This window comes from Onychomys torridus, chromosome 5 (genome assembly GCF_903995425.1).
Source record: "Onychomys torridus chromosome 5, mOncTor1.1, whole genome shotgun sequence".
NCBI lineage: Eukaryota > Metazoa > Chordata > Mammalia > Rodentia > Cricetidae > Onychomys > Onychomys torridus.
The window spans coordinates 106,788,442-106,860,530 of NC_050447.1; the positions used below are offsets into that span (position 1 = coordinate 106,788,442).

A 72,089-nucleotide genomic window follows, 5' to 3' on the forward strand; every position below is an offset into this window, starting at 1 on the left:
TGATACAGTAGTGGACACTTTCAAATGATACAATTAGTATGTGTTGGGGTTTGCATTGGATATTTTTAGTCTCAAAGTATTTGATTGTTGAAGATTTATATATTGCAAAGTGAAAGTGAAAATTGTTTCATTGTTATGCAATAGGTTATTTTCAAATTTATGGCTATAGACAATTGAGGATTTTACTCAAGTTTTTGACAAATTTCACCAAAAAAAGTGGGGACTAATGGGAAATAAAAATATATGGATTTTTAGACATTCAAGGATTTAGTTATTCTGATCATGGAAATAGTTTGTCCTGTGTATTTTATCTCCTTGTTCTCAGAGCATGCTAAACTAACAGTCGAGAAGACCATTTTAAATCATCAGAACAAGGTCAGGACAAGAGAGGGATGAACAGGACTTGGACAGGTTGCCTGCAGATGTTTGGAGTGAGCAGGTTGCTAGAGGAAGTTCTCAGTGTCCGTAGAGGGAAGAAGAGCTCAGCAGAAAGGGCCACAGATGCAGTCTTGGAGGGACAAGTCCCTCAGAGTCAGAGGTGAGTTCAGGGCAAGGGAAGGAGAGAAAATGACCTAGGGTTAAATGTCATCAGACTTTGCAACAGCAAAGCTGATGGCTGTAAATAGTTAGGCAAAGAATCCAAGATTCAAATGTAAAAACCACATCCAGCCTATTATAGACCTTGCTAAAGTCTCCATGGAATGGAAGTACAATGATCATGCCACACAATCAGTAAATTGAATTAGTTGTTTGGACAGCGTGTGGCATCAGAATGAGGGAGTGAAGCAGGACGCAGCAAGCTTTTGGGGCCCAGAACAGATGATACTGGTGAAGGGGTATGAGCTGCGCAGCACTTACAGCACAAGCAGCTACAATGGAGTCTTGTGGATATTGTGGTCTACGAACACCAGACAGTGTAACACATTTGCATAATACAACAGAAGAGCAGTGTGCTGAGCCCAGGTGAATGCCTCCAAGTGCCAGTGTGTCTCAGAAGAGTCAAGTGCATGGGAACTTTCAAGATGGCCTTTACTGCATGGTCCATTTGGGTTGTGAAGGGAAGTGTGTCTCCCAGCTTGATGCTGGTGTGCCCAACAGCATTAGCTGGGTTTTTCACTCAGCTCTATCGCTAGAGTTGCACTCACAGCCCTTCTGTCAACAGAAACCGGGAGGTGAGTGATCTGTCCCTGGACTAGAGATGCTGAGCACAGCCTATAAGGACCCTTTGTTGCCAGAGAGCCAGGATGTTTGCGTCCAAAAGCTCAGGGTAGTAACCAGTTTAAAGAGATCCTCACTAGACAAAAAGGGACAGTTCTGAGCATCAAGAAAAAAAAAAAAAAAAAACCAGTTAGCTAAAATACTTTGAGTGTGTAAGTTCAAGGGTTGAAACCTCTGTCTATACTGTCAGCACCCTTTCCATTCTGACAACAGTTCTAACAGTCAGGTTGCATGCTGTGTCTCCTCACATGCCCTATAGCTGAATTTCCTTCCCCTGCTGGTAGGCACTTGCTTTCCCCTTTCCTTGTTCTACCTGCTCTCACACACTGTTCAGGGGAGTCATTGGAAGCCTCTGAGAATGCTAAGGCTGTCAGGCTGCAGAAACAGGATGTTAGTAACTACTTGTGGGTGACGTCAGAGCAGACAGGCCCTGCTCCTGCAGTCTCATGCTTCCAGCCTCCCCTGCTGCATCTGTAGATTCATAGGCTGGTGACTATTGCTGCCTCTTGGCCTCTCACATGATCCCTGGCTCTTCATGTAAAGAGTGATTTCTTGTACAGTAGAAAGACAAGGCACTGGGCCTGAGTTAGCCTGTCTGCTCCCAGCAGGGCTATATCATTTAATGTATGTGACCTTTACCTTTCATGCTGTGGGTGCTGTGTTCACTGAGCCACAGCATCACTGTGTGAGTGACAGTGAAGATGATGCAGCTAATCCCATCATCCTGTGTTTATATGACGTTGATTTGAATCCCCCATTCCAGGCTCATCATCATGGATCCTCTGCTGGAAGCCAATGGCACCTTCGCCTTAAACCTTTTGAAAATACTAGGTGAAGACAGCTCAAAAAAATGTATTTTTCTCACCCATGAGCATCTCTTCAGCCCTGGCTATGGTCTTCATGGGGGCAAAGGGAGACACTGCAAGCCAGATGATTCAGGTAACCAGCAACATTTCACAGCAGATAAATACCATGGACAGTCAGTTGAGCTGGTTCAAATCTCAAAGTGACTGCTCTTGATGAACAACCGCTGGTAACATTAGAGTGTCGGTGTGTATGATTGCAAGTATCTGCTACTCCTGCTGGGACACATGAGCACCTTGATCCCTTAGTGCTGGTGGGTGAATGTTGGTTATGTTAATGGGAAGGTTGCAGATCACTTGGGCCAGGAACACCAAAGGTTTGGCAACCCTTACCACATTATCTGTTTTTTCACTCTTTATGGGCCTCAGCCTTCCTTGAATCAAAGTACACTGGGCTGATCTGTGGTGATATTTTGTTTGTGCTCTTACAAATAAAGCTTGCCTGAAGCTCAGAGTGTGGAGCTAGCCATTAGTTAACCACAGATGATGCCAGGCAGTGCTGGCACACACCTTTGATCCCAGCATTTGGGATCTTACGTTTTTGATCTCAGTACTTGGGAGTCACACACCTTTAATGCCCTGGGGAGGTGGAGACAGGAAGTGATATGGCTGAGCAGAGAGAGGAATATAAGGCGGGAGGAGCCAGGATCTTGTCCCTTTCCAGACTAAGGAGCTGGCAAGGTAAGAGGTGGCTGTGGCTTGCTCCTTTACTTCTCTGAACTTTCAGCATTTACCCCATATCTGGCTCTAGGTTTTTATTATGAAGACCAATTAGAATTCATACTATACTGATCCTTCCCATGACCCTGAAGTTCCTTCCCACATTAGGTCAGGTGTGATAGGGAGTCCAGAAACAGAACCAACTACAGCTCCTCCTGGGTACAGTGTTTTAGAGGCAGAGGTATGTGAGTTACAAAGACAACCTGCCCAGAATAACATGGGGAGACAGTCAGGGATGAGTCCATTGCAGAAATGGGGAAGGGGACATGTGTTAGTCAGGTACATCTGTGAGACAGCACTGGCTGGGTGATTTAAGTAATACACAGTTTTATTTTTACTGGTCTACAAGCTGAAGTCTAAAACCAAGGGGTTGACATTTTGGTTTTCCATGTCTTATAGATAGCAGCTACCACTGTGTTCTCATTGTGTGTTTCCTGTTTCCTGTGATCTCCTTTCTTATAATGACACTCATCAGACTGGATTAGAGTTCACCCCCATGACCTCATTTCAACTTTACTATTCCCTTACAGGCCTGTTTCCTAATATGGTCACAATTATTTAGACAGATACCAAAGGTCACAGGGACAATGTCTCATGTGTCTTGTCACCACAAACACCCACAGACACCACACCACACCACAGACCCTGTTCTCCAGACCCCAGTAAACACTACTTCCCTCTCATGCAGGGCAGGATCTTGGAGGCAGGAGCTGATACAGAGGTCATGGAGGAGTGCTGCTTACTGGCTTGCTACACATGACTTGCTCAGCCTGCTTTCTTGTAGAACCCAGGACCTCTTGCCCAGGGCTGGCACCACCCATAATGGGCTGGGCATGACCTACAATACCCTTTCACATTAGTCACTAAAAAAATGCCCTAGAAGCTTACCTATAGCCCAATTTTATGAAGGCATTTTTTCTTTTTATTTTCTAGACAGGGTTTCTCTGTTGCCCTGGCTGTCCTGGAACTCATTTTATAGACCAGTCTGGTCTCAAACTCATAGAGATTCACCTTCCTCTGCCTCTTGGGTGCTGGGATTAAAGGTGGGTGTGTGCCACCACTGCCTGGTTTAGAGGCATTTTGTTGACTGAGGTTCTTTCCTTTCCAATGTCTTTACCTTGTCAAGTTGACATAAAACTATCTATCACAGTCAGGCAGTGGCAGCACCTGCCTATTCAAGGGTAGAGGAGAGTCTGTGGAGGTTTAAGGTCAAGAGCTTCCTGCTTTGAGCCAGTGGAGGTTGGGTTGGCAGCCGTGGTTTTAGCAAGATAATAGGTAGTGAGCGTGAAGTTTGGAGGTCCATTTCTGCTCAGTCCAGGGCTGACAGGGTCTCAGAAAGGACCCTAGGTAGGGAGCTTTCAAAACAACCTCATCTTTTTAGGTGATTATTTGAGCAATAGCAGGGATCTGTAAAATTCTGAGCAGGAGCTTAGTGTTTACCCATTTCCTAAAGCTGCACTTACTGGAATTCTGTTTTTAATCTGATTTCAGGCACTCTCTTTGGATAAATGCAGCAGCAGTGGAGGTGGAGATGTCCACCAGGGCTTCCAGGCACTTCTCACAGAAGTGAACACAACTGGAACACAGTACTTGCTCAAAACAGCCAACAGGCTCTTCGGTGAAAAGACTTTCAATATTTTATCAGTAAGTTTTTCCAGTTTTCGTGAAGCAAAGTGAGAGAGGAATTATGTGGTACAGCAAGGAGTGTGTGAGCTGGGAGTTCCCCCCAACTATCTGGGCATCAGTGCAACCCTCCTATATGTGCATGTGCATTTGTATTGTTATGAATTGTACAGAATACAAATTAAATCAGCAAAGCATGGGCCCTCCTCATCCCATTTCCCAATCTCCATGTTAGCTAGAATAAGAGGGTCTATAGAGTTGATGCTTGTCTTCCTGCATATACAGAAATTTATTTGTGAATATTTTCCCTGCATACAGCCATCAGAATACACATATTGTTTCACAATTTGTTTCTTTCATTCTTTGTATTTTTGTTGTACTACGGTTTATCATGTCATTATTTATTACAATCCTACTATTACTTTATTGTTATGATTGATGTTGGGGTTGGAATAATGGCCTCATAAATGCTAAGCATACACTCAAACACTGAGCTAAATCCCAGGGCCTGCTCACTATGATTATCCATCCTCCAATAGTCCTGAGAATACATTTTTCATGGCATGGAAAACCATTTTCCCATGGAAGTATTTTAACTTATACCCTGTCTGGGCCATTGCCAACCATATGTTATTGAATATGATTTCGCACATTTTTTTCCCTCCTGAGTGTATTTGTAGAAAGAAGAAAGTGAAGCTTTGAGATTGTATTATGTATTGTTAATTGTTCTTGCACTGGACCTACAGGGACTCTCTGAGGTATAGCCATGGCTGTCTCCTTACGCCTAAGCAGAATTGTGAAGTTATATTATAAAAGTAGTTCCCCGGAAACAAATGAAATATGTATCCATGACTGTGTGAAAGAAAGACTAGGGATCATTCCTTATATGCTGTCAACACAATGCATGTGTCAGCCCGTTTGTGCAGCATCATTTTCTGTTCTAATGTGGCAGATTGTGGGCAATCGTCAACACTACTGCCATCTCATAGGCTGTGCCAGCAATATGGTTTGAACATCTTTTTGTGCTGCTGGAGATAAAACCCAGGACCTTGTGCATGCTGGGCCAGCCTCTCACCATCAAACTGTTCACTAGACTATGTCTCCAGCCCTGATTGCTTTTTTGTTAAGTTGCTCACATCTGAATCTGAGCCACCCAGTGTAGTAACCACCAAATAAATACATGTAGCTATTCACAATCCAAACCATCAGTGAAGATGAAATAAATTTTGTCACCTCACCTGTTGTATTCAGGCAGTCTGTGGCCGTAAGCGACACCAGGCTTGAATAGTGCCAATTTCTGCCTCTGTCCTCACAGGAAGCTGTGTGGAAGGCTGGTGCGGAATGACCTCCCATGTCCTGTGTCCCCTGTGACATGGGGTAGCCCTGTCATAGTTCTTATGATGATATCACTCTGCATACCCTAGAGTTACTGTGTCTGAGGCTCTTCCCAGTGACTGCAGTCAGTCACAGCTACTGCCTGGAAGATTTGCAGTTCATGGCATTTTAAGACCACCCTCTTACCTTGCTCAAAAACTAAAATTCAAGAGTTGAATATAGAGAGGTTTATTTTTGATTTCTCCTCCTTTTAAATAGTAAGTGCATCTGCACATCATTGAATTCTTGCTTCTCTGCTTTTGGGCATCGAGGAAGGAGGCTGTTGGTGCTAATCTCTCTCGTGGCTGTGTAGTTATGTTGCTCTGTCTCAGTCTTTTAAAGATTCCTGCCGCAAGTTCTATGAAGCAGAGATGGAAGAGCTGGACTTTCAGGGAGACACAGAGCAGTCCCGACAGCACATCAACACCTGGGTGGCCAAGAAGACAGAAGGTGAACACAGAGTCCTTCCGTTCTGTTTGTTTGGTTGGTTTTGGTGCTGGGAATTGAACCCAGGGCCTTGAACATTCTCAGCAGGCTCTGTGTTACTGAGTTACTTCCTAGTCACTGTTAGCCAGTTAGTCTATTTTCACTAGTCTTATTGATTTCTTATTCAGAAGAACATCGACTGTGAAGGGGAATATCTCTTCACTTTTTAAGGTAATTGTCTCAGTTAGGGTTTCTATTGCTGTGAAGAGACACCATGACCACAGCAACTCTTATAAAGGAAAACATTTAATTGGGATGGTTCACTTATAGTTCAGAGGTTTAGTTCATTATCATCATGGTGGGAAGCAAGGCAGCCTGCAGGCAGACATGGTGCTAGAGCTGAGATTGTTTACATCTTGGTTGAATGACAACAGGAAGAGAACTGTCTCAGTGGATGTAGCTTGAGCATAGGAACCTTCAAAGCCACAGTGACACCTTCCTCCTACAAGGTCACACCTACTCCCACAAGGCCACACCTCCCATTTGTGCCTCTTCCTTGGGGGCCATTTAAACCATCACAGTGATACTTCCTTTTTACTTTATGGTTTTGCCATGCTAGGAATCAACTCCAGGGCTTTGTACATGTCAGTAAACATTGTACCACTGAGCTATAGCCTCCAGCCCTAAAGTGGAGTCCCTTAAACTGTTCCCATTTGTGACCCCCTTTCACTTAAGTTATCTTTATGTGACTAAACATCAAGTGTCAAACAAAGCAAACATTTAAATCTTAGAACAATTACTTGATCTCTCTCTCTCTCTCTCTCTCTCTCTCTCTATATATATATATATATATATATATATATATATATATATGTGTGTGTGTGTGTGTGTGTGTGTGTGTATAGTCATTTATTAAGATTAAAGCACTTTGGCATACCAATGAAATTATATTGCTTGCCCAACCCAACATGATCCAAATATATATAGTAATTTAATATTTACTCACTGAAGAATGATGACAAGAAAATATTAAAAGCCTTTGTCTTTTACAATTAAGTTGTTCTGTTTATATAAGAGCAGAAAATGTGTATGGGAAAACACTGCAGTTCCCAACATTCAAGAGACTTGAATCTGAACCACGGTGTTTCAGGTAGCATGGATTAGTGTTATAGGAATGACAAGATGCATAGTGCAATGTGCATATGTGTGTTCAAAAGCATGGCTGTAGAGAACTCATATGATGCAATGCCGTCCATTAATGCTAGGAACACCCCAGGCTGGTCAAATGTTGGATTTCAAAGTAATTTTTGGTCATCATGCATTCAAATACCTTTTACTGTTGCCCAATATTTTCGCTACTGCCTCATTCAGTTACATGGTGGGACATGACCCCCATTTTGAGAAGCCTTCTTCTACTGCCAGGTGTAGTGGTGTAGGCTTTTATTCCAAGTATTTGGGAGGCAGAGACAGAGACAGAGGGATCTTTGTGAGTTAGAGGTCAATTTGGTCTCCAGACTTGTTCTGCATATAGTGAGTTCTTGGCTAACCAGGACAACATGGTGAGAATTGGTCTCAAAGGGGGAAAAGAAAGAAGTAGCTTTGTTCTAAATTAATTCAACCTTTACAGCTCTGCCTTTGATAAATTAACAGTGTCTGACATGTTCTCTTGCTTTATCCTACTCTAACCCGCCTATCTGTGATGTCTGTCAATATCTTGGATAGCTTTTCCAGAGCCCATTTCCCTCCCTTCCTACCTGTCTACCTGTCTGCCTGCCTTCTTTCCTTCCTTCCTTCCTTCCTTCCTTCCTTCCTTCCTTCCTTCCTTCCTTCCTTTCTTTTTGTCTCTTCATGAATAGAGTGAAGAACAGTTTGAACTCTGAGTTGGGAGCTCCTTGCTCTGATGTGGCTCAGATTCTACATTTCTGGTGTATCCCTATAGGTGGGTTTGCCCTGCTGTCCTTCACCTGCAGTTGTGAGCTCTGCCTTATACTTGTAAGGAACACTGTATAGCTGCTCATCTACTTTTAAATTTAATTTTTAAATCCTGACACAGGAAATTATGCATATGTTTGGGGCTTTGTGTTATTTTCAACACATATAATCTTCCTCAGATAGATTCTTATTGATCCAAATATTATTGTGTATATATGTGTGCATGTGCAGGTCCATCTGTGTGTTCATGTGTGGGTATGTAAGCATATATGTTTCTGTGTGTGTGGAGGCCAGAGGACATTGGCTATTATTTCTCAGGCACTATCCATTGGAGCATTTATCTAATTACTCTTTATCAATAAAAAATCAGAAGTGAAATATTTGGGTAAAACTCTGAATGATCAGAGAAGCTGTGGAGAAGCCTTCAGTGACCTCCTACATCTTCTGTTCCTCCCTTCAAAAACACCAAAATTCTCCCTCAGCTCTGATTTACTACTTCCTGTCTCCTATCTATCCTCAGTTTCCTGTTGAGAACAGTTAGAAGGTAAATCACTTCCAACAGATGTTTCTAGTGTTTATTCCATGACATAAAGTACCTATGGTTACTTTTGTAACCTCTATGATTAATTTTTATCAGCTAGTGGCTAGCTCTACCCTCTGACTCAAAGGAAACTCTATTGTCAGAATTGGATCAAAATAATCACACAACAGTCCATCTCATCATCATTCCATTTTTTTTTAAGTCAAGGTCTCTCACTGGACTGGAACTCACCAATAAAATATGCTGGATGTTCAATAAATTCCACCAATTCATCTGAGTCTTCCTCCAAAGTGTTAAGATTACAAACATGCTTGATACTATCTCCTTGTTTTGATTTGTTTGTTTATGTGGGTTCTGGGAGTTGATCTCAGGTCTTTGGGCTTGCAAAGCACACAATGACTGAACTATCTCCTTAGTCCTAGTTTTTAAATTTGAGTTTATATCCAAACCATTTTTTAAAGATTTATTTTTCAATTATGTGTGTGTGTGTGTGTTGGTGTGTGTGTGTGTGTGTGTGTGTGTGTGTGTGTGTGTGAGAGAGTGTTTGTCTATGTTTGAGTAGTTTTACCTGTGGGGGTCAGAAGAGGGCATCAGTCTTCCTGTAGTTGGAGTCACAGGTATTTGGGAGCCACTTGACGTGGAAGAAGGGTCCTTTGCTAGAGCAGTAAGTGCTCTTAACCCCTGAGCCATCTTTCTAGCACTTTCTCCATTTTTTTAAAAAAAATTCTTTAAATTTCTTCTTGTTTAAGATACTAGTTGCCTCTTTCTAGCTCACATGTTAAGGATTCATACTGAATGTGCTGGCATTGACATACATTTTATGTATTCATTGGAACAATGACGTGTTTATTTCATGAACATTTTCTTTTAATTTTTTTTCTTCTCAGAACTTTTGAAAAATGTCCCCTTTTCTTTGTAGTGATGGTTATGTTGCTTTAAGGACAAATGCTTGACTTATATTTAATGGACAGTGAAATCCCTTAAATGTGTACTTGACCATTCAAGCAAGTGGTCACTCTGCATGTATCAGCCAACTCTCTTAGCTAACTGGCCTTTTAATTCTTCCTTTCAGATAAAATTACAGAGTTGCTGTGTCCAAGTGCAGTGAATTCAGACACTCTGCTGGTCCTTGTGAATGCCATCTACTTCAAAGGAAACTGGGAGAAGCAGTTTGACAAAGAGGACACCCGAGAGATGCCTTTCAAAGTCACCATGGTGAGTGCTGAATGGTCCCCTGTTTATACTGGCCTCTAAAACACACAAGAAGGCTGTCTCATGGAGTCTCTGCTTCACGTGGCTTTGGGTAGCCTGGCAAGGACTTCCCACTATCCTTCAGGGCTTTCTCTCCTTTTCACTTTGTATGGTACCACACAGATACCTGCTTGCTCCCCAGTTTCTTGCCTAGACTCTGCTCCTGTGACCTGTTATGCTCTTGCTAGTGTCTGCATACAGGACAAATCTATGGCACTGCTCTCTGTTTACTTTATTTGGATCTTCGGCGGTTCTCAACTTTTGAGATAAAGTTCAAAAATCTACATACGGTATATAAGGCCCTTTGGGCCCCTGGATCTTGCCCATCTTTCCTGATTTCCTTTTTTTCCAGTGCTCCATCCATTGTATACTCTCATTCTCCATGCTGTTACCACACTCCTCACTGGTCTCTACAAGGCAACACAGCAGTCTTTTGTCACCTTGCTGTAAAAGCAACAGAGGGGGACAATTGTTTTATAGTGGCTAGTTTATGATTAGTGCTAAGTAGACACTAAATCAGTCAGTGAAATTCAGTTTGTTTGATGGGACAGGTACAGATTTTTGCTTACAGACAAGAAAACAAAGGCTTGTGTATACAGGATAGACTCTGAGTATAACAACCTCTGCCTTGGAGAATATCACTTGCTGATGGATCTCTGATGTTGTTCTGCTATCCTCAGCATAGGACCTTAGCTTTTTTATATACATAGTTAACATTTTTATTTCATGTGCATAGTGTTTGCCTTGAGCCCATGGTGGTCCCAAAGGACTGCATTGGGGGCTCCAAAATGGATGGTTGTGAGCTAGCATGTGGGTTTGCAAACTGAAACTATGTCCTCTGCTCAAGCAACAAGTGCTCTTAAGTGTTAAGCCATCTTTCCAGTTACAAGAGGGTCTTCCTCATCATTCTCACACCATGGCTTGGACCTTGAAGCTGTATGAACATGGAAAAGGACAGAGGGAGGAAGGAGAGCAGGAAGCATCTCATTTGAGCTCTTGCCCTTTCATCCAGAGGGAAATCTTTCCCATACATTGTATTCTCATTTCTTACCTCTGCAGTAGAAAAAGATGTGGCTATGGTGGAGGGTCAACTGCAAGCCATATATGTATGTCCCTGGTCTGTTGAATGAGTTATAATAACCGTATTTTTTCTTATTTTGAATGGGTGAGTTTATTAAGTACAGCCAGTTAAAGTAAAAGAATAAAAAAACAAGCACTAGATATAGATGGATGAATGGATGCATGCATGGATGGCCACCATCAAATCAGGAATTCAAAACATCTTGTAGTAGTTGATTGGGAAAGCCTGGTTAAATAAAACAATCAGCTGGCGCTCCCAAGACAGAAAACCCCAGGTAGAGCAGAGTATCTGCTATGATGAGGCTCCAGATAAAAGAACAAGAAACAGAAAGGTAACATCATCAAACTCTGGGCAAACAAACACTCAGCAAACCAACTGAGGATGCCCCATAAGATAGCCAACTAGAGCTCCCCATTGAGAGTCCCAGACAGAACATAGGCTGTCTGTGAGGCTTTAAAATAAAAAGCTGAATAGCAACAGATGGCGATAACACCATCAAACTGGTGTTTACAACATCCAGTAGAAACCTACTGGGAAGCGGAGGCAGTCTTCAGAACCCCAATTGAGCTTTCTCTCCCTGGCTGAGGTTCCCATGGCAGAATTTCCAGCTTTTCTTTCCCACCTTAGGTACTTTTATGTCATGGAATAAACACTAGAAACATCTGTTGGAAATGATTTACCTTCTAACTGTTCTCAAAGATAGTATTTATACTCTTAGACTGTTTTGAATTTCCTGTCAGAGTTGGGAGGAGGGGGACAGCTGATCCTAGACCAGGAGCCTAGGAGAACATTTGATACAAACATGTTTGATTTGGAAACTTGTGTGGAGAGGAGAGGAAACCTCTCATCCAGAAAGAGCTCCTCAGTAAACTCAAACAATATAGGACAATTACCAGTAGAATGTACTGGCTGTAGCTGGGGATCCAAAACCACAAGGTTTTTGTATTGATACAGACTTTTATTTAAATTCGATATTACTAACTGGATAGGAATTATAGACACGAATCAGTAAATTATTAAATTACTAAGACTGGGCCTTTTTATATTACATGATTGGATGCTTTGGGTACTAGAGACATATTGGGAGAAATTGCCCAAAGCAGAAAGCACCACCTTGTGGATTATGCCTAAAAGCCAGCCTAGGCCTGTTTTTCCAGACAGAGTTTCTTGAGGACACACTCCTGCTTGTTATTTACAGATGCTCCAGCAGCAGAACTAATGAGGACTATGGGGGTCCAGCCCCTCGATAGTCCCCTCCCAGGGTCCGGGAAGAATCTACAACCAGCTGATAATTAATCTTTGATGAAAAGAAATGAATCTATGTACATGAAACTCCTTAGTCCAAACACTTTATCATTCTATGTCAGTTCTCTCTCTACAAGCTTATATTCTGCTCTCATATTTAGCTCCTTTCTTGCCTGATTTCTCTCTACACTTATCTGTGGTCCTCTCTAGGTTCTATCTTAATTCCTTCATCTAGTTCTGCCCCTTCTAGGTTCTCATCCACCTTGTTCTTTCCCATATCATCTCCTCTCCCACCTCCTTCTCTCTCCCCATCTGCCTCTTCCTCATCTTCCATCTCGTTCCTCTAGTACTCTCTTCTAGCCCTTCAACCTAGTTCTACCCCATCTCAATTTGTTCCTCTCAAGTCCTTACCCATCTAGTTCTTCCATTCTCTTTTCTCCTCTCTGTGTCCCCATGCCCTGGGAGTCCTGGTATATATATATATATATATATATATACTTACAGTGCAAAGCCAGGCTTCCAGGGTCAAATGGAGGGGTGATAAGAATCACATAGAGGGGTAATAACCATTAATTATCATTTGCAACTCCAAAGGGAAGTGACCAATGGGGAAATGAGTTAACTAAAGGCTAAATTCGTGTAATAACTAAGAAGAGGGATCTTATGTGCTGAACTATAGTCTTAAACGTGATTAGTAGAAAATGTTAACAATCTATAAGTTGCTAGGTCAATGGGAAAAAATAAAACTGTCTTCTTTTTTCCTGTGGCTCGTATCTGTCCAAGCTATCTGCCATTTTTCTGCAGGTTGGGGGAAAAGTGTGCTCAGTTGCTAGGCAACCTGTATACAGCTAGATGCCTCTGGTGATAATTAAAGGGAGATCTGGAACTAGAGGTAAGATTTGGGAAAGGAGGAAGTTAACCTTAATTGGCACATCTGCCAGGCCTTCTCAAAGAGGTAGCCTGGATGGTTGAGTCTGTTCTTAGAGAATACAGAGGTATCTCTGATAAGGTACTTTCCTCCACCTGGGGATGGACCTGGCCAGATGCTGCCAATGATAATTACAGCTTGAACTGGGGTTCTGGCTGAGCATAGTAGTCAGCGCAGAAGGTTATCTAAATATTCCTAGAAGTGGTTAGGTAAGGAGTTAAAGGTCTATAAAGTTAGTAAGGATGTAAAAAAGGAGGGTATGAGCTAAATTGTGTAAAGCTATTATTTAACATCCACCTGACCTAGGCAGTGTCTCCTTGTGGAATTTGTCCTAAATCAGGAGACTTTCATGTGGACTGTTATTACTGCTAGTCCTTGAAAGTGGCTAAGGGAGATATCTGATTCCAGAGAAAGCCTTTCTTGAGGCTGTTCTCCAAATACCTGGAATGTGTATGTCCAGAGAGTGATCAGTCCACACTGTTAGCCCTTTCTAGGGGAAAAGTCAATTGGGAAAACTATGAAGGCACACATGATTTTCATAACAGAAGACAGCTGATATATAATAAGCCAAATAACACCAAAAACTCCTTGGAATTTGGCTTCCTCTGGAGGAATTCCCTGACCCCTCCAGGTAGTGACTTTGCCATAACCAGCTGAGTTCTTATGATATATTCCTGCGGCCCGCAGCACAGTTGTCACAAAGTGTGTGGGCCACAGGATCAAGAATCCAAACATCCTGGTCTGCCATGGCTGAAGTGTCCTCCTAGCCATGGGCCAAGAACCTGACTGAAGAGATGAGGCCAGGAAGCTGCTTGGCTTGGGGCTAGTTCAGGCAGACATGACACGGTGAAGACAGACCATGACAACAGAAATGTCCTTCTTTTGCCCCACTTCATGGAGAATGGTGTGCTGTGGAGAACTGCAACTGCAAAGGGCCTTTCTCTGTGTTGGTCACAAGACACCCAATACATTCTGTAGTCGCGTCTAGCATTAAACACAAGAACAGTCAGGACCCCGGGAAGATGGTTAGAGAGGTCGCGGTTGCCTCTGGCTAGGGCTGGACTGGCAACAGCTACAGTTCTTTTCTAGTAGGGTGTTCATTTTGCCTAGCCCTCCATATCTCTGCTCCCTAGTTTGTCTCTAATGTAGTCAGCAGGTGTGGCTTGAGCCTTCTGTGCCCCGTGCATTAACTGGCTGAGTGTGAGCACACACATGACATTCTTTGTTCTGAGGCAGAGCAGTAAGAGAAAAATACAGGAAGAGCACTGTGGTTGGTGGAAGGGCCCCAGAGACATACAATGGAGCTAGGAGGATGCTGTACATGGGCTGTTTACTGGCTCGCTTCCCCTGGCTTGCTCAGCCTGCTTTCTTATAGAACCCAGGATCACCAAACCAGGCATGAAACCACTCACAATGGGCTGGGTCCTCCCGCATTGATCCCTAATTAAGACAATGCCCAACAGCTGGATCTTATGAAGACATGTTCTCAATTGCGACCCCCTCCTCTCTGATGACTCTAGCTTGTGACAAGTTGACACCACATTAGCTAGTACAGGGTGTGGTTTTATGGATGGAAGATACCCAGGAAGCCTTCCCTGGGAAGATGGGATGTGAGCAGACACCAGGACATAAGGATCTGAGGTTCCGTGCTCTGAGGACCTGTTTGTTGGGAAGAAAGCAGTGAAACTAGCTTGCCACAAAGCCACACAGTGCCCCACGACTCTGGTGGAACAGTGAAGGGAGAGTGGAAACAGGGCAGGCTCCTGTTGTGATTCTGAGTTGTTCTAAGGTCATCAGCTTTTGCTCCCTCTAGAGCAGTGGTTCTCAACCTTCCCAATGCTGCGACTCTTTAATACAGCTCCCCATGTTGTGGTGACCCCAACCATAAAATTTTTTGTTGCTACTTCATAACTGTAATTTTGCTACTGTTGTGAATCATAATATAAATATCTGATATGCAGGATATCTGGTTTGCCTCTGCTGTGGGGGTAGCAACCCACAGGTTGAGAACTAGAGCATTACCATACTGGGGTATTGAACCATTGCATTGTGCTGGGATTTCTGGCTGCTGGGCTGAGGCCAGTGACAAGGAGGTCATCACTGTACCCCAGGGCTGTGCTGATGGCAGTGGAGGTTTTAAAAATAGTCAGATTTTGATTATATTTCAAAGGGACAGATGATATAATATGGTAATGAGGCAGATGCAGGGTATGAGAAAGGAATGATCTCTGCATATCAGATATTTACATTATAATGTCAGATGTTCTTTGTTTCATGAGACATCAAAGAAAGAAGGTCACTCCAAGATGAACTTTAGGACTTGGCAGCAGGTAGGAACAGCCTCTGATGACTGAACCTTGAACAGCCGTTCAAAGGCATATTTATTGATGGTTACACCAAGTTGTTTGGGGGATGAACAAGTTCCTCATACAAAAGTCCCTGATCTAAATCTGTATGTTTTTCTGAAGGAAAACATCATACCCTTTAATTTTTATTGTGTACTATTTGTAGCAACCAATAATCCAAGAGATTCAGGTGTGCCAGAAGTGTCTGGCACACAGCTTTCTGATACTGTATTAACAGATATGGATATAATCAGCTTAAGAAGAGAACAAGTTCATTGGACTCATTTTTAGGGGTTCCAGTTTCTGATGAGGTGAATCCATGATTTAGGCCTGTTATGGTGGTTCTTACTGGTGATGGTGGGATCAGATGGGGACCAAACTGTTCACCTCAAGGCCAGAAAGTGAAAGAAAGAAAAAAGAGGCCAGAGTCCTGAAATCCCTATCAAGGACGCATCCCAATGACCTAAACACCTCCTACTAGGCCCTACATCTTCAAGATTCTTCCCCATCCCAAAACTGTACTCTGAAGACCGAGCCTTAAAATATGGGTCTTTGAGGCACAGGTAAGTTCTAAATTACTCCAGAGGCTGAGGGGCTGATGGAATGTTCTGGGAAGTTGAATCAAAGTGCTCCTAGACGCAGAGAGTGGCTGCCTCTGTTGTCCAAAGTATTCATTGTGTCTATCCATCTTTCACAGAATGAGGAGAAACCTGTGCAAATGATGTTTCAGAAGTCTACTGTTAACATGACTTATGTGGAGGAGCTATCCACCACAATTCTGTTGCTTCCCTATGCTGGCAATGAGCTGAACATGATCATCATGCTTCCAGATGAGCACGTTGAACTGAGAATGGTAAGGAGCATGGGGCCTTGATGGAGCTGTGAGAGAAAACAACAATGGCACTTGGGTTTCTGCTGGGGCAGCTCTCCTAGGCTCCCAAGATCATGTTTTTATCTTTTATTCATTTGTGAGGCTAGAGTGGAACCCAGGGCCTGGAGCCTGCTTGACAAACACTCACCACTGAGCTGTACTCTCCCCTCCCAGCTACTATATTAATTTACAGCCATACTTTTCCATGCAATGTAGAACCTCCCCATCATTTCAAGTTCTCTGTGTGAAAACATTGTCCTGAATTCTTGAACTCTCTTCTAGGTGGAGAAGGAAATAACTTACGAGAAATTCATAGAGTGGACAAGGCTGGACAAGATGGATGAAGGAGAGGTGGAGGTTCTCCTCCTGCGGTTTAAACTGGAGGAGAATTATAACATGAAGGGATTCCTGTGCAAGCTGGCCATGACTGATGCCTTTGACAGCAGGGCAGACTTTTCTGGAATAGCTTCCGAGCGAGGCTTGTTTCTGTCCAAGGTTGTGCACAAGTCCTTTGTGGAGGTCACTGAGGAGGGCACCGAGGCTGCAGCTGTTACAGCTGCCATCATGATGATGAGGTGCATGAGGTTCACCCCCCGCTTCTGTGCCGACCACCCCTTCCTTTTCTTCATTCAGCACGTTAAGACCAATGGCATTCTGTTCTGTGGCCGGTTCTCCTCTCCCTGAGAAAGGCTGCTGCTGGGTCAGCCACTGCCTTTGCCCATTCCCTCTCCCATGATCCATGATTTATCTGTTGATTAATAAATGTGACAAGTCTGTGCTTGATGCCACATAACTAAATCCAGCACTTAACTGATGAAGTTGAAAAGATCAGAATTCAAGCAAAGGCTGTCTTAGGTACATAGCAAATTCAAAGCAAGCCTGAGCTACATTAGACTATTAAAAACAAAAACAAAACAAAACAAAACAAAAAGAGAAGGAAATACCTGAGCCTGGACGCTTTATAAAAAAGAAGTGTTTAGTTGACAGTTCTGGAAGCTATAGAACGTAGTTGGGGCTTCTGTACTGCCCTAGTGAGGCCCCTGGTGGATGGCAGTGCACAACAGTATGTGAGGTTCAGATTTGTTACTAACAAGCCATTCTCACAGGACTGATCCAGTCTTGATACCTATGTTAATCCTTTCCTAGACCGTGACCTTCATGACAAAAAGTGACATGGGAAACCACACTTCAGCTTGTGAACCCTCGGAGGACAAACTAAATCCAAGTCAGCACCTCTCATCCTCTATGTAGCACTCTTGGTATTTTAATTTTTGGTTATTTATTTATTGATTGATTTTTACAGTACTGGGGATTTACCATATGGCCTTACATATACTAGGCATATGCTCTACATTTAACTGTATCTACAACCCCCTTTAAAAATGTTTTGTTTTGTTTTTTCTTTGAGAAAGGGTCTTATTGAGTTGCCCAGGCTGGCCTTAAACTCTTTCTGTAGCTCAGGGGCATCTTGAATTTGAGACTTTTCTACCTCAGCCACATGTGTAGCTAGGATTACAGGTCTTTGCCACCATATCTAATGTTCCTGATATTTTGTAAAACATTTGGGACAAGGAGATTCTGGGTAGAGCAACTGGTTTACAAGGCAGTTCCACTGCAGGGAGTGCCTTTGAGATCTACAAGCCTGAGGTCTACTTCCCAAGGCCTTCTAACAGTCACCAACAGTCCCCTGATTGAGCACTCAGGTCCTGAGGAAGGAGGGCAGCCCCAGACCCCTGCTGCCCAAACCTGAAGCAGCCTTGAATTGTAACTCTACTTCTACCTGGTGCCTTTCTGACTTCTACTACCCCTATCTCGCATTTGGAGGACTCCTAGCACATAAGCTCATTGGTGTAAGGACTACTTACTAAGTATATGGCATGGAACCTTTCCTCATGCCCTACCCCCACACCACACTCAGCTCTAAAAAAATTCCTATAGCAGCAAGGGATTCCTTTGTTTCAGAGGACTGAACACTTTCTTCCTTTAGAACCACATCTCTCTCTCTCTCTCTCTCTCTCTCTCTCTCTCTCTCTCTCTCTCTCTGTGTGTGTGTGTGTGTGTGTATGTTTGTGTGTATGTGAGTGTGTATATGTATGTGTGCCTTGAAGTGATGCTAATTACTCCCCCACAAACCTCTCAAATGAAACATTCAGGAGGTGGGGCCTAGTAGAAGAAATTTTGATAACTTGGGTGATGGTACGCCTTACCCCCCCCTTTTTTTTGAGCTCTCTCTCTTCATCCCCCTCCTTAGGTGAACTGAGCACCTTCTTCTACCTTGTGCTGCACCATGATTCTGTGTCCCAGGTGATCATAGACTGAGACCTCTAAACCACAAACCAGAATAAGCTTTTGTCTTAAAGGTGACTGCCTCAGGTATTTTGTCATAGTGAGAGGATGGTAACTAATGCACTTATATACAGTAATCTCAGCCTTGACAATCCAAGGATCACATAATGTGTGAATTTATTCCAAGAATATATAACTGATGCAACATGATGAAATCAGTCATATTTCTGTTTTACAGAATAAAAGCTCAAATCATTTGATTAATTTAACAGATGTCAAAACAGCTCTCTCACCCTAAAGAACTCTGTGGTTGACAGACACACAACAGGGGCACTTATTTTATTTTAATTAATTAAGTAGGAGCTAATTCTATAGCTGCTTGACCCACCTATGTTCCTCCAGAATGACATACCTTTAAGATTCCCAGGGTGAGGACCTTCACATACCCCTGACACATTAAAGATGACTCCCAGGAATTGCTTCTGATGCTCCCACCTGAGTGCCCTGCATCCATCTACAGTTCCTGGGTGGTCTCTCTCTTTCTCTGAGCAGGGCAGCGTAGACATTGGGGTTGGTGGTACACGGGTTCAGACTGCATCTTGACTCTTTGGTCATCTACACAGGTGCCAATGGCATAATATTCTATATTACAGAGCTGCATGCTGGTGAACTTGCCATCCACAGGGGACACATTGCTTTAGCTGAAGAAACCAAACAATATATATATATAAACCCATCTGGATTAGATCCCATCAGTACTGCATGAGAAGTTGTGCTATCAACGTCTTTTGAAAGCCTCAGGTGTGATTCTTCTACTGGAAGACTTTCAAAGGAGATAGATCGTACCTGATTTAGACTTAAGAGCAGTGCAGAGGGAAAAAGAGGAGAGAGCAGAGAAAGAGAGGAGAGAGCAGAGAAAGAGAGGAGAGCAGAGAAAGAGGTATGCCAGGGTGCATGGTACTAATGGTAAATACTGGGAGAGGGGAGAAATCCAAGATGGGCATGGAGAAAGTGAAGGAGGTTTGCTGTTCTGTACAAGACTAGCCAGGAGAGCAGCTGGTGACATGAGTACTCAGTTTGTTTTTTCTTTCACAGATGAGTTAGTTATTGGTTCCTTTTCCAGAGACTCACTGGCTTTCCTCTCATATTTTGACCTTTTCAGTTAAAAAAAATTACCATCTTTAATGTTGGATACTATGCTGATAGATCACTCACCTGGCTTGTGCAGGACACTGAGTTTGAACACTAGCCTGGCTTGTGCAGGACACTGAGTTTGAACACTCACCTGGCTTGTGCAGGACACTGAGTTTGAACACTAGCCTGGCTTGTGCAGGACACTGAGTTTGAACACTAGCCTGGCTTGTGCAGGACACTGAGTTTGAACACTAGCCTGGCTTGTGCAGGACACTGAGTTTGAACACTGGCCTGGCTTGTGCAGGACACTGAGTTTGAACACTAGCACTGTAACAAATAACCCCCTCTCCAAAGCTTTCACTTTCCTTCTTACTAGCCTCCCTGTTCAACCTTGAAACCTGTTTCTGCACTCTGTTGACCTTGAATCTCCTGCTTTGCGGGCTCTACAGCTGTGCTCCTAGCACATTTCAAATGTCACAGATGACTCTTTTGCCTATGGGGTCAGGAAACTTGCTCTCCAGATGCTTAAGTTTTAGTCGGGGAGGTCTGGGGAACAAGAGACAGATTTTACTCTGTGTCCTGAATTTGTTTTACTTTTTTTTTTTTTTTTAAATGATTGTTGGCTTAAGGACAGCTTCTAGAAGATCTGCCAGGAGGCAGACTATAAACCAATCATTTTGGAATACTTGTCTGAGGCTCTAAGCTGGTTTTTGGCTTAAGAGCCATCCTAATTACTGTAAACTTATTTGCATGGATCTTAGCTGCTGCCAGGCCCCTCTGTGCTTCTCAAGGCAGTCTAAGAATGAGTGGGTGGAGTTAAGGTGGGTTAGGGGAGAGTCAGTAGAAGCCACCCAATCCTGCCCATTTGAGCCCGCCCACTGCTGTTGGAAGTCAGACAGAAAAGGTTACATGTGGCAGAGGCAGAAGTGGGGAGGGAGAAGGGTTGAGAGCTTTAGCAGAAAGCTTGGAGATAAAGTAACTCTTTTATTTGCCCGTTCACTGCCAGAAGTTCCCACAAAGCTGTTATGTGGCCAGATTTACCGGTATCTGCTAATGTAAGTGGTAAATGTGTCCTCCCCATTGTCCCATGGCTGTAGTAAAGAGAAAAATAAAAAATTAAAATAACAAGCAGCAGGTCCTTGGTGATCTATCCGAGTTACGGCACCAGATGTTGGTTACGCGGCAGCCATGCCAATGGAAGAGAGTGCTGGATGCTGCAGTGGCGGAAGAATCACGAGCCATGATTACCTTTCTAGAGCTTTATTAGGAGAGAGAGAGGGAGAAATAGGGAGAGAGAGAAAGAGAGGGAGAGAGAGACAGAGAGACAGAGAGACAGAGAGACAGAGACAGAGACCACACAGAGGGGAGATAATACAGAAGGAGAGAGAGAGAGTATGGAAAGAGGGAGCACAGAGAGGGCACACCTGCTTTTTAGGCTGGTACACCATCACAGGCTGGTGACATAATAAGGACATAATCCTTACAGCTACTTCTATGCACCAGCAGTCCCCAGCTTTTCACACTGTGGGTTTTTCCCACTGTAAGTTTTTCCCTCTGCCATCTCTGTGCTCTCTGGGCCTACACAAACACTAGACAGGAAACCCATTTGTGTTATAATGCCCACTCAGGTTTCTCCTGCTGCTAATTCTCCATACGTGAACAGGAGATGCTGTGACAGCCCACTGCATACCCACTGCCCATGCCCTCATCCCCCCTTACTGTGCACCAGTAGGCCAGCCCATGCAGTGCAATGGCAGCCCCCTGCAACCCTAGCACCTGCGGAGCAGCTGGACACCCTGCTCCCCCTAGCCCAGCACTGCTGCTGCAGCTGGCTACTCTCCCTCCCTTCACAGCACCACAGTTACTGTGGTTGCTGATGTGGACAAACTGAAAAGTCATCAGATTTGGTCAGACACCTGGGAATTCTTAAGGAGGGATTTTAGGTTTAATTAAAAAAAAAAAAAAAACTTTCCCATGCTATGAATAGGGAACATTATTACAATACAAGGGAGTTAGGACTCTGTATAGTTCTACAATGGATGGCTTGAAAATAGAAAAATTAAATGAAGGGATAACCAACTTAGCTGGATTGATAAAATATAGGTTATTTTATTATCAGTTTGATAATTCATATTTTATCCTTAAAAGTGGTTTGATATGTGTGCCAAATTAAAAAAAAACTGACTGATAAGATACAAGCCTTAGAAAGACCTACTAATGAAACTAAGAAAAATATTCACATACACACACACACACACACACACACACACACACACACACACACGGAGGAATTTAGATCAGAACCTACTTCACCATTGCATGATGAAACTGAAGAAGAACAGCACAATGGTATTAGAAAACCAACCTTAATTTAACCAGTTATCATACAAGAATGACCACCAGATGATAGGCACCCCCAAGATTATGCAGAAGTTACCTGGGATCCTGTAGAAATGTTAGATTTGAAGAGATTTATGGATACAGCCATTTCATGTGGTATGCATTCACTCTATGTGAAGTAGATGTTAAATCCATGCCTTACCATCTACATTATCTCCCTGTTCTTCTTTTCTCCTGGGTCATGCTGTTCTGTCCTACAGAAAATGGCTGTTCCTTTTTCCCCCTTACCATATGGTTCTCTGCCTCCTCCAGAATGTTGCTCTACCTTCCACCTTGATATGTAAAAACCTCTTTTGTTCTCAGTCAGTTGCTCTGGAGAGCCACTAGACCTCAAGGCAAGGGTATGGTCTGAGCCTCATTTTCAAAGGAAGCAAAGCTATGCATCTCCAGCCAGCTTGTCTCCTAGGCTGGGGGTGGGGGTGGGAGTTAGTTACCTAGAAGTTCAACATGTCTGAGGAGCTGAACTCTTTGCCAATTGGTCTAGGAATATTTGGGGATGCAAGAATTTCATAGCAGAAGACAGATGAAATATTAAAAGCTGGATAACACCAAATATTCATAATAAATGGCTTGTCTTTTGACAGACCTTTGGCTGATCAAAGCACAGCTTTAATACACAGCTGAATCTCAGTAATATATTCTTGTGGCCCACCACACTAACTGGGGACCAAGCATTCAAACAGGTGACCCTATGACTGCCATTTTCATTCAAACTACCACATTCCACTCCTTGGTACCCATAGACTCATGGCCATATTATAACACAAAATGCATTTAGTCTAACTTCAAAATTCCCCAGTCTTTTACAGTCTCCGATGTGAATCTTAACAGGTCTTATTAATAAAATCAAACCTGAGCCAGGTATTGGGGTGACTGCTAGGAGATGAGAGAAGTAGAACAAGCCAGAGCCACCTCGCCTCACCTCGACAGTTCTTCAGCTGATCATGTTTCCTCAGACTGGATGGCTCTCAGCTGAACTGTGCTGCTCAAAGCCTGAATGCTTAACCAGCCAAATGCTTCTAGTTTCTGGTCTTCATGCCTTATGTATCGTTCTGGTTTTGCCATCACTCCCTGGGATTAAAGGCTCACTTCTTGGGATTAAAGGTGTGTCACCATGCCTTGCTGTTTCCAGTGTGGCCTTGAACTCACAGAGATCCAGAGGGATTTCTATCTCTAGAATACTAGGATTAAAGGCATGAGTGCCACCATTTTCTAGCCTCTGTATCTAGTGGCTGTCTATTCTCTGACCCCAGATAAATTTATTAGGGTGCACAATATTTTGGGGAACACAATACTACCACACTCCATACTGTTTCAAAGTCCAAAGTACATATCTCTTCTGAGATTCAAGGAAATCTGTAAACTACAACACTTTGTAAAACAAAGCAAAAAGCAAATTACATACTTCATGCATATAATGACATAGAATACAAATTACCAGTCCAAAAGGGGGCATGATGAAGAAGTACTAGGCAAAAGCAAAAATGAAACCAAGTGGGACAAATGCCAATTTGGCAACACCATGTAGGATGTTAAGAGGTTAATGTTCTATTCCTAATAGCAAGGAAATGGGGTCAGTATGGCCATCAACAGATTAGTGGATACTGAAACTGGTATCTTAGCCTAGGGGGCCATTCCCATTCAAACCATCACATATATCAAGAGTGATGCAATGAGCTATTGTGGGCTATGACATAGTTACAGCAGTTAGCAATTGATAATTCAGATGTCAACCCACTAGATGAATGGTTCTCTGACGGAGGAACCCTGTCAGGCAAGGCTTGCAAGGGCCACAGACTCTGAAAAAATGGTTGTTCCTGTTTGTGATTTCACTTGTGCATAAACAGCAGTGATATCTCCCCATTACCATGCATTTTCATGTAATGTGTATATGTAACCTCATGATTACATCTTAATCTTATGGGCACACATCTTTGTGGATGGTCAGGAGGATGACTTCTCCTTACACTGTGTTACTCGGGTAAATAAAACAAGCTCTCATAGTTCAGCCTTTGTTCCACATTATGGTGAGAGATTTAGAAGCCTGTTCTCTATCATTAGTCCTACTGACAGGGCAATTTAGCTAGATGTAGTCTCTTTATGGATAGATCACAAGCAGTGTTTTCACAGATTTTACTCAATGAGTGGAATTGCAGGTGTCTGGCATTGTTGTATTAAAATCCTTCCATGATCAATAGTGACCATATTGCCCTAAGCTTCCTCTGCTGCTCCTGCCTTATTGGAACCGCAGCACCTACCTGCTCTGACTCAAAAAGCAATTAATACTTTGTATGTACTTTCATGCCAGTTTTTGATGCAAGATTTTAGGCTCAGTAGACTGATTCAGGTGACTAATAGGAAGGAAAAGTCTGTTTACCAACTAACTGTGTCTAGATATTATTAGTTACACTTAAGAAATGTTAAATAGTACATATATTCTTTGCCTTCTCCTTAGATCTCTCAATGGTTTAGCGTCTTCCCTTTGTAACCCTTATAACTGCCCCTTTAAGAAATAAGCCAGAACTTTTATAGCTGCAGCTGCTGCCAATTAAGCTGACAAGATATTGCTATGTGTGACTCTTTTCATATCTACAAAAAATGCTTGTGACCCTGAGAAATAGCCATGTAGCCTTTTTTATTACTCACAACTTGCTAGTGAGTGGATATATATATTTGGGAATTTGTAATAGAGGGAAGAAAAAAGAACATAAGAATAAAGAGCACAAAGAATAAAGACCATTTGTCTGTGTGTGAAGTTATTATAGAAATCTTTTTGTTCCTGCTTCTGAGAAGCATTTCTGTGAGTAACCCTGGAACAGTTCTGGGAGCTGGTCTCCTGGGCTGCAAAACACATAAAGGGAGCATAATGAGGAAATACAGAGCCAAAGAAATAATGAAACCAAGTGGGACAAACTCAAAATTCTATAACTCCACGTGTGATGTTCAAGGGTTTATTAGATAGCTCTTCCCTTCCAGATTTGTTGAATGCAATACATTTCCCTCAGTGGATTCACTTAGCCCAGGAGGAACTTTGCACAATCATTGTATTCCAGTATGCTTAAATCCAGAACCATGTGGTCAAAGCTGTCAAGTTCTGCTTCCTGCTGTGATTTTTAACTTGGACCCTCCCCTGTCCCCTTGTGTTACATTTGCCTAAACTTCCCCTATGCATGGCTTCCTTTGCTACTTAAGCTTTCCTTTAATCCCTTTTACAAATTGGAAGCTTAGCTGGGTGGGCACCATTTCCTTTTTTCCTTTATTTGAAACAGGCCTTTTTTTAAAACTTTGCATTTCTGGGAGCACAAGACTGGGATCCAACATGTAATTTTCTGGTTCTCTTTTTCTCTGCAATCTGTAAATTTTGTATTTCTCTTTGCCTTGCTTGTTCCTTTTCATTGGAGATTTGTGTAGGAGTGACCACTAATAACCATGTGACATAATTTGTAGTAGAATATTATTCTACCATGGCCCTTCCCCTTCCCTCCTTCCTGCCCCCTCCCTTCCTATGCTATATAAGCCTTGTGGAGGAAAATAAAATTTGCAGCTTGATCAGAATCCTGTCTTGCTGTCATCCTTTTGTGTCCCATTTCTTTCATTCACTCCCACAGGTGTGTTACTTTTGTTTATGTTGCATTTTTTAAACTCTGTGAAGCTGTGTTACTGTGCCTGTTGAAAACACCTGATGGTCTAATAAAGAGCTGAATGACCAATAGTGAGACAGGAGAGAGAAATAGGCAGGTCTGGCAGGCAGAGAGGATAAGTAGAAGGACTACTCTGGGAGAAGAGGGAAGAAGTAGCTAGAGAAGGAAGAGGACTCCAGGGGCCAGTCACCTAGCTACACAGTAAGCCACAGAGTAAGCATAAGATTTACAGAAGTAAGAGAACAGGAAAAGCCCAAGGGAAAAGGTAGATGGGATAAGTTAAATTAAGGAAAGCTGGCAAGAAACAGGACAAGCTAAGACTGGACATTCATAATTAAGAATAAGTCTCTACGTGTGAATTATTTGGGAGCTAGGTGGCGAGTCCCCCAAGAGAGAAAAAAACTAACAACATATTGGTGTACCAATGTGGCTCTTGAGAAAGCTTAAACAACAACAACAGTAAAACCAGACATGGCTCTTTTAAGGGTTTCTGCTGGACAGTTTCTGCTGGTCACTGAGCCCTTGAACAGCTAGTACATAAAGTAGGAACAAAATGCCTGCCACAGTACAAGCATGTTAGGGACCAAGATGTCAGGAACCAAACATGAACTATGGAAAAATCTAGCTAGGCCAGAGAACAAATTATAAGACCACTGCCCTTCCCCAGAGCAGTAACACCTGTTTACTAACCAGAGGCTCTCAAAGATAAGACGACATTCCAAAGTCAGGTGACATGACAACCAAACGTAAAGAGCATTCCATGGTCAGGTAGCCTAGCAACAGAATAAATGGCCCCTGACCAGTGACTTTAGCCGACATCTTGCAGTTGCACGATCTGCACGTCTCCCACATTCTGCACCCCTTCCATGGCCCTTCCCCTTTCCTCCTTCCTGCCCCCTACCCTCCTATGCTATATAAGCCTTGTGGAGGAAAATAAAATTTGCAGCTTGATCAGAATCCTGTCTTGCTGTCGTCCTTTTGTGTCCCCTGTTTCTTTCATTCACTCCCACAGGTGGATCGCCCCATTGAAACCCCGCTGGCCGGGGCACAAGCATTGGCATTCTACAGCTCTAGGAAGGTTGAATACAGTTCCTGGTTAGACAAACCTCCAACAGGCTGTGAGTTTCATGCTTGGCTTTCATGGCCTGAGAAGCAGGTGGAGCCATCTGAAAGCCACACATGGAGAATCCAAATATGGCTTAGCAGCCTAAGGGTTTGCTCACATGATCAAAAAAGACTAGAGATACACAGTAAAAGAGGTCCAGACTTGATTTCATGCCCCGAGTTGAATGCCAGATGTAGCATTTATCTAATTATTCTTTATCAATAAAAAATCAGGAGTCAGATATTGGGGTAAGAAACTTAATGATTAGAGAAACAGTAAAAAGGCAACCAGTGACCTCTTATCTCTTCCGTTCCCCCATCTAAAAGGCCTGAGATCCTCTCCAAACCCCACCTTTTTACTTCCTGTCTCTCTATCTGCCCTCAGTCTTTCAAACCCTCTATGGTTAACTTTGGTCAGGTAGTGGCTACCTCTGCCCTCTGATTCAAAGCAAACTGTATTGTCAGAGTGCAATCAAAATATCACACAACAATCTGATGTCCTTTATTTTGATTTAATAATTTACAGTTTATTGGTTGTTTGAACAAAGTACTGGACAGCCTTAAGACATGGAAATGCCTGTGATCTCATCTTCCCTTTATCCACAGTCCTTTTAGAGAAATGTTTCCCAATAACTTCAAATGGGATGTACTGTCCAGTTACAGCTTCGTGGTGTGAAGTATCTTAGGCAAAGAAAAGCAAATGTTTTCTACAGACCCCAGTTTCCCAAGATTTCTCTGTGTGCCATACTCTCTACTTTGACCATTGTTTCTTAATACTGGATGACATTTTGAGGACTTTGGCCTATTAAATTGTTTCAAAAATATTGCTGAAGTTGTGTGACTTATGTTCTCATTATCATGTGTTTTTAATTTTGGATATTCCAGTTGCAATTACAATAATAAACCATGTGTTTCTATCTTGTCAAATTATATAAAAATGACCAGTTTCTAAGACTATGATAAAAGAAAACAGCATTTTTTTCTTTTCAAGTGTTTTAAAGAACTTATAGGCAAAAAATTAAATGTAGGGGTAGTGAGGGAGCTTACAGCATTTGGTCTCTAACCATGGTAGAGCCCCAGCCATTGGGAAGCTGATGCAGGGGCATCAGGAGTTTGAGGCCAGTCGAGGCTTCATGGTAACACAATGTCTCAAATCAACAAGATGGTGTTGCTCAGGCAAGCTCCAGCTCAAAGTGACTAAAGCCAAGAAGTTATAGATTGATGGATTGGCTCCCTGGTTTCCTGACACTAACTGGATGTGTTCTAGCTTTGGTCTCTACTTTTACTCTTTTTATGACTTTTGTTTCAGACAGAGGCCTCTTACACCCCAAGGCTGGGGTGTTAGGCCAAGGTGGAGAACTGTAACAGTTTTGCCTATGAAAGAATGAGACTATTTTAAAGAAGCAATTGTACTTCCTTTTGGCTAACATCTATTTAAACATTCTTCTCCTAGGAATTTCCATTACCCAGGTATACCATGCTGCTAGAAGCAAAAATCCCAGAGCCTTTCAGAGGAAACCTGTCTTCCAAAAAGAGATTTCTGACTTGTCTGGCCACCTTGCAGGACAGAATGGAGTCAGACAAGGATGAGACAATGATAGGTAGGACCACACCTTGACTGCTTAGCTCCATCTAACTCAGATCTTCTACTTAAAACTTAGTCTTAAGTCAGGAATACCACTGATGCACTAAAAAGTCACTGGATAGCTTGGTCCCTCTCCCCAATGTGGCCAAATTGAATAATCCTCCTTTGTCTTCTTGTCACTGTAGATTTGTCTCTTTAGTTGGCTCTAAAGGAGAGGTGGCCAAGCCTGGCTTATTAGGGCTGCCAGAGCACAGGCTCTGACTGTAGCTGTTGATCGACATTATTGTTATTGTTGTTTGTTTGTTTCTTTGTCATAGAGTGTCACTACATTGTCCAGGCTTTCTGGAACTTGACATGTAGATCAGGCTGTCTTTGAACTCACAGAGATACACATGTCTCTGCCTCTCGATTCTAGCATTACACATGTGTACTATAGCACTTAGCTTTGCCTGGTTTATTTTCTCACTTCAGAGAAAGTGTCTGATAATGACTCTTCTTTGGGATTCATATTTTGTAGTCTGTTAAATTAAGTCTTAGCAGTTTAACACTCGCTTAAAATTTATTAAACTCTCCTGCATTGCTTCCCATATAACCTTTATTTTAGTTACTCAGTTTCCAGCCACCAAAGGTGGGGCACTTCACAGCCTGAGCCAGCTTCCTGCTACTGTGAAGTCCATACTCTGATTCCAGGACAGGAGCAGGGTCATAGGAGGCTGGGAGGTTTAAAACATTGTGAGGAGACATGGACAAATGAGACATTTATTCACTGTGGGTGAAGACCACTAGTTGGGGCAACCTCCAGCAGGCACTGAGGCACACAATGACACATACAATCTTAATCTAGGAAGGCACAAGCATACATAGCCTAGCACACAGGGGACACAGAGGTAGAGTTGGGGACCTCCAGCAGGCTGCAGAAGGCAAAGACTCAGGCTCTTGCCTCTGAGATGAAAAGAAAGAAAACTAAGTTGGGACATGGCAATCTCTAAACAGAATTTAAAAAAAAATTCCACTCCAAAGTCAGAGGTATGAAGGCATGAAAGGAAGCTTTCTTAACAGAGGCCACACAGGTTCTAGGCAGAGGCAGACCAAGGTTGTGACTAGGGCTAGGAGAATTGTTCCACTAATCATGTGTCACAGAGATAACAGAGTCACCTGACATGTGTCATAGAGTGTAAGAATCTTTAATCTTGGGAGGATATATAATTTACCATAGAGATGAAGAAGTTAATTAGAACAGAAGACAGATTACAACTTTGGTGTCATGTAATTCAATGGTGATTATGATGATGATGATGTTATTGCCAAATAAAAGTAGGAAAAGGAATTTGAGTAGGCATTCTTATCAAGATTTATAAATGGCCTGTGAAAACATGAAACCCATGTTTTTATTTCACCAGATTATAGTCTGCCAGGAGCCATCCCCAATGGTGGAGAGTTCCCAGCGAGGAGGTAAAGAGTTGGCAGCCAAGGAAGGAGGTGAGCCAGGCATGATGGTTGAGAGAATCTTGCAGCAGCCTGACTGACTAGCAGTCAGAGTGCCTCTTTATTTATACAGAATTTAATAAGCATGGATACATTCATGATGTTCCAAAACACAGATCATATCATTTTTGCTTTTGGACATGAGTTTCACTTTCTCTTGCTCATCTTTTAGTCATCATTGGTAAATTATGATAGAACAGTTACCTTTTCAATAATTTTCCCTCAAGTCTGACACCATTGATAGAGTTGTCATTTTTACTCATTAACCCTATAACCCAATTTTAAAGAATATAGAGGCATATGGCAGTCTGTTCTCAGGCTGGAAGCACTGGTTGCTTCAAGGATGCTAGACCAAAAGAAAATTTCTAAGCTGGCCCAGGCATATTGCCATGTCCCAAGCAGTGTATTATTAACTCTTAATGGTCAGAGTACCCAAGAAAAGTCCTCAGGCCAAAGCTGCTGCAGTTATTATTTAAATTCTGGCATAATGCAATGTTTATACTTTATGTCTTTGTAGAATTTTTTTATATGTTAAATCCTGGCATTCTGTTGTTCCTTGGTCATATGACACCACAGTGGCTCTGCATGTGCCAACTTTTCTAAGAAAGGGAGGACTGACATTCTTTTTTTTTTTTTTTTTTTGAGCTGAGGATCGAACCCAAGGCCTTGCACTTGCTAGGCAAGCACTCTACCACTGAGCTAAGTCCCCAACCCAACATTCTTCCATCATCTTTCCACTCCATTCTTTGCTCATCAATATGTATCTATGTAGTCCAAGAACAAAAACGATCTGATCTATGTTTTGGAACATCATGAACACATCCCTGCTTACTAAATTCTGTATAAACAAGAAGAAACTCTGGCTGCTAGTCAGTCAGGCTGCACCATGATCTGGCTCACTTCCTTCACCCACCAACTCCTTATATCTTTTGCTGGGACCTGTCCTTCAGGGGATGGCTCCTGTCAGAGTAGGACAAGCCATACTGAGATGTGCTTCCTCTCTGTCCATCTCTCTTAAAACAAAACTAAGAAGTATCCTGTGTCTGATTCCTCCCATTGCTGCCCTTGCATCTACCCATCTTCAGACCCTGCCCTCATCCAGAGCTGGAATCCAGCGCTTTGGCAGGTGGGAGGACTGGCCCGGAGGCCGTGAGAACTAGAGAGCTGTCCATGCCCCTAACCTGCTGCAGCACTCAGGAGAGCAGGCCTTGCACTTCACCAGGGCAGCAAAATTGACCCTTTGGCAGGGGTGTGAGTGAGCCAGTCATGAGGGGGTAAGGGTGGAAGAGTGGACTGCACCCCCTTGTCTGTCATGTGATGGTGAGGGGGAGAGAAAGATGCCAGACCCTCCTCAGGTCTCACCATATGTGGTAAGCCATAGAGTTGACCCTTCCCTTCACCAGCTTCAGCACTCTGGAGAGTGGGCCCTAACCTCACCTGCACAGAACAGTAGAGCCAACCCTGTTAGCAGGGGCCCAGGTGAGCCCATCCCAAATGTGAGCAGGCAAGATCTGGCCCCACCCCTCATCTGCCATACAGTGGCAGAGGAGAGGGAGAGATGTACCCCCCATCTTTGCTACCTATGACAGGTGGGAAAGCTGCCCCTCACATCATGAAAGCGGGAACACTGGTCCTGCCCCTCACTCAGCAGCAGCAGTACTCAGGAGAGTGGCCCCTGCCTGTTGTAGGATATTTGTACACTGTGTGGAGATTCATTGCTGTAACTGGTGTAATAAAGAGCTGAATGGTCAATAGCTAGGCAGGGAGGCTAAGTCGGATTTCTAGGGAAAGGGAGAGGAGGAGGAATCTAGGTGCTTGAATCATGGCAGCCAGATGCCAATGAGACATAGAAGGAGTCAGACATACAGAATAAAAGAAAGGCAAAAAAGTCACATGGTAAAATGTAGATTAATAGGAGCAGGTTAATTTAAGTTGTAAGAGCTAGTGGGACAAGCCTAATCTAAGCCTGAGCTTTCATAATTAATAATAAGTTTTCACTGTTGTTATTTGTGAGCTGGTGACACAAAGAAAAATCTGACTATACCTGCACCTCTCCTGGGCAACACAGTAGAGCTGGCTGGTCCTGGTGGTGTAGGTGTGGGAGAGCCCACCCTGAGGGCTTGAGAGCAGGAAAACTGGCCCACCTTTGCTGCTTGTTGCATAGGGTGAGCTAACTGGAGACAGTTCTGGAGAGCTCACTCTGGTGGTGAGGATGAGGGAAACAAGGGTGACTGACCAACCCAACTACCACCCAACCCAGAATCAGGACTATGAGCTGGACGACCCCAACATCCAACCCATCTATGATCTGCTGGAGCCCGTGAAGGGGCTGGTCCTGCAGAGTCAAAGCTGCAGGATCTCCATGACACAGGGCAACAACAGAATATCCAAGGGGAGTCCTAATGAGGGTCCAGTACTGATTGTGTTGCAGGAACCAGCAGCTTCGAACCAGACCAATGACTCATTACAATGAACACTTGCAAGTAAAGATATATGGACTAAAGGTTATGCAGTGTGGCTTACTGTGATACACTACAGCTTCCATAACAAAACTTTTCTTTCTTTCACTTTGGATTTTGTTTTGTTTTGGGGGGGGCAGAGGTTGCAGGGGCAGAGGATAGATGAAGGGTGACAGGTGGATGGATAGGAAGGGGATGCATGGTGTAGGATCCCCAGAGAATCAATAGAAATTAGAAGGGAAAAAAGAGAATGAGAGAAAGAAAAAGAAGTCCTTCTATGAACCTGATGCATACCTTCTGCAGATATGGCTGCTCACTTAATGGAGAGCTGAAAAGTGCAGACTGGAACTTGATGCATTTATTTCTACCCTGGTGGATATTGATGTATGTAGTCACTGTAGTCACTTTTGACTGTCCTTTACAAGAAAAACAGGATTCACTACAGTATTGTGGGGAGCCCATACCCCACTTGAAAAAAAGGAAAAGACAAGAGATGGTCAGAAGTTGTTGGTCAAAGCAGAGGAGCTGGAGAAGCTGAAGGAAGGGATGGTTGCAATCCCCTCTGGGCTGGAGAACACAGGGTGACAGAGGAAGCAGACTCTGCACGTAAGCAAGCCGACCTTCCCTCAAGCAAGGTGAGACAGAAAGCCAGAAGCCTCTGTCCCTTCAGCTGCTGTCACTCCCTGCTGGGTCAGGGGTCAGAGGACAAGTGTGTGAGCAGCCTCTCTGGAAACATGGAGCCAAGCAGCAGAAAATGAGCACCCTGGGGAAGCCAATGGCACCAGGAAGCTTCTGGGAGGAAGAGATTGGTGAAAAGCTGGCCGTCCATAAGTCAGGAAGGAGAGCACATGGAGAGGAGAGATTTCTAGACTGAGTGTGTCACAGGTAGTGTGAAATTGAGGGAGGTCTCGGGCTCAGCCAAATGGAACCTTCACCTTGGGAAGAACTCCATGTGTGATCCTGTAGACCATGTGAGCTTTTAGTGTGTCTGTGAAGTGTCTAATGGTGGTGATCCCCAAGGCATCTTACTATGTTGGAGTTTTCTTTATCTATTTTGGTCTCATATATCTTAAATTATTGATTTTTTAAAGCTTGTCCTTAAATACTCCACTTAAATTAAATATTGGACCTCTATGAAGTAAAAAGGGGAAAGGAAGGTTTCTTAGCAACTTTTTACAATCTAACTTTGGAGAGTCACCAAAGCCACACTGTAGGTACGACTAAAACACTGAAACCATGCTCTCCCTTGAGACACCTGTATGTTTAGATGCATCTCATCCTTTTGTTTCCTACTGCCCCCCCCTGTATATTATTACTGTGTTTAAATACCTATGTGGTTGCTTCTTAATAAATCCACCTCTACTTCATACTGGGTCTTCCTGAAATTCCTTTCTGTGGCAGAGTCAAAAACTGAGCCTTCACCTGAGTCGAGGTTTCTGAAAGAACTCAACCCACACTAGGGGGTACTATGTAGCATGTCTGTGGCTCACCCCTAAGTTGCTGACACCTTGGACCAATAAGCAAGAGTATAGAAAACACCAGGTTATGAAAGAAGACCCCAAATATGACCACATATTGCCTTCAGAAGAAATGTTCATAACTGGGAAAAACGTGCAGAAAAAAGATTAGTGTTTTCCAGGATAGGAGGGTAGGTGTAGGAAATAGACACTGATAATTGGCAGTCCATTTCTTTTTGTCAGTGACCAAAAGGATCTGGAATTGGATGGTGATGACTGTCATATAGCTTTGTAAGTAAACTAAAAGACATGGAATGTATGCTTTAAAGGATAAATCAGTTCCTTGAGACCAAAGTTTCTGATATAAATGTGTCTGTCCTGGGACATAGTTCCTAAGCTAACATCAAGTGCAAACATCCCAAGGATCTAAGCAACACTCTAGTCCAGGAGATCAGTCTTCTACCTATGTGGGCAGAAGGCATGCAATGGGTGCACAGACATGTATGCAGGTAAAACACTCACACATATAAAATACATTATTTTAATTATAAAATTAGAGAAGCTGAGACACTTAAGACAACAAATTTAAGGAAGTCTCTTCAGGGCATGCAAATATAGTGATCTATGTCCAGGAATGGAGGACGTGATTTCCTGTACTAATTTGCCTCAGTGTCTATTTCTGTTACTTTGTAAGGAGAAGTCTTCAAATGGAGCAGTCTGAAGTTGGAAAAGTCCCTTCTAGAACTTAGTACCAGGATTCTGTATATGTTAGTGCATACCTAACAGGACACCTGGAGCCAGCCCCTTCACAGCTGAATCCCTGTTATGGATGGAGACTTGAGATCAGGAACACCCCTCATGTGGTCTTGGCATCCTGGGAATCCTTCTCCCTTGGTGACCGCCAATGAAAGACACAAGATCCCACAGGTTTTTCTTTCTCAAGGTCCCAGGTATTCACTAACCCCACCCTGCTGAGGCCAGAGCAGGAGGAGATTGGGCCAGTCCATCTTCCTGTAGCCTGGGGCTCTGAGCATGATGTCAGCATCTTGCAGTGAATAAAGGGCCTTCCTGAATAGGACAGGTTGCTAAGCTGCACTCCAGGAGCTTCTAGCCTTGAACACTGCACTGGGAGGCTGCAAGTTGGCAGGTAAAGACTACTGGCTCAGTTCAAGGCTATGAGACCTGCAGGGTCTAGGATTAGAAGGTCTAACCTAAGTCCAGGGGAAGAAACCCAGGACCTGAGTGTTAGTAAAAGTGACAGAGGGCAGGTGGTGTCTGGTAGGCATTCACAGAGGTGACTTCTCTAAAAACCAGGAGGCCAGTGGAAGTGAGGCTGGACTTAGGGGTGGGGTCCTGAACGTTTATTGACCTATCTCTGTCAGGCATAGGTGCAGCAGGGTCTCAGGTGCTTTCTCCACTGTCCTCAGTCCTGCTTCCTCTCAGGTCCTACCACCTAGTCCATTTGACTATGTTCGCTGTCTCCTCCAGTATCTGTGAATTGATGTCTCTCTTACCTCTGCACATTGTAAAGATCAGCACGCTCTACTCCAATCTGAGCACTCTTCATTCCAATCATAAAAATTCATGACTCCATATTGACTGGACATGGCCCCAAACCATTCTTTATCCTGAGCATGCTTATAGATGATTAGAATTGAAGTGCTAGACATCTCCCTTTCATTCAGAGTGCACTAACTGTGGTGAAGACAACCAACTGTAAGAAAAAGAATTACACTCAGAAGTGATAAAGAGATGAGGCCCTGAGGTTGTCCTGTCCTAATGAAGGAGGGAAGGGTGAGTAGTTTGGACTCAGTGACAGAGAGGGGAGTAGATGGCCTTCTGGATGGAATAAACAGCACTTCAAGAATTCAGAAGCCATTAAAAAGGACATAAGGATGGGCAGGAGTGTAGGTGTCGCAAGTTGGGTCAGATGAGAAGACCAACCAGATGGTAAGTCATTTAAATAAAGCAGCCCCAAATTTCCTTAAGAACCCTGTGTAACAAAAGAAGAGAATTCACAAGATCTATGCACACTTCCAGGATCATGTGCCCATCTCTCTGGGGAGAGAGAAGTATGGATTGTGATGTTCTGAGACTCCCTAGGCTATTGGATCTGCAGTGAAGCACTGTAGAAAGTCTTTGGGAACACACTGCCAGTGTACAAAGTTCATATGACAGTCAGAGCAGAGCCATGGGATGTGCAGGGACTGAGATTTGGGTCAAAGTGGCAGGAGCAGTCACTCAGTCTGGGCCAAGCTGTCCATTCATCTGGGAGTGAGGTGTGCTCCACAGAGAAACAGCCTGGTGCTATTGTCTGATCCAAGGCCTCCTGAGCAGACACTGCAGGTGGATGCTCCCTGTTCCACAGCAGAGCTGGTGACACCAGCCTGTCTTTGGGTCTCATTCAGCATCTCCATGTCTTTCCTGCAGCAACTGCAAATGCAGAGGCACTGTCTAATGCACACCTGGACATCTCAGAGGAGTCTTCACAGGCAGACACAGAATGCAGCTTTGCTGAAGCCAGGCTAGAGGACCTGGATGCTTATGTCTGTTTTCTTCTTCCCTTCCTCTTTTCCTCCTCCTTCTATTTATCCTCCACTCCACCATCTTCAGAGAGAGGAACGGGTGTGTATGGAAGGAGACCAGAGGCCACTTCTCTCAGCTGTGTCCTGTGTGCAGTTCTGATGATCTGACCTCTACCTATGCAAATGACACAGATGCTAGATTGGTCTGTTGCCATGACCACACTTAGATAATAACCTTAAGATTGGAAGGAATGTGAACAAGGTTGAACTTTTAAAACCCAATTTTAAGTACTCAGGACCTTTGAATGAGAACCCAGATTCCCACATTGCCCTGAGTCAGGTCACTGAACCTTCAGTGCTGTATTGAGTACCATTTCTCCTTTGCCTCCAGACTCTGCATCATGAATTCTCTGTCTGAAGTAAATGGCAACTTTGCCATCCACCTTTTAAAGATTCTCTGTGAAAACAACCCTTCAGAAAATGTCTGTTATTCTCCCGTGAGCATCTCCTCTGCTCTAGCTATGGTCCTCTTAGGGGCGAAGGGAGACACTGCAGTCCAGATATCTCAGGTAAGCTGCCTGTCACCCCACACCTCCTTCACTTGCCTGAGAGCTGCTGAGAAGGAAGGGTAGGAATGTGCTCACACTGTTTCATGGGGCAGGGGCTAAAGAGGAAGGGACCCATAGTCTCAAGTATGAGTCCTTATATGGGCAAACCATTTTCTGAGTAAAATTTGGAGGGATCCCTTCAAATTTTGTCCAGACTTCACCTAGCAAATGGTGCATAAATAAACTCATGCAAGGCTTGGTGGAATGGACCTTTAATACCAGCTGCTAAGGGGACTGAGACAGGAGGATCCCAAGATCAAGGCTCGCCTGGGCAAGTCAGTTTTACATGTAAAGGAGTTTGTGTTATTGTTTTATTCCTTTATTAATTATGGAAAAAGGGTGTTGGCTTATAACTTAGAACTCTTGTCTAGCATGAGTGAGGACCTAGGTTCGGTTCCAATACTGTAATGAGAGAGTTACTGAAGTTATTGGAAACATGGGTTGCTGAGATCTGCCTCATTTTTAGAGCAGTAGACTTTGTAAGTATTCACTGGCAAGGAAGGCAATTCCTCGTTTTACTTGTTTCAGTCCCAAACTGCCTTGTGTCAGATGCTCATGTAATTTACTTCCTGAACCATCTCTTTAGCATGAAAATTCCTTTTAAACTCAAAATGTTTCACTGAGCTCATAAAGATTCATTCTTTTCTTTCACAGGCACTTGGTTTAAACAGAGAGAAAGACATTCATCAAGGCTTCCAGGGGCTTCTCCATATCCTGAACAAGCGCAATAGAATGTATGCACTTAGAAGTGCCAACAGGCTCTTTGCAGAGAGCACTTATGAATTCCTGCCTGTAAGTTGTATCAGTGGAATGACATCAATTGTATTCAAATACTTGTTACTATAGATCACAGAGGACGGACCCTAGAGAATGTGAGAAAATTAAGGATCAAGCTCTAGCCAGTGTGATGATACCTATCTATAATATCTACATTTAAAAGGCTGAGACAGGAGGGTCACAAGTTCTAGGACAGGGTATGGTATAGAGAGAGACTCAGTTCCATAACCTTCTCCGAAGTCCATAATTATATAATGATATCTTGAAACATTTAAAATCTGACTACTTATAATTTTTATTTATTCAAGTCTGTTCATTCCAACTTACAAAGGCCTAGTACATGAAGATGTTTCCTGCTTAAAGTGACATTTATGCTCCTTTTAGTTTTGGTTTTTAATGCCACATATCAGAAGTTTGGGAAGCTTACTGACACTGTATTTTGCAATGTTTCCTCACTGAACATGTTTCTCTCCAGACCTTTAAGGAATCCTGTCTTCAGTTCTATCACTCTGAGATGGAGCAGCTGTCCTTTGTCAAAGCAGCAGAGGCGTCCCGGAAACACATAAACACGTGGGTCTCCAAACAGACTGAAGGTCAGGATTTCAAGTGATTTCACACCCACATTCTTGTCCTTTCCATCCACCCTTCTCTCCTCTTCCCTCCCTCCTTTCTCCTAACTTCCCTTCTCCCCCCCACTGACTAATCTCACTGTGTTTCAGAGTCAAAGGGATGGAGACCAGCTAGGTCACATGGTACAACTAAGCCTCAGTGAATTCATGGAGATTTTACTCAGATACTTACTTTAAAAACAGAGGTGTTTGTATTTTTCTCTAGGAGAGAGGGGCTGATACAAATGTCCTAAGAACTCATGGGCCTGATTTCCAGTCTAATAGTTTACATTATAAGACATGGATGTTCTGCAGTGATGACAGGCCAGGTGACTCCACCATCTCTAAGATGAGATGCATGGGTAGAAGTATCCCATTATCTTGCCCTGGGCTGGATCTTCCTACAGTTTGTGTACCCTGAGCCTGTACCACCTTTACCTCTGAAGAGGACTTCTGTTTCTGCTTCCACAGTTCCTGCTTCAGATCCCTTACTTATATTTGGTGAAACTAGACATGATTTCCACTGAACACACTCTGTCAGGGACATTTAGTTGCATTAACATTAGCACACCTCCCATTTGGGGTTGAACTTTGTTATTATTTCAGAGATGGCATGTTCTAATATTGGTCTTTGAGATCTTGTAATCATTTTCTAATATTTGAACCCCTCAGATGCCTATCTACCACTAGGTACATTTTTTGTTGTTTTTTGTTTTTGTTTTTGAGCTGAGGATGGAACCCAGGGCCCTGTGCTTGCAAGGCAAGTGCTCTACCACTGAGCTAAATCCCCAACCAATAAGTACGTTTTATTTCCATTAACAGAGATAGTATAGAGTGAAAGCCTTTTCTCAAAGACTCAGCAATCATTTGCCAGTTCTTGTTGGAGTCTTTACCTCTTGTGCACTCTTGATCTTTCAAGTTAGCAAGGATTTTCTTCTCCATTGAGGAAACTCATTAAACAGAAGAAAGGATTCTGTCCTTTCACCTGCATTATCTCTTCCAGGGATGGATAGCACTCCAAAGTATGTAATAACAATATTTCCTCCAAAAGCTACTCTCTGCTTTGAGTTTCTGAACATGGAAAGCTAGATGAGATGCTGTATTAAACTGTCATGTATTAGTCCATGTTCTCTAGAACAACACAATGAACGTGTATTACAGAGGTGATTTAATAGATAGTTATACACAATACAGGCTATGTAGTCCAATAGTGGCCATCTGCACGTGGAGAGGCTAAGAACCTGGCAGCTGCCCAGTCTATGAAGCTGGAGACTTCAGCAGTCTCAAACTGGCATGGAAGGTCTAGAGTATTCCAGAGAGCCACTAGTCTTAGCACACATGAAAGTCTTAGCACATGCAAGCTTCAGTGTCAGCTGAAAATGGAAGGCACAGTGGTGTGAACTGTGTAGATGTGCTCACCAACAGGGACTGAGGCAGGCAGACCAGAGCTGTGCTGCTTTTCTCTCAGTCCTTATATCAGGGCAGCACAGGAAGCTGTTGCTCACTTGGGGAAGCGTCCTCTCCATTAGTTACTTTCTTGGAAATATATTCACAGACCTGCCCAGAGACAGTTCTCTTGGTTGATCCAGACCCAGTCAAGATGGCAACCTTTAGTAGCACGTGGGGAACACCCTGGTGCCCTGTGACACCTTCCACATTTCCAGCTTCTGTGTTTTTCATTCTGTAGTCATTTTTTCCCTGCTTTTCTGAAATCTACTTTTCTTGACAGAGGATGTCTTTCACCATCCTCACCTTGGCTGTCTTCCTCCAGTGTCTATGACCTTGAGGGTGTTGGTATGTTGTTTTGATATATTTGTTCCTATGTTTATGCACATTCAGCAATTTGTTCAGATGTCATATCAGTTCATTACTCACATGTGTATGGCATGAACCTGAATTAAGTGTCTGCATCCTCAACAGGGAAAATTCCAGAGTTGCTATCAGCTGACTCAGTTGATGAAGCAACTAGGCTGGTTCTTGTCAATGCCTTATATTTCAAAGGAAATTGGCATCAGCCATTTAACAAAGATGAAACAAAGGAAATGTCCTTCAAAATTAACAAGGTAAGGAACAGTATTCAAAAGTTCATGCTAGTGTGATAAAGAGATTGCATGGAAAGGTGTAATCATGGATGTGTAGCTCAGTAGTAGAGTCCCATGACCTATGTGGGTGCCAGGCTTGATCCTCAGCCCAGAAAGAGAGAACAGGAAAGCACAGAAAACCATTTGAAACATTTATTTTGAATGATACTTAAACTTCATAAAAAATGATAAGAATATAGAGTATTTACTGCCTGTATTGTTTTGCATTCTGTAGGTAGCTATTACTGCTTTTGATAATTCTCATGTGACCATTGCTTCTACATCATTCTTGAAAATTGTCCTGTAAGTTATAGAATATCAAGATTGAGCTGTTAAGGTAAAATATTTTGTGGACAGAGCATGAGGCAGGGTAGAAAGACATATGTAAAAGTATATTTAGTGGTGTAATTTTTAATTAAAAAGCATTTGAAAATATTGGACAATTTGTCATAATTAAGCAGTATTTATACATTTCCAATACTGAAACAGGGTGATTAAGATATCAGTCTTAATTGGAGTATAATTTGAATTAAAGTAGATAATAGGATAGCTTGCCCAAAGCATATAAAACACAATTTAATTCACTTTGGAGTCTTATGAATGTTAAAATCCCCATTCTTTTTTTATTAGCAGAATTTAAAAAAAAATGCTGTAAATGAATGAGTTCTTTTATTGGCCCCCTCAATTTAAAGCGGTGACAAGATTTTTTTGCTTTCTATTGGGTCATCAGACTGTAATACATCACAAAGATACATGGAGAACTGTCCAGAGCAAATGACTAAAACATCAGAAATAGGATTTTATCACTTAATAAGCTCAACAATTATATCTAAGGAAACAGCATATAGTTAAGAGAAAAGTTTTCTTCAAATGGACTGGATTACTGTCATTGTCCTGTGACTGGGACTACAGACAGGTACATCCTCTCAGAACACAGCCTGGAAATGGAGCACACATGCTCAGAGGTTCAGCATGGGTCACAATCTTCTAACCCAACACAGAGCAGAGAGCACCAGAGCACAGACACTCATAGGCTTAGGGAAGAGCTCCATCCTGATAGCCTGTTAGGGAGAAGGAAAACCCAAATTAAATGGCTACAGATTGGGGACCCTCTGGCAAGATCTCCATGTATCTTTGTGATGAAATTACAGTCTGATGACAGAAAGGAAATTTTAATCAATGCTTTAAAAGTTGGGGGGCACCTGGATAGAATCTAATGAATCTTTCTTTGATTTAATCCAATTGTTTTGGTTCTGATAGCCCAGGGGGATTGTTTTTCAAATACGGAAGTTGACCACATGAGAATATTTTAATTAAAATGATGTGTTGAACACCAACATTTGTTCTGACTCCACGCAGTGATGGACTATGACCCGAGGGTTGAAGATGAAATAAACACATCTGCCCCATATTGCTTTTGGTCATGGTGTTTCATGACAACTGTAGAACCCTGTCTAAAACAGTCCATATCGGCTTACAACCAATATTTTTAATGAAAGCAGGAAGAGCCTGGCAGACATTGACTAAATGGCCACTGAAACATGAAGAGTGTTTGCATTGTATTAATTGGTATTAACTGCAGCTCATTGGAAACCTTCTGAACTCTGTCAATAATATCTTTTATGTTCTGGATTCTTCTGTCCAGAGAGAGCAAAGACCGGTACAGATGATGTTTCAGGAAGACACTTTTAACCTCGCCTACGTGAAAGAAGTTCAGGCACAGGTGCTGGTGATGTCCTATGAGGGCATGGAGCTGAGCTTGGTGGTCCTGCTCCCAGATGATGGTGTGGACCTCAGCCAGGTGAGGCGGGAAAGGCTGTAGCAGTTACCTCTCTAAATGTCTATGAGATGAATCCAGAGTCCCTGGTGTCCTTTCTCATTAGGGCAGAGCTCAATGTTTTCAACTTGGCAACTGCCATTTGAATGTATGGTTCTCACACACTCAGCTTCCAGCTCTGTGTAGTCCCTGTGTTTGAAGATCAAAGCTGTGTCCAAGATTTCCACTGTGGATTGTGAGACCTTGCCATATGACATAACTTCATCCCTAGAATGGGAGATATAGACCTGATAGGAAGAAATGAGGACAACACAAACAAGAAACTTAGCACAGTGGTTGGAAAATAGTCCCCCTCCATAAACACAGCCCCATAGCACGATCTTTGTTAGTATTTTGTTTTAATTTCTGAGAACATAAAATAACAGAAAAAAATAAAGCACTTTTATCCAAGAAAGAGGAAGAGGAGGGATGCAGTTAGGGAGGGCAGAGTCACGCACACTGTAATGGCATGTCTAGGGCTCCCTTGCAGCAGGACACTCCAAAGTGTGTTGGGCATCCTCTGAATGGAGGGAAATGGGTTATGCATGACAAAAGGAGTCTTTGCAAGCACAACATCTCCCCTGGCTCGTTCCATCCAGCTCCCTGACTGTGGCATCGTTACTCTAGTGGGTTAGTTTTTCATCATTGGCAAAATGCCTGACATCAACAATCTTTAGGAGGAAGGATTTATGTTGGATCACAGATTCAGAGGGATCATTTCAAGTTATCCTGCCCATCCATGGGTTTGATAGTGGCAGAGTCTACAGACCTCTTAGGAAACAGGAAGCAGAGAAAGGAGAAAGGACAAAGAACCAAGGATGACCTTCTTAGGTACACCTCCAGTAACTACTTCCTTTGTTAAGTCGGACACCCTCACGCCTAAATCTGAGCTGCCTGCCAAACAAGGGTTCAGAAGTGAGGTTTTTAGTGTAATTTTATATTTCAGCCACAACAGCCCAGAAAACGAAAGAATATCCCTATATAAACATCCATTCTGTTGTGGCCCACACCAAGTCCTCCCATATATCCAATTTTTCATGTTTTTTTTTTAGAAGTAATGATATACTATCTTCAAAGCTAAGTCTAGATTAAGAAAACAAAAGCAAACATAACCTATTCCATTATCTCCTAGACTTGTACACCTGTCAGAATTAGAAATGTCTCAGAAATGATGCAGAGGACAGGAAGGTCTTCCAGGCCCTGGGGTGAATGGCTTCCATGCCCATCAGGGAAGCCTCACAGGAGCTAGGAGGACAGTGAGACCCTCACACTGTCTGGCCCTGTGAATAGACAGTGCCCCCTGCAGGATGATGGAACTAAGAGCAGGTCATACCTATGAGCCTCTGGGTGAGACCTCACCTTTGAATCTGAAAATCTCTAATTCTGCTTTGCCAGGTGGAAAACAATCTCACTTTTGAGAAATTAACAGCCTGGACCAAACCAAACTTTATGAGGAGCACTGATGTTCAGGTTTTCCTTCCAAAATTTAAACTGCAAGAGGATTATGACATGAAGTCTGTGTTTCAGCACTTGGGAATGGTGGATGTCTTCCAAGGGGGCAAGGCTGACTTATCAGGAATGTCTCCAGAGAGAGACCTGTGTCTGTCCAAGTTCGTTCACAAGAGTGTTGTGGAGGTCAATGAACAAGGCACCGAGGCTGCAGCAGTCTCAGCTGGCATAGATGTACCTTTCTGCTTAGGTGACGTCTCAACATTCTGTGCAGACCACCCTTTCCTTTTCTTCATCAGGCATAACAAAAGTAACACCCTCCTGTTTTGTGGCAGGTTTTCATCTCCATAAAGGCACGTTTACTATGTGGGGAACAGTTATTCCTACAGCTCTGTAAGGATGGGCGTGTGGGGGACACCATGTTTAAAGATGAGGGCACTTTCCTCCTGGCAGCCTGATCTTATGATGCCCACATTCCTCTCCCCTTTCCCGACATTCATCAGTGCCCTTTTGCCAGGTCACAGGACCACAGAGTGTTTGGGTTTCCTATTGTGTAAACAACAAAGGAGACAAACAATTCTCACAAGAGAGCCTACAAAGTTCTCTAAGGTGACCCTAAATAAATGCCCCACTCACTGCACAGACAAGCCATGCCTGCTCTACATGCTGTGGTGTCCTGGCTCCTCGACTCTCCCCATTACTTGCCTTAACCTGTTTACATCATAGTAAACGCTTCTGTGGATGATGACAGCCACTGCAGTTTACCAGTGATTGGTCCTTAATGCACATTTTAACTGTATCTTCTCTGCTGTCCACCACTCACCTGGTATGTGCCCACCACTGTGTTAGGCTTGGGGACAGGTGCTGACAATGTGTTCCTCTAACAGCTGGCCTTTACTATCTGCTTTCAACTTATCTAGATGTCATGACAGCTGTCTTGGACTATCACATGTTATCCTTGTAGAGTCATACTTTTATAGACTATTGTGTTTGTCCACCACCAACTATAATAGTTAAATTCTATGTAGTCCTTAAAAGTTATTTCAAAATAAATTTATTTTTCTCACCAACCATGTGTGCACTTTGAACTTTAATTGGACCACATAGAGAAGTTGCTTCTTCATCTTTCATAATTTTCCCACCTGGAATCAATGGTCACCAGGGGCCAGGGTTATGTCTTTCTATGCCGTATAATCCAGGCTGTGCTACCTTCAGGCAGTTAGATTTCACCATGCAAGAGTGCCATAATGGGGCTGGAGAAATGGCTCAGATGTTAATTCAGCTTGCAGCTCTCAGAGGACCCAGATTTACTTCCCAGAACCCACATGACTGCTAACAACTTCGTGAACCCCAGTTTCAAGGAAGCTTATTCCCTCTTTCATCTTCCATGGGCTCCTATACACACAGGGTGCACATATCCCCACTCAGACCCACACACATACATATAAAAATTTTAAAATGAGGACATTTTAAAAGAGAAGTTACAAAAGTTTTATTAATGGTTGGATAATATCTACTATTGCCTTTTAAGGACTTTTTATTGCAATTATTCCTGTAACAATAATCAACAATATATGGATAAGAACTTCAGTGCCTGTCAGCGACATGCCATCTTCATCTTTAATCCCCTTTCAAACACACTGCATAGCCATCAAGCAGTGATTCTCCATTTTCCCCCGTTTGTAACCACCTATCTTCTCTGCGTCTGAAGATTTATGTAGTCTGTATATTTTTTGTAGATTTTTCTCTCTGCTTTCTTGATAATGCCATTTTATTCATACAAACAGTATTATCTATGAAGTCCTACAAATTTAATATTATTTTTGTCATTCAGCCTATCCTTGCTGCAGCTAAGAAACCCACTGCCATGCTCATGTTCAGAAAGACCTGCCCCTATGTTTTCTTCCAAGGCTTTCATGGCTTGTGGCTTTACTATTATTTCACTCATCAAGTTGGAATTATATTTTATGTATGGCATGAGGTAGGAGCCCAATGTGATTCTTTTATATATAAACATCCAGTTTTCCCAGTCTGTGTTCATAGCTTTTGAATTGAAGATAGTGTTGATGACCAATGGAAAGGACAAATATTGTTTCAACTAGTGGGGTAGTGTAGAACTTACTCATCTACATATACTGAACGACATCATAAGACTGAGGAAATATCAGAAATCAATGCTAAATGATGAAAGACAGATAAAAAAATTGCTGTAAGTCAGGGATCTCAGAGATGGCTTAGTGGGTGAGGATTTTTCCTGCCATGCCTGACAACTGCAGTTTGATTCTCAGAATGCCCCTCGTGGGGGAAGAGAACTGAATCCATCAAGTTGTCCTCTGACCTCTCTGTGAGCACCACAGTTGGCACACACACAAGTACACAGTTCAATAAATAAATAACCATATAAATCAGATGAAATAAGCCAATAAGTTAATAATCAGGAAATTACACATAAAACACCATCAATTTGCTGTTAGGAAGAAATCTTATCAGGGGGAGCCAGGGAGTAGTGTAATAGGGGGCCATGGGATTACAAAACTGATAATGCTAAACCAGGACATATTCTGGTAATATCTTTAGTCAGCTGTGTGTCCAGGATTCACAGTGGTTCACTCTAGCACATACCTTAGTGATGTCACCCACTAGTCCACAAAAGGACAGTGACGTGGATGCTGTCTGTAGACACATTTGTAGCAGAAAGAAATGGACCTAGGTGTCTATCTCATACAGGAGTTAAGAAAGCATGCTGCACACTGAATAATGAAAAGGAGTTAGAAAGTTGTGCTGTCTCTTTTTATGACAACTTGAGAAGATGCTGAACCACACTAGCTGGCTTCCCCTTCAATGAAGAGTTTCATATACAAGATTGTTATGAAAAACCTGAGGAAAATCACAAGCCACCCAAACACTCTGCTGCCACCCTCTTCTCAATAAGGGCCCACAACATCTCTTCTCTTCAGGTCACACTCTTTCTCTCCTGGGTCCTCCAAGACTTGCTGATCCATTCCAGGGCCAGCTGAATGGAAACTCCACCCCTTTTTAATTGAACGACAGACCAGAGACATAAACAGAAATCCAGTAACATTTTCCTCTTTTTGGCTAATAAAAAGGAAAAGGTTCTAACTCTGACATAGTAAAACTATATACAATAAGTTTTTTTTTTTTTTGTTTTTTTTGCTTTTGCTTTTTTCAAGACAATGTTTCCCTGTGCAGTTTGGTGTCTGTCCTGAATCTCACTCTGTAGACCAGGCTGGCCTCAAACTCACAGATATCTGCCTGGCTCTGCCTCCCGAATGCTGTTATTAAGGGTACCATAAGAATTATTATCAAGTATTGTCCAAATAGAAAGGAAATTTAATAACCTTAATAATAAAGAAACTACATACAACAAGAACAATTATCAAGCAAGAAATACATTTTCAATGTCCAGTCTATAAGTACTTGGCAAATTTAGAGAGATTATTCTGTTAGGTCTCCTCTCCTGAAGAGTCCAAACTTTTGTACCTAAAAATGCCTGTTTACCATGACTCAGGGGAATTACAATGTCTAGTCTTCACCCCATCAAGGGCCTGAGAAGGATATAACATGATCTGAGTAGACAGAAAGAGCATTGCAAGTGACTTCCAAAATTAAGCAAAATGACAGAAACAGTTGGCTGCCTGCACAGTCACCCAATGTCCCTCTGTAATGTTGGGGAATCTATCTTCAGCCCACAGGCCCAGAACATCTGATGGACATTTTGTGAAGCAGGAAATATTGAAAGACTGTCCTACCCTACCCTGTCTTGGCAAAGTTTGGCAGTCACTTTTCTTTGTGTCCTGCTGGTCCAGTTTATATAGCATACTGTCTGCAGTCAAGGCTAGGTCAGTCTTTTGCCCAAATGGCTAGCTTTTGCCACAAAGAAAGAAAACTCCATATGGGTTTTTTTTTTCAGTGCCCATGATCCTTTTTTAAGTAACTGGTGCTGCCAGGAGCAGATGTGTCTCATATCAAGAAAAGCCTAAGTTATTAAAACACTTTAAAAGCCATATTCTGTGAGTTTTTGAAGTGCTCCAAGACTTCCTATCTATCTGATGTATATCTCTGTATGATCATGAAAACATAAGTAACATGACTATAAGTTGGATAGTTATAGGACTATTAATCTGTATTTCTTAATTAATGCTAAATAGTTTGTAAAGATAACTTTCATAGACTAGAAATTTACATTACATTATTAAATGAGCTGCAAAGGTACAATGCCTTAAACAAGAGTAGAAACACATGTACAGTATGTTCTAGCAAAAATATCCTTAAATTTGTATCAATATACAAAAAATATCTTAAACAGGAATAGAAACATACACACAGTATTACAAAAATAACCTTAAATTTACATCCATATACAAAAATCCATACCAGTATAAAATATTTAAGACTAGTAGTTGCTTTTTTAGATTAAAAATACATTTAATAATCTACACTTTTATTATATCATTTCTATATGCCCTTTTTTTCTTTTCAGAGTGAGATCCCTGAATGTAATCTCTTTTATTTATTTATTTATTTTTTACTATACTCAATAACAACTTGTAACTAACCTCTTTATTGATGACAAATATCCATAACCCAGTGAAAGACCAAAAATCAACCATCCTATCTTTTGAAATGTGGATGTCATGTTCTGAAAATTACTTCCGAATTCTAGGGAGCAAATGAATCTCTAAGCAACCCTGAAAAAATTGAAACAATGGTCAAGTCCTGAGAGACTAGCTGTATCATTTGCTGCCAGTCTTTGTGGAATGGGAAAATGTAAGGCTCATCTGAATTCTTGGCTGTAGTAGTGCATGAGGGTGGACCAACTCAGCTAGGCACCTTCGAATTGTCCTGAGCTGTTTGTAGTTTAAAGCATAATAGTCAAGTTTATAATCTGGTTAGATATGTTTTCAATGTCATTCACAGATAAATTTAGACAGTTCTTAAATGTCTTAAAACACTTCAAAGACCTATAGAATATGGCATCTAATATGTGTAACAATATAAGGCTTTTTATAATAGTGATACATGTCTGTTTCTGATAGCACTCATTTACTTCAAAAGATGATGGGCATCGAGAAACCTCCATATGGAGTTTGCTTTCTTTATGTAAAAAGCTAGCTAGCCATTTGAGCAAAGAAACTGTCCTTGCCTCAATTGTTGACTGTATTCTATACAAACTGGACCAATAGGATTCAAAAAAAGGTAACTGTCAAACTTTGTCAAGACAAGTCCTTGAAAATTCCTGCTTCTTAAAAATATCTGTCAGATATGCTAGGCCTATAGGCCAAAGTTGGATACCCCAGCACTACAAAAGAAACTAGGATTACTGTCTAGGCAGCCAAATGTTCCTATTGTTAGGTAACATTTTACCCTTTCTGGGGTCTTTGACAGAGTTAAAGATGCGATAGTCATAGTTAAAGTTTTCCTTAGTTATGATAAAAGGTAAATTAGGTATAAAGTTTTAGAGTCACAAAGATAAGATAGATAATAGAGTGTTTTCTCTAAGTTTGCCAAGTAAAAAATGGACTTTATACTGTAACTATAATTCTTACTGGATAACTGTTTTTTGTTGTATATAATTTTATTCTGTTGAAGTTAAAATCTTTTCTAATTAGAAAAAAAGGGGGAATGTGGAATATTCCTTTATACTGTGTGATTATATGTCACTGTGACTAGTTTAATAAAGAAGCTGGCTGGCCAATATCTGAGCAAAATAAGGTTAGGCAGGAGAGCCAAACTAGAATGCTGGGGAAAAGAAAGGTGGAGTCAGAGGGGTTCCAAGCAGATGCAGAGAGAAGCAAACCCTACTGAGAAAAGGTCCCAAGCCATGTTGCAGAGCATAGATAAGAAATATGTGTTATTTTAAATGACATAGTTAGCTAGTAACAAGCCTGAGCTATTGATCACATATTTATAATTCATATTAAGTCTCCATGTAGGTTATTTGGGAACTAGTAGATGAGAAAGAAACATCTGCCTATGAACCCTATTGACAGTTCAAGGCATGTCTTAACAGTCTTGTAAAATATCAGGAACTATCCCTGGTGGTAGACAGGTCCCAGGAGAAACTGTAAGGTGTTGGTGTGAGTGGAGTGAGCCAGGCCATGGTGGTTGGGAGAATCTTGCAGCCTGACTGACTAGCAGCCAGAGTGTTCCTTTTTTTTATACAGAATTTAGTAAGCAGGGATACATTCATCTTGTTCTAAAACATATCATTTCTGTTTTGGGACATATGTTTTAAGTCCTCTTGCTGATCTTTTAGTCATCATTGTGACTAAACTGTGACAGAACAGACTTATCATTTCCAATCATTTTCCCTCAAGTTTTGACATCATTAATAAAACAGAGTTATCATTTTTATTCATTAACCCTATAATCCAATTTTTAAGAATCTAGAGGCATATGACAGCCTTCTCAAGCTGGTAGTTTTTGTGGCTACAAGAACATTAAACCAGAAACCAATTTTCAAGCCAGCCTGGGCATATGGTCATGTCCCAAGCAGTGTATTATTAACTCTTAATGGTCTGAGTACCCCAGAAAAATCTTCAGGCCAAAGCTGCTACAGTTATTATTCAAATTTTGCCATAATACAATGTTCACGTTTATATCACTATAAAATTTGTTTGTAAGTCTAATCCTGGCATTCTGTTGTTCCTTGGTCATATGACGCCATAGTGGCTCTGCCTGAGCAAACTTTTCTAAGAGATGGAGGTCCTGATATCTCACTCTTTTATCATCTTTCCACTCTATACTTTGTTCCTCAGTATAAGTTTCTGTGTAGGGCTGAGGTAACTTCAGCTAACCTAACTTTGTTGCTGTATATGCCACACAGTTGCCTGTATAATGGGAAGGGTCTTACAACTGAACTGTGGCTATCTCTTCTAGGCCCCAAAATCTTATTGACCTTTTTGAGTTTACTTTGTTTTGAATGTCTTGTTCTTGTGTAAGTACCGGGACAGATGTTTCAAGAATATCTCCTATCCTCATGAAGAGACCTCTGCCTTCTTTATGTGTGTCACAACCTCCAAGGCATAAGGAAGCCCTGCAAGTAGATATGCATATTTCCCTAGAAGCAGGTGGGGGGGGATAATATGTTTCAGACTGTCCTGGGAAAGCTTAGAAGCAGTACCTCTTGGAGAAGGCATAAATGATACACAAAAATTTTTCCATCAATTCAATATCCCCACACTGTACAAATATTACAAGTCCCGCAAGCACACAAAGGTGGAGATGAAAACCAAAGGCGGCACAGTGGCCATCACGTGGCTCAGCTTTGCTGGGTCTTGGTCAAGCCGCTGTGCTGGCTTTATGACTTCTACTCTTCCTGTCGGACATGGCTGTGGCAGTAAAACACGCTTTTTTCTCACCAGATTACATTAACTATGCAAGGTATCCCTAAAACCACATTTATTTGTGAAAACCAAGAAAGAGCTTTGGTGGGGTGGCAGGGCAGCTGCTGTAGTCTGCTAGATTACACACCCCAATCATCAGCAACATGGAAGAATTTTAATCCAAAAGATACTTTAGATGAGAAATGGATAAGGACCATGCACCATCAAAATAGTAATTACAATGAAGATGACTTTGTGGACAAAGACAAGTCGATGGTGAATTGTATTGCTATGGGGTCTGCATCCTTAAAAGTGGAAACTGGCTTGTGTTTTGTTTTTTAAGTGCAGACCCCTGTTCTAGCAGAGTACATATAGAAAACAAAGTGGTGAAAAAAGAAGCCATAGCATTGCAGCCAAGAGTAGACAATAGTGTGGGCTCTTGTTAGAAGATGAACGAAGAGGACGATTGCAGGGAAGACACTGGAGGAAGAAGGGGAGTCAGAGGAGAAAGGGTACACTGTGTCCAAGGACACAAGACAAAAAGGGGGACAATTACTATGGATCAACTGTGGTGATAGATATTACCAATATATCCCAACACTAGTTAACCATAAATGTCTGGAGATCTGTACAGACAGACAGGAAGTGACAGAGCTGGGCAGGAAGAAGAAGTAATATAGCTGGGCCAAGAGAGGAAGTGAGATGGCAGGGCTAGAAAGGCATATAGGTGTGAGTATACAAGAAGTAGGTCTCTCTAGAAGCTGAGGAGTTGGTGAGGTGAGGTTGTCTGTGGCTTGTCCTATTCCTCTTATCTCTAGGTTTTTCACCCCAATATCTGGCTCTGAGTTTTTTATTAATAAGACCTTTGGGCAGTTTATCTTATATCTGGCACCCTAATGTTTGTGACATGAATTCACTAAAAAGCCCCTGTGGCCCTACAGGCCCCAAGCCAAAATAAAGCTGAGTAGCTCAGACCTGAGCTGATTACAGCCGGAGTCTCTACCCCACATGAGCTGGAGTCTCTTTGGCTTCTTCTCTCCTGGTGGGTTGTGGGTTCTCTCTTTCTGTCTTTCACACTAGGTAGCTCCTTTGAAACTCCCTTGGACTTCTACTTGTTCTACTCAGTCAGCCGACTTGGTGAGTCAATTAAGATATCTTCTCCCCTTTCCACCTGCCCCAGCATGTAAAAGCAAAAAAACCTTTATCTTCTTCAAGCTTTAAGCTTGTTCTCTCTGTCCAATGCAGTGGTGAGAGCAGAGAGCCCTGAGTCCAGGCAGGGTGGGATTCTTATCATAGCAGAGGTTGGGGTGAGGGTATCTGTAAAACAAAAACAGGTGTGTGCTAGACTCACGGACATCCAGGCACCTTATCTAATGGTTGGAATGTTTGGGGATTTCAGGTACTTCCCCATCCCTGAGTGGATCCCTGGGTGGTGTTAGTGTAATGCTTTTCCTGGATCTGGGTGTTGCCTGCCAGTAAGCCTGTCACAGAAGCTATGTCTAGGCCCCTCAGCCTGTCTTGGCAGCTGTGTGGTAAAGTTGTTTTGGGGTCCCTCCATATTCCCTCCTCCATAAGTACCAATGATAGGACTCAATCATGAGTCCTACCTGTCCAGGGATTCAAGGATATTGGGACCTACAAACCATTAGCTAACAGATTTTTTAGGACAGCGACACCTGTATCTATTGCCATTTCTTATATTTTTGGTTGTGAGCCTATCCTTTAACGGCTGAGCTATCCCTCCAGCCCAATATATTGACATTTCTAAGGCCCTGTAATTCTGATCTTTGAGTACAACCAGATTATGATCTTGTATATTATCTCTTTGGTTCTTCACAAAGAAGGTCAAGTGTCTTATCTTATGGCAGAATGATTTCAGTTAATAAATTTATCAGTCAACAACTCTGAACCTATTTTCCTAGTATATCAATGAGCATTATAGTTGGCCATCTTGCCTCTATGTCATGGAGTTTCCTTTTGACCCAAAATTTCACCCTTTTCTGAACAGGGAACATGGAACAATGTATTCTCTTCTGGAACTGCTTCAAGCTGGCATTGGGGCACCATTGTCAGGGTCCCCAAAAGGCTAAAAGGCTAGTCAAAGGCTGGTCAATGGGGCATTTGTTAGAAGCATGTGACTATCTGACCCTGTAAAGACAGGGAACAATCACATTGCCTGGGCCAGCCCACACAAGCTTTTAGCAAGTCCAGAGCTCATAGTCATCCAGAGCTCATAGTCATCTACAACAGTGTAGTCAGCAACTGAAGCTTGGAGGTGTCTGTCAGCCAAGTGGAAATCTGTTGAAACTAGGAACAGAAGTTAAAATTTATGAACTTATTTGGAACTCTTAGGGCCACATTCTTAGTAACTGGAAAGAGCAGGAGTCCCAAGACCAGGAGAGAGAAAAATATCATCCTTAGGAATAGACAAGTGGGGAAAATTTAAGCTCTCTGGTGTCTTTTCAACCTCTGTGAAGTGGATCCAGGTTGTATGACACTTTCAATCTTCTGAGGCCCACAGGAACTACCTTAAAAATGACATAAAAGTTTTAGATACATCAGTATTACCAGTCTGTACTGAAATTCATATCATAGACAAAACAGGTGATGCAAAATAGCAGAAGTCGATTCATACTTTTGAGTCCCAAAAGGATTTATAGATTTGGGTTAAAAGCATATGCATTTTCCTTCTGTCTAAAGAGCCAGGTATAAATTGGATAGAGATTTTTGACCTGATGAGAAGCACTTCTAGGTTTATAGATGACAACTAAAATAAATCTAAAATGTTGAGCTTGTGACTAAACAGTAAATATTATTCTATCAGCTTATCAGAAGTCTATTAAATGTTAAGTTCTGAACCATCATATCATAGAATGGTAGAGCAATCTGAAATATTTCTCATAATCTAAATCATTTATTTATAGCTTTATAACTTGCATTTATATCTTAAATTAGTTTCTGAGATCTTCAAAGCTTATAAGCTTTCATATCCACATACCTTTCTTAGACCCATATTTAAGCCTTTTTGACTTATTTAAATTTTTTTATATCTTAGAACATTCTCTTAAAAATGAGCTAACAAACTGGCTATGGATTTGGTTGTCTGATCCTGCCCAGCTGACAAAGTTATAACTATCAGTACTATCAGAGATCTGAGAAGGATAAATATATCTAAGACCAAGCAGCTTCCAAGTCTATAAATGACAGGGACCAGTCCATACCCAGGTCTCTATAGTGTTGGAGGCTTCAGTCAGACAGCATCTATCTTCTTCCACCATCAGGCCCATAAGGCAAATTTATTTCCTGTAGAATAGGGACACAGAATACTAACCAAACTTTGTACAGGCAAAAGGGTGCAATCAGTTCTAGTGTCCTGCTGCTTGCCTACAATCTGGGCCAGGTCCTGATGGCAGGTGTTGCACTGGGGCATCTTGATCTGTGTTCAGTGTTGCCATAATCCAGGCAGAGACATTGTGGTACCCCATACATAATCTTCTTTGGAGACCTTGGGTTACTGCTAGGATCTGGAAGTCTGCCTGTTATAATAAGCTTTTAGATCAACATTTAAAATGCCATAATCTGCAGTTCTGAAGTATGAGGGCTGTCCAGGTTTATCTGAGTAGACAAACTTTGTTCCTAGTTACTTGTTTTAAGCTCAACCCTGAAAACATATGCAAGGGACTGAGTAAGGATTATCACTATAATTAATTACATCAGTACTTAGCATGACTACAATTAAAGAACCTGATTATTTATACGATGACTATTTACTTATGATCTCTAATAGTCTATAATTAGTAGCCTTAAAAACAATGATTTTTAAACTGAAGCTCTTCTAGCATCAAATACGGGTTCAGTAAAGAAACCAAAACAAAATATCAATATAAAACATATATACGGCTCAGTATATTCAGATAGCTTAACAAATTTAATAAAGGTGCTCGGGACTGCATGCAAGATGCCTGATGTGATGCTAGCAGAAACTGGAAATGAGGGACCCGAGATTTTGGACCCCAACCCTCCACGTGTTCCCCTCTGGATCTTCTGTTTTGCATCCCTCTAAAGGGCAAAGGCAGAAATGCCTATGTGTCCCAAGGTCATGCTTTATGGTGTGCACATGTCACGTTCTCCTCCATATAATTACTTCTTGTGATGTTAATCTTTTTCTTCTATCTGATCTTCATGTTATGTGTTCCTAGACCAATGGTACTTTCTGTGAAATGGGATGGGAATGAAACAAATTTCATGGAAAATTATACACAGATGATCACCCAGGCTGTGGTCAAGGTAGTTATGCAGGTCATGGGAAAGAACCTGCAGCCTGGGGAAGCTTTTCAGGCTTGGATAAACTTTACCAAATGTGTGGTCAACTATAGCACATGGTATGATGTGTATCAGAGCGCTGAACTCAATTTAGCCATGATGAATAATTTAGTTTCTGAATATATTCCAAGGGCATTGTGTAAAACTTGAGACCCTAAGGGGTATTGGCTGAAGACTGTGGATGGAATAACATGTAGATGGGATGACAAACAAGAAGTATGGGAACCTAAGATAGGAGAAAATGGTGGCCTCCACCAAGAAAGGGAGATGGCAACTTTAATTCAGATATTTTGATTTCCTCCTGAAGGAGTGTGGAGACGATGTGGCAATGGTTGGAATGATTGCTGCAAGTTTTATTGGGTTCCTATATTGAAAAGAGATGCCAGGAAAGGTGAGCTTCCTTTCATGGAAGCTCTATAAATTAGATTAGGTCTTCCTTGGAACTATTGGGATAAGAAGGGCAAAGTTGCTGACTTGCAGGGGCAGATTTCTTGTGTGAAGTCACTGTGGCCCACCAGTCATGGGGCTTGGTGTTTGCAGAGGGCTGAGGAGAAATTTAGACAGCTACAGAGGTATTGTAGTCAGAGCAGGCTGTGTGAGAAGGAAATGACTGTCTGATATATTAACCACTCTTCTTATTTTTACCTTTTTTGCAAAATTACACATTGCCAGCCTCTGGGTCAAATGCTCAGAAGACTGTATAATCATTAAAGAATAAAATTAGATTGTGTTTGCTCTGACATTAAGCCTGGGATAGTTTCTGTGTTTAATTAAAGATAATGAAGAACATATTGGTGATCTTCTAAGAATAACCTTTGGAATCATGAGAATACTCCATATTGGGTGACTTCCCCTTTCCTTTCTGTTTCCCCTTGCTCATGATAATAAAAGACTGTGGTTACCAAGGCAAAAGAAAAGCTGTAGCAGAAGCTATGGTTGAAGCTACTTAGCAACTGCAGAAGCCCAAAGTGACCTGTCAGCTTGCACAAGCACTGTCTCTGAGTTGTTACTGTGCCTCCCAGCTATCCCATCCTTTGGATCCCCGAAACTGCTGAGACTGGTCCTAGGCACAAAGGCAAGGAGGCTAGGCATACATTTTTAAGCCTCACTTGTTCTCAACTTTCTCAATGCTATTTCATAACTGCAGTTTTGCCATTGTTGAATCTCAATGCAAACATCTGACATATAGGTGGTCCTAGGCTACTCCTGTAAAAAAAATTATTTCAACTCCCAAAGGGTCAAGACTCATGGAGTCAGAAGGTGTTTCAAGCCCTTTGCCAGACTGCTTAGGTCATTTTCTTGCTGCATCACAAGAAATGAACATCCCAGTTTCTGGTTGGTATTTGTAGCTGATGGCTGTGACCCTAATTTTTAGCCTTTATTTTAAGTCCAAATATTAACAATATAGAGCATTTATAAACTGAAAATGTCCCATAGCCTTAAAAATTTAAATATTTTAAAAACTGTTCTTAAAATGATTAAGATCTCTCAAATGTCTTTCTGCAATATAAAAAATGAAATACCTTCTTTTATATTAAGAGGGAGAAAACATGACATCACCACAATATGTACAAAGTAAAACCAAGCTCCAAAATTGCAAATAATATCAAAGTTCAATATCTGAGGTTCATTTATAATTCTTTTCGTTTTTTTACTTAGAAGCTTAGACCATTTCTTTGGCCCTACTCTTGTGTATAAAAGCATTGAGGTATAGCTTTAATGTTTATCAAATACCTTATTTATCAAATATATTTAGCTATTTAAATACTCTAGAAACTTGCTGTTGAACACTTGGTAAAGACATAAGTACTTAGGTGTAAAACTCTAAATTAGCTTTTGTTAACTTGAATAGATCTTTATAACCTTTAGTAAAAGGTGGTTGTCAGCCACATAGCTGCCCATGAGGTCACCAGCCAAGATGGAAGAAAACCACAAGGTTGCTGTTTAAAACATGTTTTTCTAAACAATAATTACTTGCACACATACACATAGTTGGATCCAAGTTACACACTTGTACATACAGTTAAAGCTAGTTTACACTCATACATGTAGTAATATCAAGGTCATATATATGTCCATGTACATACATACATACATACATACATACATACATACATACATATATACATATATACATATATATATATCCATTTTAACATAAACAGTTTGCAGAATCATCAGCTAATTTTAAAATTAAAACCAACCAGAATTAACTTTTAAATTCAGTATTTGCAGGTACAAGAACCATAACAAAAATAATTCACATCCCCTCATATCCCTTCTGACTTTCTACAACCTTCTACATACCCTTAGTCCATTTCTTTGATCCCTCAGACATTTACTCCAGATAAATTCTGCTTTTTCTCTTCTTTTTTATTGTTAAGCACAGAAACTCTTAACCAAAGTCTTTCTTGTGATTTTCCTCAGTAGTCTAGAATATATTGTAAAGCTAGAATATATTAAACAAGAACAGAAATACGTGTATATGCCATAACAAGAATAACTCTAAATTTGCATCAGCACTGTACCACAGACAAGAAACTGTTGGTTAGCCTTATAACATAGGCAGTGACATTCCACTCTTGGAGCTAAACCTCTGTCAGGTTTAGCTAACCCCAGGGCAGGTCTTGGGAGCCCCACCCATCAACCTGGAAGAGGAAGAGGAACAGGAAAGTGTGCACCATGGGGACAGAAGATCACTGTTGTTCCCAGATTTTCAAGTGCAGACTGGCAAACTGGAAGAGACTCCCTGTCCCCAGCTGGGCCCCTGGACCTGTAGGCTACTCCTTAGCTGTGACCCTGGAGGGGCAGTAAGTTCTCCACCAGCCCCTGCCTGGCTCAGGTGCTCTCTGATCTCCTTGAGGCTCCCACTGGCTCCTGCCAGCTCTCCCTTATGGCTCTCCACATGGAGAGGCCCAGCCCAAACCTGCCAGCTATGTCTGGGCCCCACAATGCTCATGGACTGCCCCAGTGCCCAGATGCTTGGTCTGGCTGTAGCTCACGTGACATGTGGCACCACATCATTATGCTCCCCTGCCCACTGTTGTGTGCTCCATCAGAGAGCAAGAAAGCAATGTGGGTACTCTTAGTTTGTCCCAGACCAACCAAAGGGACCCTCCATCCCATTCTGCTGGCCATCTGCCCCCAAAGGCTGTCCATGCACAGATTTCATCAGGAGTCATAACACACATACAAGCTCAGGCATAAAACATTCATACCTGTAGCCACTTTTTCACATATTTACACATTAATATAGGTAGGACATTCCAACAGAAAGGCAAACAAAACTTGTTACAACACACAAGACAACAAAACCAAAACCAAAACCAAAAAGACTCCAGCCTCATGTTGATCCCATGACAGCAACCCATGCCATCTCAAATTCACACACCTGAAGGTACTTACAAATTTTGGGCACTTTAAAAAGGTGATCCAAATGGCCCAAAGGCCTACTTACAAAAGGATATTCCAAAATCCCATTTACAAAGGATATCCAAACAAAACCAGACCATAGAAAACACAAAAGAACACAGACACAAAGAAAACATACCGCTGACTTAGAAGGCTCTACAGGTAGTGGTCCCAGTGGGCTTGTGGGATCCTGGGTGAGCCTCCAAATGTTATGCCAAGATCACAGGACCCCCAAAAGACCACCATGGAGACCAAACACCGCATATAAAGGCAAAGAGCCTTTATTCTCTTCAAGCTCCAAGCTTGGACTCTCTTATGACTGATGAGCAATGAGAGCAGAGAGCCCCCCGATTAAGGTATCTTAAAGGGAGGAATTAGTTAAAAGAGAATTTTTCCCACATTAAAAATGTGAAACATTTTTACAATGGAGGGAATTTGGTCTCTGTTTGATAACACATTAGGCAATCTGAAAATGGAACAATTAAAAGAGAGGATAATTAATGTTCATGGGATTTACATAATTTCAATTATGAATATTATTTGTTTGATCATTTTTATTTTAGCATTAAAAAGGTTGATTAATTTGAATGCCAAGATAAAAAAAAAACTTGTTAAAACAAATCATAGAGAAATTCAGACCCAGAGAGAAGAATTTAAAGGTGAACTTATCTCAGCATTGAATTATACAGTTATAAAGAAACAGACTGTTTTCAAACAACCAACCTTAATCTACCTGGTAACCATACAGGAACTGCCAAATGCTCAAGACTGTGTATGAGCTAACTGGAATCCTGTGGAAATGTTAGATTTGAGGAGATTTAAAGAAGCTATTATCTCATATGATATGCATTCTCCTTTGGAAAGCAGATGTTAAACTCATGATTAGTTGTAATAGAATTATCACTCAGGACTGGAAAGAATTGATTACAGCTGTCCTAGAGGCTAGTCTACAGTTACAGGGGAGAACCTGGTGGAAAGAGGAGACTAAGACTATAGACAATGATGTAGGGACAGAGGTATGGAGATTTCCCAGGATTAATTTCTTGGAGATGATGAATGTGCTGATATACAAAGACAATCTTTATATGATAACCACACCCTAATTCTATGCCACATGACAACCATGAATGTGTGGGACAGAATTGAAGAAGGAAGAAAATTGAGTCATTTACAAAAGTTATACAGGGCCCAAAAGAAAACTTCACAGATTTCTTACAAAGGCCGTCTTCAGCAGTAACAGAATGATACCAAATTCAGAAGCTAGGCAAATAATAATTGAATCTCTGGCTTTTGAGAATGCTAGTGCAGAATGCAAAAGAGTAATTAGGCCATTAAAGGCAAGATCAGCAGCCTTAGAAGAATGGATCCAGGATACAATTAATATTGAATCTTATGACCATGCTGATACATGGATAGCAGAGGTGATTTCAGGAGGTTTGAAGAAAATAATAATGTCAGATGCTTTAATCATGGTAAACAAGGCCACCTAAAAAGGGAATGTAAACAGGGCATTCCTAGAAACAATGTTTCTTCAAGTAACAATGATAACAGAATGCTTCTCCCTATGGAGTATACAATAGGTATGATAAAGGCAAATATTGGACTAACAAATGTAGATCAATAAGGGACAGACAAGATAATCCTTTGCCTTTGCCATCAGGAAACTCCCTGAGGGGCCTGTCTCAGGCCCCCATGGCAAATTGAGTTCAGTCCTTTCCTGCCATTGTGGAGGAAACCCTATCTCACAGCAATTAGATAACAAAATGATTATTGTAAAAACAACAACAACAACAAACAAACAAACTATACTGCTTGGGATGATAGAACAGCTATAGCAGAAAGAACAGAAAATTCAGGGAAACTGTAAGGCAAATGTTTTGGCAAACTTCTACAAATGAACAAAGACCAAAGTTAAAAATACAAATAAATGATGTTCTCATGTAGACACAGGTATGGACATCACAATAATTGCACCAGAATCTTGGCATCCAAATTGGCCTCTTCAGGAGTTAAATGTTCAGCTGCTATTGATTGGAACATTATCACAAGTGAAACAGAGCCCAAGGTGGGTCAAATGTATAGGGCCAGAGGACAGAGAGGAAAATTAAAACCATTTGTGGCTAATACAGCTATGAATTTATAGGGCTGTGATTTATTACAACAATGGAATACACAGATTAATATTCCTTGGACCTCAGAAAAAAACCATAAACTAATACATGTTTCTGAGAGAAATATTAGAAGATACTATAAAGAACAGTCACCAGTGTAGCTAGAGTTTTCTCTCCAGATCACACCAAGCCCTGGCAGTCTGACAGCCAACTTATAAAATAATCACTCAGATGCTTATTTTATTTAAACTGTTTGGCCTAATGGCTCAGGCTTCTAGCTATCTAGTTCTTACATCTTAAATTAACCCATTTCTATTAATCTATACTTTGCCACGTGGCTTGTGGCTTACCAGTACCTTACATCTTCCTTGTCATGGCGGTGGCTGGCAGTGTCTCTCTCTGCCTCAGCCTTCCACTTCCCAGAATTCTCTTCTCTGCTTATCCCACCTATACTTCCTTCCTGGCTACTGGCCAATCAGTGTTTTATTTATTAACCAATCAGAGCAACACATTTGACATATAGAACATCCCATAGCACACCAGTCATCCAGATTGTATAAGAACAAGGCACAACAACTGCTGATCTTTCAAAGACACCAACAGCTCTACCTTTAAAATGGTTAACAGACAAGCCTGAATGGGTTCGGCAATGGCCTTTAACAACAGAGAAACTGAAGGCCTTGGAAGAGCTGGTACCAGAGCAGTTAAATGCTTGGCATATTGAAGAATCAACCAGCCCTTGGAATTTTCCTATATTTGTTATTAAAAAGAAATCTGGTAAGTGGAGAATGGTAACAGGCCTAAGAGCAATTAACAAAGTAATTCAGCCAGTGGGCTCTCTTCAATTTGGAATTCCTTTGCCTACTCTTTTACCTAAAGGAATGCTTCCTAGAGTTATCGATTTAAAAGACTGTTTCTTCTCAATACCCTTACAAGAAAAAGACAGAGAAAGATTTGCCAACTTATAATAATTCTTAGATGATTAAGAGATATCAATGGAGGGTTCTCCCATAGGGAATGTTAAATAGCCTAAGCCTGTGCCAATATTTTGTATGACAGATGTTGGAAGTAATACATAAACAACTTCCTAAATCTATAATTTGTCATGACATGAATGATATTTTACTAGCTGATTCAAATGGAGGTAACTTAGAAAGAATGTTTGAAGAAGTAAAGAAAATTTTGCCTTGCTAGGGATTACAAATTGCTCCTGAAAAGATACAAAGAGGAGAATCTATTGATTATTTAGTATATAAAATAGGTCTACCAAAAAATTAGACCCCAAAATGTGCAAATTAGGAGAGACCTTAATTATGGACTCTTAATGACCTTCAAAGATTATTTTGAGACATTTTCTATATACAGACTATTTTTGGGGTAAAAAAATGATGAACTGAGTAATTTGTTCAAAACCTTAGAGGGTGACAAGGACTTAAATAGTCCAAGAGAATTATCAGCTGAAGCCGAGAGAGAATTGACCTTGGTGAAAAAGAAAATACATGACACACATGTGGATTATGTAGATACAAAGCTTGATTGCATTTTGGTTATTTTACCCTCAAAGCATTCTCCTACAGGAATTTTAATGCAGAGGGAAGACATTATATTAGAATGAATATTTCACCAAATAAACAGAGTAAAAAAAATCAAAACCTATGTGGAAAAGATCTTCTCTGAGTTGATTTTAAAAGGAAAATTGAGACTTCATCAATTAGCAGGAATAGACCCAGCAGAAATTGTAGTACCTTTAACCAATGATAAAATGGACAAATCATGGGCAGGAAGTGAACCTTGGCAAAGAGCTTGCAGTAATTTTTTTGGAAAGATTAATAATAAATATTCCAAAAGTGATGGAATTCAACTTATAAGGAGAGCTAACCAGATCCTGCCTCACATTGTATGAGAAACACCAATATCTGGAGCCCTACATTTTATACAAATGCAAAGAAACAAGGAAAGGCAGGTTACAAATCATAAAATTTAAGTAAAGTGGTCCAAAGTCCTTATAATTTGGTTCAAAAATCAGAATTATATGCTATTCTGATGGTATTAGTGGATTTTTGGCACCTCTCAATATAGTTGCTGATTCTCAGTATGCTGAAAGAGTGGTCTTACATATTGAGACTGCAGAATTTATCCCTGATGAGTCAGAATTAATTTTGTTATTTATTCAATTACAAGATATAATCAGGAATAGGAAGCATCCCTTATATATAACTCATATCCAATCCCATATGGGTCTGCCAGAACCTCTAGCACAAGGTAATAATGAGATCAATAAACTATTGATAGGAAATGTGCTGGAGGCCTTAGAATTTCAATAAAAAAATCATGTCAATAGTATGGGTTTAAAAAAGAACTTTTCCATAACCTGACAACAAGCCAAGGATATTATAAGAAAGTATTCTATTTGTTCTGGGGAATAATGCTCTTGCACATTGGTTTAATAAAATGCCGATTGGCCAGTAGTCAGACAGGAAGTATAGGTGGGGCAAGCAGATGAAGAGAATTCTAGAAAGAGGAAGGGCTGAGTCAGGAGTCACCAGACAGACATAGAAGAAGCAAGATGACAAGGCAGAACTGAGAAAAGGTACCAAGCTATGTGGCTAAACATAGATAACAATTATGGGTTAAATTAAGTGTAAGAGCTAGTCAGTAATAAGCTTGAGCCCGTGGCTAAGCAGTTATACTCAATATAAGCCTCTGTGTGTTTATTTGCAGCAGACCAGGCAGGACACAGGAAAACTTCAAACTTGTTCTTTTTACAAACAAACTCTACTACCAGCAGGATGTAACCCAAAGGATACTCATAGGAATGAAATCTGACAGATGGATGTGTTTCATTTTGCAGAGTTTGGAAAATTGAAATATGTACACCACACTATTAATACCTATGCAGGATTTCAGTTAGCTACTGGGCAAGAAAGTGCCCTTACATTGTCTGCTAACAGTATACTGTCAAAAATGGACAAGCAGACACAAGAGAAAGTATTGCTGATCCTTGCCAAGATAAGGTAGAAAGGCAATTTAGAAAATCATGCTTCTCAGATGAGTCAAAGATGCTAAACCTATAGGCTGAAGATGATGCCCCAAAGTTACAGAGAAACCTCAGGTGACTGTCCAGGCATCTGGCTGTTTCTGTCATAACACACATATTTTGGAAGTTGCTTGTTTACAATTCCTATTTTACTAGGTAGTATTATTTCCATCTTGGGTTTCTAAGGGAGTTGAAGATTAGATAGTTATAGTTTTCCTTATTAAGAAATTCAGAAAAGAAACTCATTAAAGGTGTAAAGTGTATAAGTTTGAAAGACATCAAAAGATATTTTTGATAATGCAACTTAGGATAGGAGGTAAATTAGATACAATCTTTTGGATTCACAAAAATAGGATAGATAATGGAATTTGTCAAATGCAAATGGACTAGACATGGATGATGTATTTATTGCCTGTAAAAATGATATATAGTTATTGTACTTATTGTATATAGTTTTTCTTATATTAGTTATAACTTTTTTTATTTTAGACAAAAAAGTGTAAATGTGGTGGTATATTGTGTTCCCCAATTTATTGTGCACCCTAATAAAGCTTATCTAAGGATCAGAGGAAAAAGCCAGCCGCTATATTAAACATAGAAGTCAGGCAATGATAGCACACACCTTTTATCCTAGCATTTGAGAGACAGAGATCCATCCAGATCTGTGTGAGTTCAAGGCCACACTGGGAACAGAGCCAGGCATGGTGGCACATGCCTGAAATTCCAACACTAGTTTACCACAAATGTATGGAGGCCTGTACAGACAGACAGGAAGTGACAGAGCTGGGCAGGAAGATGAAGTGTTGTAGCTGGGCAGAGGGAGGAAGTGAGATGGCAGGGACAGAAAGACATATGGGCATGGGTATACAGGAAGGGGTTTCTTTGGAAGCTGAGGAGTTGGTGAGGTGAGGTTGTCTGTGGCTTGTCCTATTCCTCTGATCTCTCAGTTTTTCACCCAATATCTGGCTCTGTGTTTTTTATTAATAAGACTTTGAGCAGTTTGTCTTACACTAAACTGCTTCAGTGATGTGAGAACAAAGTGAAAAGTGTCCCCAAGAACACAAGTTAAGGCAGGAGGTGGTCAGAAGTTGTTGGTCAAAGCGGAGGAGCTGGAGAAGCTAAAGGAAGGGACGGTTGCAATCCCCTCTGGGGTGGAGAACACAGGGTGACTGAGGAAGCAGATTCTGCACGTAAGCAAGCCGACCTTCCCTCAAGCAAGGTGAGACAGAAAGCCAGAAGCTTCTGTCCCTTCAGCTGCTGTCACTCCCTGCTGGGTCAGGGGTCAGAAGACAAGTGGTGTGAGCAGCCTCTCTGGAAACATGGAGCCAAGCAGCAGAAAATGAGCACCCTGGGGAAGCCAATGGCACCAGGAAGCTTCTGGGAGGAAGAGATTGGTGAAAAGCTGGCCATCCATAAGTCAGGAAGGAGAGCACATGGAGAGGAGAGATTTCTAGACTGAGTGTGTCACAGATACTGTGAAATTGTGAGTTCTTGGGCTCAGGCAAATGGAACCTTGACCTTGGGGGAGAACTCCATATGTGATCCTGTAGCCAGTGTGAGCTTATAGTGTGTCTGTGTCATCTCTAATGGTGGTGTTCCCCAAGAAAGTTTTGTCTCAGATAGCTTAAATTATTGATGTTTTAAAAGCTTGTCCTCAAATACCCCACCAATTAAATATTGGACCTCTATGAAATAAAAAGGAGAAAGGAAGGTTTTTTAGCAACATTTTATGATCTAACTTTGGAGAGTCACCAAAGGCACACTGTAGGTATGACTAAAACACTGAAACCATGCTCTCCCTTGAGACACCTGTATGCTTAGATGCATCTCATCCTTTCTTTTCCTAGTGGTCCCCCCTCTGTATATTATTATTGTGTTTAAATACATATGTGTTTGCTTCTTAATAAATCCAACTCTACTTCATACTGGGTCTTCCTGAAATTCCTTTCTGTGGCAGAGTCAAAAACTGAGCCTTCACCTGAGTCGAGGTTTCTAAAAGAACTCAACCCACACTAGGTGGTACTATGTAGCATGTCTGTGGCTTACTCCCAAGTTGCTGACACCTTGAACCAATAAGCAAGAGTATAGAAAACACCAGGTTAGAAAAGAAGACCACACACATGACCACATATTGCCTTCAGAAGAAATGTTCATAACTGGGAAAACGTACAGAAAAAAAGATTAGTGTTTTCCAGGAAAGGAGGGTAGGTGTGGGAAATAGACACTGATAATTGGCAGTCCATTTCTTTTTGTCAGTGACCAAAAGTATCTGGAATTGGATGGTGATGACTGTCATATAGCTCTGTAAGTAAACTAAAAGACATGGAATGTATGCTTTAAAGGATAAATCAGTTCCTTGAGACCAAAGGTTTCTGATATAAATGTGTCTGTCCTGGGACATAGTTCCTAAGCTAACATCAAGTGCAAACATCCCAAGGATCTGAGCAACACTCTAGTCCAGGAGATCAGTCTTCTACCTATGTGGGCACCAGGCATGCAATGGGTGCACAGACATGTATGCAGGTAAAACACTCACACATATAAAATACATTATTTTAATTATAAAATTAGAGAAGCTGAGACACTTAAGACAACAAATTTAAGGAAGTCTCTTCAGGGCATGCAAATACAGTGATCTATGTCCAGGAATGGAGGACATGATTTCCTGTACTAATTTGCCTCAGTGTCTATTTCTGTTACTTTGTAAGGAGAAGTCTTCAAATGGAGCAGTCTGAAGTTGGAAAAGTCCCTTCTAGAACTTAGTACCAGGATTCTGTATGTGTTAGTGCATACCTAACAGGACACCTGGAGCCAGCCCCTTCACAGCTGAATCCCTGTTATGGATGGAGACTTGAGATCAGGAACACCCCTCATGTGGTCTTGGCATCCTGGGAATCCTTCTCCCTTGGTGACCGCCAATGAAAGACACAAGATCCCACAGGTTTTTCTTTCTCAAGGACCCAGGTATTCACTAACCCCACCCTGCTGAGGCCAGAGCAGGAGGAGATCAGACCAGTCCATCTTCCTCTAGCCTGGGGCTCTGAGCATGATGTCAGCACCCTGCAGTGAATAAAGGGCCTTCCTGAACAGGACAGGTTGCTAAGCTGCACTCCAGGAGCTTCTAGCCTTGAACACTGCACTGGGAGGCTGCAAGTTGGCAGGTAAAGACTACTGGCTCAGTTCAAGGCTATGAGACCTGCAGGTTCTTGGATTAGAAGGTCTAGACTAAGTCCAGGGGAAGAAACCCCAGGACCTGAGTGTTAGTAAAAGTGACAGAGGGCAGGTGGTGTCTGGTGGGCATTCACAGAGGTGACTTCTCTAAAAACCAGGAAGCCACTGGTAGTGAGGCTGGTCTTAGGGGTGGGGTCCTGAAGGTTTATTGACCTATCTCTGTCAGGCATAGGTGCTGCAGGGTCTCAGGGGCCTTCTCCACTGTCCTCAGTCCTGCTTCCTCTCAGGTCCTACCACCTAGTCCATTTGACTATGTTCGTTCTCTCCTCCAGTATCTGTGAATTGATGTCTCTCTTACCTCTGCACATTGTAAAGATCAGCACGCTCTACTCCAATCTGAGCACTCTTCATTCCAATCATAAAAATTCATGACTCCATATCGACTGGACATGGCCCCAAACCATTCTTTATCCTGAGCATGCTTATAGATGATTAGAATTGAAGTGCCAGACATCTCCCTTTCATTCAGAGTGCACTAACTGTGGTGAAGACAACCAACTGTAAGAGAAAGAATTACACTCAGAAGTGATAAAGAGATGAGGCCCTGAGGTTGTCCTGTCCCAATGCAGGAGGGAAGGGTGAGTAGTTTAGACCCAGTGACAGAGAGGGGAGTAGATGGCCTTCTGGATGGAATAAACAGCACTTCAAGAATTCAGAAGCCATTTAAAAGGATGAAAGGATGGGCAGGAGTGTAGGTGTCGCAAGGTGGGTCAGATGAGAAGACCAACCAGAGGGTAAGTCATTTAAATAAAGCAGCCCCAAGTTTCCTTAAGAACCCTGTGTAACATAAGAAGAGAATTCACAGGATCTATGCACACTTCCAGGATTATGTGCCCATCTCTCTGGGGAGAGAGAAGTATGGGTTATGACGATCTGAGGCACCTTAGGCAACTGGATCTGCAGTTAAGCACTGTAGAAAGTCTCTGGGAACACACTGCCAGTGTACAAAGTTCATATGACATTCAGAGCAGAGCCATGGGATGTGCAGGGACTGAGATTTGGGTCAAAGTGGCAGGAGCAGTCACTCAGTCTGGGCCAAGCTGTCCATTCATCTGGGAGTGAGGTATGCTCCACAGAGAAACAGCCAGGTGCTATTGTCTGATCCAAGGCCTCCTGAGCAGACACTGCAGGTGGATGCTCCCTGTTCCACAGCAGAGCTGGTGACACCAGCCTGTCTTTGGGTCTCATTCAGCATCTCCATGTCTTTCCTGCAGCAACTGCAAATGCAGAGGCACTGTCTAATACACACCTGGACATCTCGGAGGAGCCTTCACAGGCAGACACAGAATGCAGCTTTGCTGAAGCCAGGCTAGAGGACATGGATGCTCATGTCTGTTTTCTTCTTCCCTTCCTCTTTTCCTCCTCCTCCTATTTATCCTCCACTCCACCATCTTCAGAAAGAGGAACCAGTGTGTATGGAAGGAGACCAGAGGCCACTTCTCTCAGCTGTGTCCTGTGTGTGCAGTTCTGATGATCTGACCTTCTACTTATGCAGATGACACAGATGCTAGATTGGTCTGTTGCCATGACCACACTTAGATAATAACCTTAAGATCGGAAGGAATGTGAACAAGGTTGAACTTTTAAAACCCAATTTTAAGTACTCAGGACCTTTGAATGAGAACCCAGAGTCCCACATTGCCCTGAGTCAGGTCACTGAACCTTCAGTGTTGTGTTGAGTAACATTTCTCCTTTGTTTCCAGACTCTGCATCATGAATACTCTGTCGGAAGTAAATGGCAACTTTGCCATCCACCTTTTAAAGGTGCTCTGTGAAAGCAACCCTTCGGAAAATGTCTGTTATTGTCCCTTGAGCATCTCCTCTGCTCTAGCTATGGTCCTCTTGGGGGCGAAGGGAGACACTGCAGTCCAGATATCTCAGGTAAGCTGCCTGTCACCCCACACCTGCTTCACTTGCCTGAGAGCTGCTGAGAAGGGAGGGTAGGAATGTGCTCACACTGTTTCATGGGGCAGGGGCTAAAGAGGAAGGGACCCATAGTCTCAAGTATGAGTCCTTATTTGGGCAAACCATTTTCTGAGTAAAATTTGGAGGGATCCCTTCAAATATTGTTCAGACTTCACTTAGCAAATGGTACATAAATAATCTCATTCTAGGCTTGGTGGAACGGACATTTAATACCAGCTGCTAAGGGGACTGAAACAGGAGGATCCCAAGTTCAAGGCTAGCTTGGGCAAGTCAGTTTTACATGTATAGTTCTTTGTGTTATTGTTTTATTCCTTTATTAATTATGGAAAAAGGGTGTTGGCTTATAACTTAGAACTCTTGTCTAGCATGACTAAGGACCTAGGTTCAGTTCCAATAATGTAATGAGAAAAAGAGTTACTGAAGTTATTGGAAACATGGGTTGCTGAGATCTGTCTCATTTTTAGAGCAGTAGACTTTGTAAGTATTCACTGGCAAGGAAGGTTAATTCCTCATTTTATTTGTTTCAGTCCCAAACTGCCTTGTGTCAGATGCTCATGTAATTTACTTCCTGAACCATCTCTTTAGCATGAAAATTCCTTTGAAACTCAAAATGTTTCATCACTGAGCTCATAAAGATTCATTCTTTTCTTTCACAGGCACTTGGTTTAAACAGAGAGAAAGATATTCATCAAGGCTTCCAGGGGCTTCTCCATATCCTGAACAAGCACAATAGAAAGTATGCGCTTAGAAGTGCCAACAGGCTCTTTGCAGAGAGCACTTATGAATTCCTGCCTGTAAGTTGTATCAGTGGAATGACATCAATTGTATTCAAATACTTGTTACTATAGATCACAGAGGACGGACTCTAGAGAATGTGAGAAAATTGAGGATCAAGCTCTAGCCAGTGTGATGATACATATCTATAATATCTACATTTAAAAGGCTGAGACAGGAGGGTCACAAGTTCTAGGACAGGGTATGGTATAGAGAGAGACTCAGTTCCATAACCTTCTCCGAAGTCCATAATTATATAATGATATCTTGAAACATTTAAAATCTGACTACATATAATTTTTATTCATTCAAGTCTGGTCATTCCAACTTACAAAGGCCTAGTACATGAAGATATTTCCTGCTTAAAGTGACATCTAACTCATTTTAGTTTTGGTTTTTAATGCCACATATCAGAAGTTTGGGAAGCTTGCTGACACTATATTTTGCAATGTTTCCTCACTGAACATGTTTCTCTCCAGACCTTTAAGGAATCCTGTCTTCAGTTCTATCACTCTGAGATGGAGCAGCTGTCCTTTGTCAAAGCAGCAGAGGAGTCCCGGAAACACATAAACACGTGGGTCTCCAAACAAACTGAAGGTCAGGATTTCAAGTGATTTCACACCCCACATTCTTGTCCTTTCCATCCACCTCTCTCTCCTCATCCCTCCCTCCTTTCTCCTAACTTAGCTTCTCCCCCCCCTCACTGACTAATCTCACTTTTATTTCAGAGATTCAAAGGATTGCAGACCAGCTAGGTCACATAGTATAATTTAGACTTCAGTGAATTCATGGAGATTATACTCAGACAGCTAGACTTTAAAAACAGAGGTGTTCGTGTTTTTCTCTAGGAGAGAGGGGCTGATGCAAATGTCCTGGAAACTCATGGGCCTGATTTCCAGTCTAACAGTTTACATTAGAAGACATGGATGTTCTGCAGTGATGGCAGGCCAGGTGACTCCACTATCTCTAAGATGGAGATGCATGGGTAGAAGTATCCCATTATCTTGCCCTGGGCTGGATCTTCCTACAGTTTGTGTACCCTGAGCCTGTACCACCTTTACCTATGAAGAGGACTTCTGTTTCTGCTTCCACAGTTCCTGCTTCAGATCCCTTACTTATATTTGGTGAAACTAGACATGATTTCCACTGAACACACTCTGTCAAGGGACATTAAGTTACATTATCCTAAAGGAGCCTCCCATTTGGGGTTGAACTTTGTTTTTATTTCAGAGATGGCATGTTCTAGTATTGGTCTTTGAGATCTTGTAATCATTTTCTAATAGTTGAACCCCTCAGATGCCTCTCTACCACTAGGTACATTTTTTTTAAGCTGAAGATCGAACCCAGGGCCTTGTGATTGCTTGGCAAGCACTCTACCACTGAGCTTAATCCCCAACCCTCACTAGGTACGTTTTTTATTTCTACTAATAGAGATAGTATAGAGTGAGAGCCTTTTCTCAAAGACTCAGCAATCATTTGCCAGTTCTTGTTGGAGTCTTTACCTCTTGTGCACTCTTGATCTTGCAAGTTAGCAAGGATTCTCTTCTCCATTGAGGAAACCTATTAATACAGAAGAAAGGATTCTGTCATTTCACCTGCATTATCTCTTCCAGGGATGGATAGCACTCCAAAGTATGTAATAGCAATATTTCCTCCACAAGCTACTCTCTGCTTTGAGTTTCTGAACATGGAAAGCTAGATGAGATGCTGTATTAAACTGTCATGTATTAGTCCATGTTCTCTAGAACAACACAATGAACGCGTATTACAGAGGTGATTTAATAGATAGTTATACACAATACAGGCTATGTAGTCCAATAGTGGCCATCTGCACGTGGAGAGGCTAAGAACCTGGCAGCTGCCCAGTCTATGAAGCTGGAGACTTCAGCAGTCTCAAACTGGCATGGAAGGTCTAGAGTATTCCAGAGAGCCACTAGTCTTAGCACACATGAAAGTCTTAGCACATGTGAGCTTCAGTGTCAGCTGAAAATGGAAGGCACAGTGGTGTGAACTGTGTAGATGTGCTCACCAGCAGGGACTGAGGCAGACCAGAGCTGTGCTGCTTTTCTCTCAGTCCTTATATCAGGGCAGCACAGG

The 72,089-nt window shown here is 41.8% G+C and overlaps 3 protein-coding genes across 3 annotated transcripts in view; all 3 read left to right on the forward strand.

Annotated features, from left to right (window-relative positions):
- The first annotated feature begins 1,976 nt into the window (after positions 1–1,976).
- LOC118584417 (serpin B6-like) lies at positions 1,977–17,102 on the forward strand. The gene is given in 7 exon segments (XM_036188643.1): positions 1,977–2,063; positions 2,065–2,157; positions 4,293–4,445; positions 6,131–6,248; positions 9,770–9,912; positions 16,245–16,400; positions 16,701–17,102. Coding segments are annotated over 7 exon segments (1,137 nt in total). The 5' UTR covers positions 1,977–1,991.
- A 19,793-nt stretch (positions 17,103–36,895) lies between these two features.
- Positions 36,896–44,184, forward strand: LOC118584274 (serpin B9-like). Its single transcript, XM_036188415.1, has 6 exons — positions 36,896–37,063; positions 37,757–37,894; positions 38,355–38,472; positions 40,408–40,550; positions 42,214–42,369; positions 43,780–44,184. Exons 1-6 carry the CDS (start codon positions 36,896–36,898, stop codon positions 44,182–44,184), a joined length of 1,128 nt encoding a protein of 375 aa, XP_036044308.1.
- A 24,821-nt stretch (positions 44,185–69,005) lies between these two features.
- The window catches only part of LOC118584276 (serpin B9-like), a 7,393-nt gene continuing 4,309 nt past the window's right edge, over positions 69,006–72,089 (forward strand). The window contains exons 1-3 of the mRNA XM_036188416.1: positions 69,006–69,173; positions 69,875–70,012; positions 70,472–70,589. Of these exons, the coding sequence (XP_036044309.1) occupies positions 69,006–69,173; positions 69,875–70,012; positions 70,472–70,589 (424 nt within the window). The remainder of the gene's footprint in view (positions 69,174–69,874; positions 70,013–70,471; positions 70,590–72,089) is intronic.

Excerpts from the sequence above, each read along its gene's own strand:
- LOC118584274 (XM_036188415.1), top strand. The coding sequence starts at position 36,896 with ATGAATTCTCTGTCTGAAGTAAATGGCAACTTTGCCATCCACCTTTTA. Across the intron at positions 37,064-37,756 it reads CTGCAGTCCAGATATCTCAG|GCACTTGGTTTAAACAGAGA; the intron begins GTAAGCTGCCTG and ends TTTCTTTCACAG. Across the intron at positions 40,551-42,213 it reads TGTCCTTCAAAATTAACAAG|AGAGAGCAAAGACCGGTACA; the intron begins GTAAGGAACAGT and ends TCTTCTGTCCAG.